Source organism: Perna viridis, chromosome 1 (genome assembly GCF_037379345.1).
Source record: "Perna viridis isolate PV_CMFRI_1.1 ecotype Kerala chromosome 1, ASM3737934v1, whole genome shotgun sequence".
Taxonomy (NCBI): domain Eukaryota; kingdom Metazoa; phylum Mollusca; class Bivalvia; order Mytilida; family Mytilidae; genus Perna; species Perna viridis.
In genome coordinates this window covers 43,709,770-43,766,257 of record NC_142445.1, presented here as the reverse complement: position 1 = coordinate 43,766,257, position 56,488 = coordinate 43,709,770, and the positions used below count along the sequence as shown (strand labels likewise).

General features: G+C 31.8%; 2 protein-coding genes across 4 annotated transcripts; one reads left to right on the top strand and one right to left on the bottom strand.

Moving 5' to 3' along the window:
* Positions 1-4,907: 4,907 nt before the first annotated feature.
* LOC148628898 (uncharacterized) lies at positions 4,908-24,498 on the bottom strand. Of its 3 annotated transcripts, none has more exons than XM_088540381.1 (14): positions 24,370-24,498; positions 19,898-20,057; positions 19,170-19,339; positions 18,731-18,912; positions 18,331-18,428; positions 17,787-17,838; positions 16,796-16,957; positions 14,231-14,268; positions 13,620-13,724; positions 12,751-12,799; positions 7,691-7,858; positions 7,092-7,372; positions 6,484-6,669; positions 4,908-5,658 (listed from the first exon to the last, which is right to left on the bottom strand). In XM_088540381.1, the coding sequence occupies exons 2-14, from the start codon at positions 20,039-20,041 to the stop codon at positions 5,596-5,598; spliced, it is 1,698 nt and encodes a 565-aa protein (XP_088396507.1). In that variant the 5' UTR covers positions 20,042-20,057; positions 24,370-24,498; the 3' UTR covers positions 4,908-5,595. The 3 variants fall into 3 exon arrangements, with proteins under 3 accessions (XP_088396507.1, XP_088396514.1, XP_088396525.1); XM_088540388.1 differs by lacking the exon at positions 16,796-16,957 and adding an exon at positions 15,955-15,993; XM_088540399.1 differs by lacking the exon at positions 16,796-16,957.
* A 73-nt stretch (positions 24,499-24,571) lies between these two features.
* LOC148628897 (protein FAM91A1-like) lies at positions 24,572-44,581 on the top strand. The gene is made up of 21 exons (XM_088596526.1): positions 24,572-24,757; positions 25,150-25,234; positions 26,273-26,482; positions 26,757-26,824; positions 27,446-27,562; positions 28,655-28,745; positions 29,511-29,573; positions 30,037-30,143; positions 30,957-30,995; positions 32,042-32,148; positions 32,650-32,774; positions 33,606-33,697; positions 33,895-33,981; positions 35,081-35,286; positions 36,182-36,269; positions 38,111-38,221; positions 39,209-39,322; positions 39,543-39,606; positions 40,123-40,669; positions 41,118-41,187; positions 43,124-44,581. Exons 1-21 carry the CDS (start codon positions 24,686-24,688, stop codon positions 43,259-43,261), a joined length of 2,601 nt encoding a protein of 866 aa, XP_088452652.1. The 5' UTR covers positions 24,572-24,685; the 3' UTR covers positions 43,262-44,581.
* Positions 44,582-56,488: the final 11,907 nt, after the last annotated feature.

Genomic DNA, 56,488 nt, shown 5'->3' with positions numbered 1-56,488 from the left:
AAACAGTTTTAACTTAAGTGTCAGGACTTGGTTACTGCATCAGGACGTTAGAGATGAATTCAAATATCTTGCAGTATGCAATTATCTTATTATGGAGAAAAGAAACATTCGGAAAAGTAATTTCAATGTACAACCAAATACTTAAAAATTCTGAGTACTAATAAATAGTCAATACATTCCCGATCATTAATAACCGCTGAATTTATTCCAGCTAAAAACATCTCGAGAAGCGCATATTTGATGTAGATTTAGTTTTCTATTATCTGTTTACGTCATGCATGAAATGCATGAGTAACCCCAAGTGTTACATTCTGTAATTTGGGATATTAGGTAACCTTCTGTTATACATGTATTTGATATGTATTTGAATAAAGAAAAATTCAGGTAATATATCTTTCTTCTAAAAATCACCAACATGTTGATTTATCTAATTTCTCAACTCTCTGACCCACATCCGAAAGCCGCAATAAAATTTGTAAATAGACTAAGCAATTTTTAACAGCGTGTAAACGAGGCAGATTTCAATGAAGAACAAGATATCAACTACAATGATTTCCAGAAACACATCAATATCAGACACGGATCCAAGAAAAAACGTGTCAGGCCTCACTTCCCTACAATTGTGAAAACATTGTTTTCGTGAAATCTTGATTTCTTTCTCACAAATTATACTCACAGAAATGATATTGCCTCGCCTTGCTTGGTCTTCATTCTGTTGGCGCCATCCTTAACCTCTTATTCTGGATACATCAAATTGATTCACCGGTTTTTCGTAAGATGCATATTTTTCCATTTCAAGAGAATCATTTATTTATATTTATCATAAAATCTAGACCCCTTTAAAATCATTGTGAGATAGGGTCCATTTAGGTGAGAGAGCAAAAGAATTGTTGAGAAATAGTAGCGTACAAAAGCACGAAAAGTATATTTCCTAAAACACACGACACTATCGTGAACATATTTTGTGTTTATGAAACAAAACATAAAACATAATGAAAAAGAGAGGGCGTCCTTCTATCAAAACTGTCAACATTAAAAAATCTTAACGTTTTTTTTTTTGTTTTTGTTTTTTGTTTTTTTTTTTTAAGGGATATACCACTATATAAACTACTATTACAGCGAGTAAGATAGTTTACTTCAGTGAATAGGTCTTTGGCATTGAGAAGATTTTTATCAGGCACAGATTTTAATATGAAGCTTGAATTTCTTTGTTAATTCAATCCAGGGAAATCCAGGGAAAACTAAATCTATTACTATGGCAAGTCGTTGTGGAATTTATACCCCATTTATGCATATCAATAAATATTTAAGAACTTGTGATTAAATATTTATTAACATGTATGTAAATAAATAAATTGAACCAATTAGTAACGTGTTCATAAATAATTGATAACATGTTATTAAATCTTGTTCCGACAGACTTGCATGGAGTAATACGCAAACGTTGATAATGACAACGGTTAGCATCCTTTTTATAACACATTAGTAATTAATCTATTTAATGATATCAATAAATGAATTTTTAACTTGTTAATAAGTATTTTTAACCTGTTAATAAATCGTTAAATTTATTGATATCAACAATTATTTACGTGCTGATAAATATTTATTAACGTATCGAGAATTCATTTATTTATATCAAAATTTATTCTTTAACGTGTGAATAAATACGTTATATTCATCGATATCAATAAACGACGATTTATTGATGTCAATAATTAGCTCTTAATATCAATAATACATTTATTGATCAATAAATATGGAATCAATTCCGCAACGACTTGCCACATATTACCTAAAGTTAATTATGTTACTCGCTGTAATATTCATCAATACGGCGCCAAAACGTCACCTCAGTACACCGTTAATATCGTACATTTACTACATCAGGTCAATTTGATTAGATAAGAACTTTTAGTAAAATTGCACTTATATACAAAGACAGAAAAATGGGTGCCTTGAAGAAATGGTCAGTACCAAATCTAACACAAAAAGCTAAGACACATAAAGTGAGTACTAAATATCCCTACATACCCGCGAGTAACTTTGTAACTTGGCCTTTTTACTCTGCCTGAACGTTACTAAAATATCTTTAAGTATAACACGAACACATTGACCAAGATAAAATGTATAATACAACACTATACTAAACTCTCATATGACAAAAATTGGAGGTAATTTCGTTTTAATGGAAATCGTTATCATAACATGACTTCAAACGGTTTTTTTTACATTTTGGTTAAAGAAAAGGAAACAAAACTTGGTCTTTAAAGGTCAGTCCACTAAAAAGAAGTGGAACATCTTCAATAAAATAATTAAATTGATAAGCCTCCGGAGAAAAAGGTAGGTTTGTTTACATTTTTTTCTATTTATATTTAATCAAAATATCAACTCAATTAGGTGAACCCAAGTAAATGACAAAATATGGAACACAGTGAGAGCAGTAATAAATAAATAGGGGAATGATTTTCAGATCCATTTCACTATTTTTTTGGGTTACATTTCTTTTTCTTTAAAACACGTCTTCTCTTTGTTGTTCTGTGTCAAACACAGCAAAATGTGCCTGGTACGACAATCATATGATAATTTACATATGATAATCATATAATTATCATGATTCTCATAGGTTAATTTTGGCTTGGATAAATAAGAAAATCATGCCATAATCATATGTAAACTACAACATATTATCTTATTGTGCTCATTTTATATGATAATTATTTGTTACACACCATATGATTTTTTGGCTGTGTACCTACCTACCTTATGAATAAATGATTTGTTTACTTGATAAAAGCTCACAAAATATCCCTGCTTACTTTTTATGATAAGGAAAATGCCCAATCTGAATAAAATACATGTATATTTACACCAGAAATTGACATTTGACAAAATCCAGAATTTCTAACATGTGCCCTTTTTATGAAGCCACACATCAAATTTGAGGTCAATCCATCTATTTAGGATAGAAAACAGAATGCATATGATGAAAAAGAACAATTACACCAGTGTGTAACTTACATACAAAATAGTAAATACATTTACAAGATCACCAAAAGGTCTTAAACAAATTTAAACACACCTTTAATTAGACTCTGTAAGGCATGACAACAAAAGTCCCAAAATCCACGGTAACAGAGTGATGACAGTTCTTCAAAATCAAACTAAAAAGTAATATAACTACACAAAGACACTTTAATGAACAACTTTTCCTGACTGTAGAAAGCCACATGAAATCTGCTGTTGGATTAAATTAATTTTATAAGGCCTTAACCATTCTCATTTAATATTAAACCACACACTAAATTTTAAATCAATCCATTCAATGGGAGCTGAGATAATTGCAACAAAATTTGGATGTACAGATGGAATGACGGACGGTCAAGTTGATTCCAATATATCAACCACTCATTGAGTGAGTGTGTAATATAAGAGCACAGGCAAATTAGACAAATGTCATAAAAGATGTCTCGCCTGTCACACATGGACTATGTTAATCCATACTTGATAGCGACATTGTTACTAATTTTATACACTATGGACAATTTATCATATCCATATAATCATTTAACACCACCCAAATTGATACATTCCTAAGGTATAGTTTATTGTTTGCATAAAATCTTAGCAGGAAATTTCAATGACAACAGACCCTGATTGTGAGGCATTCAATGACAATAGACCCTTACTGTGGGGCATTTGCACGAAACAAATATAGAGTTGTGATATAGTGATGCTGATGCAACTGCAAACCAAATATGACTGACTTAGAACAAACAGTTCATATTAATCTAACCTTATCAGAAAGCTTAACATCAAAATCTTAACATAGACACCTACACTAACTCCAATGCAGATGTAGGAAAGGTACTGTGAAAGTACTATTGGTCTTGGGTACCAATTTTTGTTGTTTTCATGGGTAAGTCAAACCATGAAATATGCTTCCCAACGAAAAGAAGATTTCCATAGATGTGTTACCTAAAAACCTCAAAACCATGAATTCAAGAATCCATGAACTTGTGTTTCTTCCCTAACCCATGAAAACTGGTATCCACATATTAATGTACTTTCACAGTAATACTCTTCACTTCTTCTTCTGCAACATTCATAGCAGGCAAGACAAAAAGCAAACTTAATCATTTGTTAATATGATGTTAGTTAGTGATGCTGCCCACTGCCTTAAAAAAATCTTTGAGAATCTGAATACAGAATGCCCAAGGTTGGCAAAATGACAGCATTGATCCATGTTTTCCATGCTTTTGGCAAATACCAGTTAATACTAGTAAATGCAGGCAAATATTAGTCAAATGAATTGACCACAATGGAATTTATATAATTCACTGTCCCTGAGGTTAAGTTGGTAAATTGATTTTATTATTAAGATAAAGTTAAACCTATTTAAACTGTATTAAGTTTTTAAGCTTTCTTGTACAGTTTAATACATATTCATTACAAATATTTTTAGAGTGTATTCAATTGTCAACTTCATACCACAGCTTAAGTCATACTTAATATCTCTCTTTTATTCCTTTCAACTAACACCAGTACACATCACTACAAAATACAGCCTTACCATTAATTACCTTCAAGTTACTTGTACTGTACCTACATTATGCATTCAATAACTCTTTAAGGAGGTAGACCTAAGGTAAGGGACATAACTCTTACAAATCATTGGACCGCTTGTATTCAGCATTTAACATCAATCTCATGTAAGCATCAAAGTAACTTGGATTGATTACATTCTATTTCAAATGAATGCTTGACAGGCTTTAATGAAACTGAATATGATTCAAACATATCACTGATTTCAAGAGTTATGTCCCTTACTCTAGGTCTATACCTCCTTAAACCATCAAAATTATGTCTGAAATCAGATCGCAAGTGCACTTTAAACAAAACAAACAAAAAGTAAACAAATATTTATTTAGATTCAACAATAAATCTATAATCTATAAAAGTCTTGTTTGGGCCAGCCCAATGTATATCACAGATATGTAAAAGTAAAGTACTAGCTGTCAACAGCAAAACATGATTGCAAAATGACCTTACAAAAATGAATGCTTACTAACTATTTAGACCTTTCATTATTAGGTTAAGTAAACAATTTTAGTCATTATACTGAAGTCTGACAGATTGTCAATGTCAGAAGATGAAAATTTAAAGGAAATGAACTATTTTCTTTTTGAATTAAACCTGAAAAAACTATATAAATTCTTCACATGATGTACAAAAAAAATCTGTCATTGTTGACAGAAGTGAAAATTTTCCTATACGTAATTTGCAAATATCTCTGATTATGCAGTTTCTCAAACTTATAATCATCTTTAAACAATATCATTCAGTTAACTTTAATTTAAAACAAATTTTTTTAGGAAACTTAAATTCTCAATTTCTCACATTAAGATTTAACAGTAGTTTTTATCAAGATTTAAATTCTCACCCCAATCTCAAGAACTCTTGGTCAGATTTTAAACCATGAATTCAACAAAAATAATTAAAATGGGTTAACAATTTTGTTAGAGTCTATCTTTACAATGTAGTAGTAAGTAACAATTTTTACTGAAACATGCACTCTGCTCTGGTTAAGAATAATTACTTAGCAGCTTCCTCTTTCCTGGCTATTATATCCAACAACTCCTCTATCATTGTCAGGGACTGTAAAATATAAAAGCATACTTCATCAAGGAATGCAAAAAAAGGAAAATACCAGTATTGAAAACATGAAAAATATAAAAGTTCCATCATGCATGGTGTATGGGTTTCCTCTCTTTGGTCTTTTCATGTTCAAACCAAGAATTTGAATTACCAACAATATCTGAAATTTCAGTCAAATAAAAGATGCTTAAATAAAATTCATGCATTAAAAACCCTCAAGAAACCAGTGAATATAATCTTACCACAAAAATTAGAAATTATTAAACAGTGATAGTATACATTTGTATTTTTGTTGTTCTATTACTTTTTAATTTGATTTTGAGGAATTGCTATCATGTTGTTACCATAAATCTTATTAGTTTTGTTGTCTGGGTCTTCCACAGCTTACTTAAATGTGTGTTTGAACTTGTTGAATATCTTTTGGTGATCTCTGAAAGTATTTCCTATTTAGGATTTTGGTTACTTGTGCATTTGTTGTGCTTTGTCATATCCATTTTTTTTTGCAATGAACAGGCAAGCAGACAGACATACATTGCTATATAAGATATATTGTTTTTTTTTCATTTGTGTCCGGTAATAACTTTATAAGTTTTATATTCCAATGTCTATTGAACCAGGATGATTTCCAATCTAACTCTAAGGGCCTATAGAAGACTATTAACTAAACAAATGAATACAGGTGACTTTGTAACAGTCTGTAAAAATAATTCTGCGGTTGAATCAACAATAGTAGATGTAAAAGCAAACCAGTATACAAAATATTACAGGGTATCATCTTAAGACAAAAGACTTCTATCTGATATCTTATCAATTATTAGTTCTCACCCAAACATAGAATGTAGCAGCTCCTGCAGAAACATCTCTAATCTCATCCAGCTCGAAGCTGTCAATCAGTGTTTTTGCTCGTTTGGCATCTGTGACGTTTATTTTCTCTGGTTTACATTCTATGCATCGTCTCTTCAAACCTTCCTTGCCAGTCTTACCCACCAATGCCTGTACTGTCTTCCACACCTATAAAGATATATTGAACACATATATCACGCTGTCATATAGAACTAAAAGAGTTGATGACTTTTACTTATACTACAATGTGTATATTTTTAAAAAAGAATAAAAAGAAACAAGACAATGTACCCTATGTCCTGCTAACAATATTCCCACTCAACCATGTATGTCGAATTAAGTGGTTAAGTAATGCAAATAAGCCAGAAAATTGGCAAGGGGAGTCCTGTACAAATCATCATACAAAAGCAGTATATCAAACATCTAAGCATTCCTTCCAATAGAGGCTGAGAAATCTGTTACAGAAAAGTGTAACCCAAGGATGGACGGACAAGTTGATTGCAATATAGCTACCACTCTAATGAGTGGGGGTATAATAACAATGGATCCATACATTACAAATAGTATTCACAAATAAAATACAAAAATACCTTAGTTTCCTTCTCTTTATGACCCAGCAGTAGAAAAGTGGCTGTCATGACTGTATGTACAACTTTTGGAGGACTCTGATAACTTCTAATCTCAGCCACTGTAGCCTGCTTCAGTTCTAAGATCTCATGTCTTATACGTTCTAATCTCCTCAGTCTACCTAATAGCTGGTTAGCCTCTAACAATTCCTTGGACAGTTCTATCTCAAAGCCATGCTTCTTCACTGTTTCTATAGCTTTATGAAGTTCCTCTATCTCTCGTTGTGTCATGGCCTTCCTTAGATCTGAAATAAAAGTTGTTGAAACTGACTTTGTGGTCTAGAATGATAATTTCAAAACTAATGCAGAAATCACATGTTTCATTTAACTGTTTTATACGGATGATTGTTTCATAAAATTTTACATAGTTTAGTTTAAAGTTCCTGCAAATATCCATCAAAGAATCAATGTATCAGATCTTAGTAGAAGAATCATATTGTTTTAAAACTATTTCTTAAAACAATAATGAAAATATCGACAATGCTATCTGATAAAAGACATATGTAGGTCATATATTTCCTAACATGAAGAAAAGATTTGTAAAGAATAGTATAAATACTGACCATCTCTAACCATGAGTTCCTTAAGTAACCTCTCAGCTTTGACCAGATCCATATCTTTATCATCCACTTTTTCTGTTTTAAACTCATTGATAGTATATTGTAGTTTGTATTTATCACGTGTCTTCATAGCAACCTTCAGATCATATCTCAACCTCTTATGTCGTAGGTCTGTAATCAAGTTTTCAAAAAGTTATTAGTCCACATGGTCCATATGAAACAGTATGTATTAGAAATCTTTCCTATAAGTATTGTATGTTATTCAGAATCTAAACAGGAGCTATGGGCTTTCATTTCCTGTCTGCATTCTATATAATTCCTTGAGCTGCAGGTGAAGGGTATATAGAACAATGGCAGGGAATACGAGACATGTTCCCTTATCCTACATAACAATCATATTCTACTGATAAGTCTTCAAATCAGTTTCTTTATCAGTTTAGTAAAGTATTTTTTATTTCCTTTACAAATCAGTCTGTCTCTCCAATATATATGCATGTTGTTTTTGACTGAAAATCTAGATAACATTTTGTATGAGATTATCACACTTTCTTATACAAAAAGATATTGATTTTTCACAGTTATGATTGGAAACTTATTTTAATTCAATTTTATATAAAAGCACAGCTTTCATATCCCTGGATCTACCACAGGGATATGGTCTCACATCTACTGTCAAACTGACTAATCAATATGCAAGATCAAATGGCATATTCCACTCCAGGAGAATATATATTGATATCAAAACTATATTTTAAGGAAGGTTCATGAAAGAGGAGAAATTCATTAATCCCTGACCTCAGTTTTCCAGATTCCATATTAGTTTAAGCATTCTTTGTATACCTAAAATTTGAAATTTTTGTTTTTTAACCTGAGACCTGTCAATCATGATAAATCAGAAGGTCCATGTGAGCTACTGTCATCACTTCGAGTCCATTGTCTCTCATTGTTAGTTGTCATCATTAACTTTTCTCTAATAAATCTTCTCCAATGACTACTCAATGGAGTGTTAAAAATTTGGTGACCAGTTTGAATGGAGTATCTACTTTAAAAATTGTGTAGATTATCAAGTATAAAACATAACCTACATGGCATTTCTTTTTAGTTTTGTTTGTTTGTTTGTTTGTTTGTTTGTTTGTTGGGGTTTTATGTCCGAGCAGCAATATTTCAGCTATATTCAGACGATGAACATGAAACTGATGATAAAATGACCGTGAAATGATGATGAAATGAAAAAGGGATGGGATACAAGGACAATGGGGTCGACAAATTTTGATTGCCACTGGAAATAGGGAGAGGTGGGTAGGGTCGGGCAATTTGGCCTCCTGTGGCGAAGCCCTATGGTTCCTACTCCGGGGGAATACCACAGTAGGGTTCTTTAACATGCGAGGAACGTGGCATCTTTCCCAACACAGTGCACCACTATGGTTTGCAGTCAGGTTTTCCGTATTATAGCCTGACAACCCCAGCATGTAACACGCCAGGGGTACCCCATTCCACCACCTGGGGCACACATCCCAGTTGCTCTGTGGGCAGAGCACCCTAGCCCCCGGGTAGGGTTCTGAGCACTATTTAGTCGCCTTTTACGATAAGCTTAGTGCTGCTGCAGGCCTATTCTTTTAACACCCGGACCTGCACGGGGCCATTTCTTTTTTTAATAAAATAGGTGTTAAAGGAGACATGACACAAAAATTTCATTTTTTAAACGTTTATATTTATAAAAACTACAGTATGTTTAGATACGAGCATAACAAACATTTTCTCATCAGCTTAGCACTAAATAAAGTTAGAATGATTTGTTTTGTGTCATCACAATGACCTAATTAATATGCATAAATGAAAACCGGAAGTAACACCCACTTGCCATATATGGAAGTGCTATGTCATTGGTTCTCAATGGGTGCATTGAAAATGTAAACACGTGCCCAAAAAAATTAATAACTCTTCAAAAATAGCTTGTATATATAATGCAGAGTGGTCCAATGATCTGTGTATGAGTCTGATAATCATGTTTTGAAAGTAAGAAGACTAAAGTTCTTCTTGTTTTCTGTCAGCTTTTCATTTTCCTTAAGAATACATCCCTGCATGGCGAAAACACAACTACTTTGCACACTACTTTTAGGACTTGAACAGGAGGGTGCAAATAAAATAGTGACACTCTGTGTATCGTTCTTTCTTTGCCACTGGGTTATATGAATTAACAAGCCTGGTAGATTTAATTATGGCCAAAAGCTTCTTTTATCTTTACATGGTCGGTGCCTCGTGACACAGGTGTCGACGCAGGTGTAAGACATTGATAATTGAAATATAATTGCCTTTCTTTTGTCTTACAAATTTTGAAATAAATCAATTTACATGGAGACACAATACACAATTTATATTAGGCGACCCTAGGTGAGTTAAGGGAGCTTTTCTGGTACGAACAATATTTTTTTATAGGTCAATTAAGATATTTCATTTTAACAAAAACGATTTAAAACATGAGGAAGCATCAGCATGATATTTTTATGGGTTCTCAAATAAAATTATCAAAAACCAATAAAAAATATACAGGGTCATATTATCCTATAGCTGTACTTGCGGGCTACTGGCACACTTGTCAGGAGTAACTTTCTGTAAAAAGGGGTGAATACACAATTTATAATAGGCGACCCTAGGTGAGTTAAGGGAGCTTTTCTGGTACAAACAATATTTTTTTATAGGTCAATTAAGATATTTCATTTTAACAAAAACGATTTAAAACATGAGGAAGCATCAGCATGATATTTTTATGGGTTCTCAAATAAAATTATCAAAAACCAATAAAAAATATACAGGGTCATATTATCCTATAGCTGTACTTGCGGGCTACTGGCACACTTGTCAGGAGTAACTTTCTGTAAAAAGGGGTGAATACACAATTTATAATAGGCGACCCTAGGTGAGTTAAGGGAGCTTTTCTGGTACAAACAATATTTTTTTATAGGTCAATTAAGATATTTCATTTTAGCAAAAACGATTTAAAACATGAGGAAGCATCAGCATGATATTTTTATGGGTTCTCAAATAAAATCATTAAAAACCAATAAAAAATATACAGGGTCATATTATCCTATAGCTGTACTTGCGGGCTACTGGCACACTTGTCAGGAGTAACGTTCTGTAAAAAGGGGTGAAATCAATGTTTTCATTGAAGATTGAGATCCAAACAGTTTAAATCTTAGAATGTGAATTTGATTTACTTTAAGTGGAAAGTTCAAATGAACACGACAGAACATAATGAAATATTTCCATGTAATCTTCAAAAAGAAGTGGTGTCATCTCTCTGTGGATTCTAGTCTTCACACGTGTAGTAGTTAAATATTTCGGTCATTGTGTATCATTTTCTTCTTAAAGATGTTTAAATTGATACAACTGTAAGTATATATTCGTCGGCAAACCAAAACTTTCATAATTTTCACTCTCAGTTGTAGAAATCATGTAAAAAGTGCAGAAGCCCCACACAATTCAACCACTCGATCTATGAATTGAGAACCAATGCCGTAGCATGGTCAAATGACCACATGGCTATTTAAAATTCATATGGCTTGGGTCAACGTCGACTTTAATCAATTTATTTTCAATTAAATGACGTAAGTGACTACAAGGGGCATTTTTATGATATATATTAAGTGTAATAAATCAAATAAACCCAAAATTGAAAAAATAATTTTTTGTGTCATGTCTCCTTAAGTTCTCAATTTCTACATAGATCTCTAAAACTATAGGAGATATTGAAAAATGTGACTATTTTCTCTGGCTTGAATAGCTCTACAACATTCTTTATTGCGTTAAAAGTGTAGAACATATCCTTATAAGAGACAACAGCATTGAAAGGCAAGCTGTGTGATGTTTTTTTTTGCAGTTTTAGATCATATTTTGATTTAAACCTTTCTTGTAGGAAATAATCCTCTTCAAGGTCTACAAAAGTCTTCTTAAGATCAAACGTGTATATCAACTCCATATTGGAGACATGGTCATAAAAGAAAGATTTTTGCAGTTTTTTCACTTCTTTACAAATAGAAGCTTTCAGTTGATGAAATGATCCGTATATACAAGGCCTGCAAACATCATCAAGGGTCAAGTTGTAAGACAACTCCTAATTAGATTCATTGGCCATGAAATATAAAAAATCTTATTTTATCTTAGATTTTATTGGTTTTTAGCTAAATGTATCTTAAGCAAATGTCAAAACACAAAAACCTTTGTGATCAATCATAATAGGATTATAATATTTAGCATTTATAAGTTAACATTTGTTAATCTTTACAAATTTTATAATAGAAGTTATTTATGGAGGCAAAAAGATTGATTTCATCACAATGATATCTAGTTATAAGGTATATTTGAATTTAATTTCATTCCATTCATTTGACATTTGTTGGTATGGACAAAAGCACTTGTGACTTTAGTTTCTAGTCATAATTCCTGTTCTACAACACAGTCAGCCAAAACCTCACAGTGTGTATTATAAGCCAACTCTAAATAAAACTTGTCTATTCTGAGAAAATTATCAGTAAGAATGAAGACTCACAATAATTCTTTATCGCTGTAGAACAAATACTACTTATCTAATATCATATTTAAAACAAGGTTAAGGAGTAGAGACAAGTTGCTCTGTATACAGTTTTGACAGAAAATGTTATTTCCTGACTAGTGGCAACTGCCAATATGTATCAACATATTATATTATACTTCATATTAAATTCTAAAATATTGATAGGATAAAAGGATAAGTGGTATTCCAATATACCACCCATCCTTTGAGTATACCACCCTTCCTTCAAGTATACCACCCACTCCGACCGGAAATGTATCTTGTTCTTACCGTCACGCAGTGCGGTATTACTGTACATTTTCTAATTCCCGCCCAAAACAAAAACACCAGACAACAGTTACAATGGCTTTCCAAGGTTAATGAAGATGTAATTAATACACTTATAGCAAACAAGGATGCCAAAGAGACAAAATGTTTATCAATAGAAGGGTGGTATACTGGTTACAAAGATATTCAGTATACTGCCTGCAGTGTGTGTATGATAACATACTTCTCTTATCATCTTCATTCTTGGCATTTTTCTCTTGTTCTTTAGCTTCCTGTTTAAGAATAAAACAACATTACAATCTTCATTGATAGTTCGCTACAGTAAGGATAAATGTAATCCTATATTTACATAAAAATATATGTTTTTGTATATGCATCATTATAAGTGATTGTTTAAACCCTACATCATCTACCCTATACTGCATATCCTAAACCACACCCTTACATCTATATCAAATACCCTATATTAAAACTTAGGCCTATATACCCTACTATGAACATACTTGAAATATATGATATAATGAAGTCGACATGTCAATATCTGTATCACATGCTGGGACAACCCTCAACCTACATTATGCCTCGGACTGGTAGTTCTAGGGTTAACATAGGGGTTGATATGGCATGAGTTACAAATTTCGACATGTAATATTCAGTACATTCTACTCAATTAACCATAACTAGGAAGACTATTTATCCTATCAAAATAAAAACTATCAACATATGACAAAGTGGTTCATACTTTAATCTCAAGATTAGATATTCTCCAAGGAGATGCGATGTTAACAACTGGCAATAAATAATCCTAATCATTTAAAACTTGAAGTTGCACTAATTGTCGTGGAGTCAAAAATAGCATAAAGATATGCCCCATCTATATAAAGCCACACAAAACCCTCCACCCACAAGGTAATTCCAGTATACCACCTACTCATTGAATGGGGTATAACATGTACATCACTGCTATATTTTATACATAGTAACTCTACAATGGTACAAATGTGCTATTTAAGTTAACAGCTTAATTTGATGACTATAGTTCGACAACTAAGTTGTGAACTATATATGTTACACTAGAAGTAAAAGACAAACCTTTGCTAACTTCTCTACATCTTTGTACAATTCTTCTTCTTCCTTCTGTCTTCTTTCTCTTTCTTGTCTCTGTTTTTCTTCCAATTCTTTCAATCTTCTCAGCTCCTATGAGTAAGTATTAAAACAGTTTGTATTTATTAAACATGAAGTTCTATTAATTCATCTGTTCAGTGTATATCAGTATTGAATTCCTACATATTTATTACATGCATAATACAGGTTAATATCACTAACTTTGCTCTGGTAAACTCACATTTTTATACATTCCTCTAATGATCTCTCTATAAGGAGGTAGACCTAGGGTAAGGGACATAACTGTTGAAATCAGTGATATGTATATATCATATTCAATTTCACCAAAGCCTATCAAGCTTTCATTTGAAACAGAATGAAATCAATCCTAGTTACTTTGATGTTTACATGAGATTGATATAATATGCTGAATACAAACATTCCTATGATTTGCAAGAGTTATGTCTCTTACCCTAGGTCTACCTCCTTAAGAAATCAAACAAATTTCATATGGCTGAATCTATATTGATCAAGTTCTCCTTTAGGGAATAAAATTATTTGGAGTGCAAATGTATTGTACTGAAGAAAATCTACTCTACCTCATCTTCTCTTTCCTTCTCTTCTCTCAACCTTCTCTCTATAAATACACGAGAAAATAAATTCAATACAAAGTATAAGAAAATTATTTCAATACATTCCGTTAAAATAAAAGCATTCCATTAGGTCACCAGTCTCTAAGAAAAAAACAGAAATAATTGAAATTCATCATGTTCATCAATCATTTGTCAAGTAGGCATAACACATTTGACAACCATTTAAAGTAGGTAAATAGGACATTTTCCATTTCTTTAAATTTTCTTTAATATACATAATAAAAAGACTCTAAGAGTGTAGCTTGATATGACCACAGTGGTCAAACCCTGAACACTTGGGGCAAGTATGGACACAATATTAGTTTTGACACACTTAAGCATAAGTACTTTCAATTCATTATGGACACAACCACTGGTTTGGACAATATATTGTACAAAATTTGAAAATCAAATAAAAAATTTCAAAATCAGACCAAAAATTAAAAAGCTATTTTTTGGGGTATGGTCCCATTGACCCCTAATAACTTGAAAACAATAAGAGATATCTGAAATCTGATTAAAAAAAAATGCAGGCAGGGATTTTTATAAGGAATCCAATAAAAAAAATTTGAAATAGGACCAAAAATAAAAAAGATGATTTTTTGGGGTGTGGCCCCTTTGACCCCATATAACTCGAAAACAATATGCATCAACTCTGCTGATACAATGGTTTTCTTCATGGGGTTTGATAAAACAAATATTTTTACTCTTTTTGGCCCCTTATTTTAAAATGGTAGGAGCCACAAACTCCTAATTAAATAGGAAGCTACCTTCAGTGTTAGTAAAATCATTCCAAAATTTCATAACAATCCCTAAACAACAACTTAAGTTATCACATGAAAAGAAATGTTTATAACAGGAACGAAAGCACCATACCAATATACGACCACCAATTTTTTGCTGTCATATAAAAAATGGTTATCTTGCAGTCTTTAAAGTAAAATTTAATCAGTTTGTGTGGATTAAAGCTAATAGACTTTCCTAACTTCCTACACATGTAACAAATAACGACTTGATAAAAAGCATTATACATTTTCAGCTACAAATTTAAATGAAAATATTACATTTAACACTTTTCACTTTTTTGGCCCTTGTTCCCACCATACATAAATACAATGCCCACAAATGAGTTGCACCATATGAACACTATTCTCACAATTTACATGCTAATTAGAATGTTGAATGTTTCAGGAGGTGTTACAGAACAATTGAAAAGATTTTTTTCTTACCTTAAATTTCATAATTTTCCAAAAACCATAAAATATAGTTATGTTTACATTTTTTAAAAAGTTAAAAAAAAGTGAAAAAAATCCTTAACTTTAAATTTATTTTCACATTTCCATTTGTTTGAATAAATTGACTACACAATGATGAAGTTACAAAAATTTCAATGTACACTCATCAAACAGTCATGTGAATCATACACAGAACAAGCACATTAAGTGTATTCTGAAAACATGCAGCAATGCTTTTATAACAGTGATTGGGATTAAAGGGAACCATGTGCAATTTATCATATTCCAGGTGAAAATATTCCATTAAAATCAAATGTTTTTAAAAAGAATATTAAAGAATAGCCCATTGAAAGTCTGAAGATCATCAAAAATGCCCCATTCTCAAAATTCTTCTCCCAATCACTGTAATGAACACACAGCTTTACAACCATCAACACCAGTGCAGCAATACCAAACCTATATCAGTTTCTGTGTCCTTTGAAGTATTTTGAAGTTCTGATAAACAACAAATGATTCAGTTGTAATGATTGTGTTCCAATCTAAAGGTCATTATCATCATTTTTCGATAAATATAACTAGGGATTACAGTGATAGAAAAGATTACAAAAATAGGGTTCGGGAGAAAGAAGGAAAACTTCAGAGTAGAAGAAGAAGATGCTTAAAATGTTTCAAGAATCAGACTTAATGTTGTTTTTACCAACTCCTGTATAATGTTAGAAAATGTTCAAAATTGATTGATTGTCAAAATTGAAATAGTCTGTGACTTCAGTCTACACAATAATGGGAATTAATACAATTAACCCTACATTTCTAAAATTTTCAGTGGCAGAATGGTTGGGTCTGATATTACATAATATATTTGGATGAAGAGAAAAGAAGATACATGGGTTTCCATTAAATGTATCATGCGAGATATAATATATCTAATATTCTTGCAATATGTAGCTTATCACTATTCTGGATACAGTATTTACACCTTTAGCCTGCTGTCTCAAGTGATCTTCAAACAAAACATGCATAGAATCAATCAATAAATCAATGCATTCAATCACACAAAAACGCTCATGCTACAAAACAGACAGCTCTAAAAACTATCCATAAACTTTTCTATACAAGCTGACATAACACATAAAAGGGCATATGGTGTTTTCACCTTATAAAATGTAATGAGTGGCAATAAAATGATACAACCTAAACCCATTACTTGTGTATTACAGATCTGTGTGCTATATATATATATATGATAATTCAAATGCATTCTTGCAAAGTGAGTTCACATTCCAAAGCATTGGCAAACCTTTCTCATCAGGTTTGAAATGTAGCTTATTATCATCAGCCACTAAGTCAATTGTATAATCATCATCAGCTTTAGGACTCTGTGGTAGTTCAATTACCTCAGCATCAATATCCTCAATATCCTCATCCATTTCATTAATTCTGGATAATTTCTGTGATTTTTCTTTTTTTCATATAAATTACAGAATATTTTTAAATTTACATTGTTTTTTAAACTGCTTCAAGAGTAAATCAGGACATTTTATTTAAACAAAAACACATTTTATTTTCAAAAACAAAAACAGAAAAAAATTACTTTGCTTATGCAGATGGACACAAATTACTGTCTTTAAAACTTTTCAATCTTTATCATTTATTCAAAGAGCATCATTGTCTTTATAAACCTTTTATAACATATTAAACCATGTACTCCTCTAAGCCAAAGGAATAGAATGGAATAATAATATGAAAAGACAAAAGGACATAACACAAAAACATCATAATCATACTGCAAAATTTCATTTAGGTTTCATCAACATATCAAAACTTTAACTATTCCATAAAACTTAGAAACGATATCTGGACATGTGTACATGTATGTACAGATTGATAAACATAGAGTTATCATAAATGCCTAATGCCCAACAAAACAAATATCACTCAAACAGAGAATGAATTAATTTTTTTTCTAGATTAATCTACATGCTATGAAAATACTTTTTATTTATGGGTACAAACTTTTGTGGTTTAGGGAAAAAACACCAGTTTCAAGATTCTTGAATTCGAGGATTTGACAACATCATACAAATGAATGACTAATTTCCTTTTTGTTTGGAACTAACTGTTGTGGTTTTCCCAGGTGACAAAAAAAAACAAAAAATTGGTACCCCATGAACAATGATACTTTCACAGTACATGCACAAATGTATAGGTACCTTGGAAAATGTATGTATTTGTTGTTACCTAAAAAAAAAAGATAATAAAAGAAAAACATTTAACTTTACATGACATACCTTCATCCTCTTGAAGTTTTCTAATTCTTTCATCTTCTAATCGTCTATTTTCCTGCACAGAAACAATTATAACATTATTGAAATACCAAATGTGCTATTATTATATTTACCAATACTTTATACAATTTACATCAATAGCAATAAGAAGTTGCACATAACCCCACTTGTATGGGAAGTTAAAACTAAAATCATTAACAACATATGCCCCTATCAAAATGAAGCCATACACTTAATTTGAAAACAATCCATCCATTGGGAGCCAAGATCTTTGTGACAAAAAATTTCCACATCCTTCCACAATAATGAAAAATGGCAAAGTTCAACGAAACGGGAAGTTAATATTCGACAGCACCCAACATAATTCCATCATACAATCCACTACTTGCGTGAGGATATAAAAAAAAATGGAAATCATAAAGTGTAATTATATGTTTAAAACACTAAACAACTTGTTTTTTTTTTTTTTTTTTGTCTTTCATATATTGTAATTCTTTTGCATCATTTATCTTGTATATTTTATTGCAAAAGAAGGATATTATTTTACCTCATCTTTCCTTTTGTGGAGTTCTTCTCTCTCTCTTCTCAGTCTTTCTTTCTCCCTCTCAATTTCCTCTTCAGCAAGTTTCTGTCTTCTTCTTTTAGCTTTTAAAAAAGGAAATGATATAAGTGTAGACACAAGTTTACAAATGAACAAACCATTTACATGTTGGAAAGGTTATTACTTTCATCGTCAATTTTCTTCTTCTTCTAAAAATAATGATGTTATTAAGTGAAATATGATCACCTTTTTTATGCGTCCCAAGCCTATTCTATAAATAGAATAATAAGTTTTCAGATAAATATGTTATTTGCTCTCCATTTAATCTTATTACTTGAGAAATAAATCACTCTAAAAAAAAGATTCAAACAAATTTTACAAATAGTATGTTAACAAAGCTCCAAACCTTCTTTCTCCTTTTCAGCTTCATTCATTTCATCCAACAGTGCAAGACGATTAGGTATATCACACAAAATCACTTCTATTTCTGGGAATGACACCCCACTTCCTGGGGCTGGTCGGTGCATGATGAAATACTCCCATTTCTTTTTAGAAAAGTATTTTCCATGAACTGCTTGTACCATCCATCTGTCAAATTAGGTTCTTATTGTTTTCAGGAATTAGAATTATGTAATGATTTAAAAATGCCTGTCATTTATGTGCCAGCTTCTATAAAGTTATGTAAACAAAACAGATAATGATATTAAGTAATTTGTATTGTAAGACCACTGAAATATTACCATCATATGTCAAATTAAAAAAAAAGATTAGTTTTGAAGTCATGAAAGATTTTTTTCAATGGAGAACCTGACTGAAGAAATATTGGCATTGTATGTTAATTGTACCTAGCTTCTTCCTCTGTGATGCAGTCTGTTTGGTTGCGGTCTAACAAAGAAAATTCCCATCGTAAATCATTCAGTAGAAAATACCTCCTATCTAACTCCTGCAGTAGATCATATAGTTCTGATGGGACACAGTTACCTGTAGCACACACATATTTCATTGATGCTATTACCTGTAAATAAATACAATGTAACACTACTTCTGAATTAGATGAATACATAGTAAATAAAATAATAATAAAAAAAAAAATACATTTAAACAATCTTGAAGAACTATCTAAAATAGCTTAAGTACAAGTGTGACCTTGTTATATGCAATACTAGTGTAAAGGAATGACCACATGTACAAGTCGTATGTACTTCAAATTAAAACAAAGTTTCCCTCAGCTGTATATGTTATCTCTAAATTTTTCATTATTTTTAGTATGGATCATTGATACAGATAAAGCCAGAAACATGTTGGCAACCCCTTTTTCACATTCTTGTATAATTTTTATGGGAGACTATAGTTCATGCATATCAGCTATTAATTTTCATTTTATCATTTTTTGGACTTTTCTACAATTAAGCTCCCTTATGTAGCATGTATTTAGCAACTAATTACTACATGTATAATACAAGGTACACTTGGTAATGCTTGTAACATTATTTTAATAGTTTCAAATATATATGTACACAAAGTAACTAAAACATCTCTCTTAACCATACTTGTCTTTAGTTACGTTTCCTACCTGTGGTAAACTAACACTGCCCATTCTAAGGTCCCCATACAACATCTGTACTTGGACAGGGTACAGTTCACCACTATTATGGTGATCATACTGGGTGAACACTTCCTTAATGACATCACTTTTGTTAGATAACAATTCACCCATTGCTACTTCCTTGGTTCTAAAATGTAAAATATATGAGTACTGATAAAAGAACAGTTAATTAAAAAACGAATAAACCTCAGAGCCTTTAGCTCTTACTCTATTACTCTCAATGCTCACATACATGAGAAAGCAAAATGATTTCTTCATCTTTTGTTTCAATTCTACAATTGAATATCAGAATTTTACACAGTCAGTGTTTGTATACTTAATGTATTTATTGAAAAATTATAAAAGACCAACAGCATACATCTTGTACCTGATAATCCTCATTAGAACCCTTCCTTCTGCAAGGGATGTGTGTCCAATGCAGGAGGCTAAAAACTCCTGCATCCAAAGACTTATCAAGCATAATATACCACAACAATAAAATCCCCCAGCACAAGACCATTACAAGATGATCACTTGTTAGTTAGTACACTCCCTTAAGTGTGCATTCCTTCATGAAAAACCTTTTGAATATTACTGTGGTTTTCTGTCTTTAAGCTTCAAGTCAGCATGATTGTCAAAGGTCAGTAGTGGGCAACAGGAAGCTTACATATTCCTTTTGGTCAAGACATCAATGATATAACAGCCCAGCCATGAATTATCAAAAAAGTCAAATGTTATTTGAGTACAAATATATTGAAGCTCTATTAGAAAAATAATACTCTAGATAAGTCTACTTAATTATACACCTTTAAGTATTTCTTACTTCCAAGTTTTTGAAAAGGCAATAGATGTGCAATTGAATGAATTTTTCAACCATATTTTCCATCCTTATTTTTCAGCTTTTCAGGCTGGCTATGATTGTCAAACCCCATTATTGAAAATAATGGAAGACTGGAAAAAAAGCTTTGGATGATATTAAATTTATAACTCAAATTTTGATGGATTTAAGCAAAGCATTTGATTGCCTTCCACATAATCTTCTGCTAAATAAAATAAAATCATATGGTGTTTCAGTTGCAGCTCTTAATCTTCTCCAAGATTATCTGACAAACAGGAAGCAGTGTGTCAAACTAGGATCCACAAGGTTTAATTCTGGGACCAGTATTATTAAATATCTTTCTAAATGATGTTTTCTATTTCATTCAGGATTCTTCTCCCTAGAACTAAGCTGATAACAATACTCTTTCTTATTGTGGATACAATCTCAATGAAGTCAAAACAAAATTGGAGTCAGATAGCATAAAACTGATACATGTAGATTGGTTTGAAGTGAATCACATGAAAGCAAATCCCCAATAAATTTCATGCTCTTGCCATTGGCCAAAAAACTTATGATAAAAATATTTCTTTCCATCTTGGTGATAATATTATAAAATGTGAAGATAAAGTTAAACTTTTGGGCATAACAATAGATTACCAGTTAAAATTTGATACTCATAGAGCCAACATTTGCAAAAAGGCCTCTAAACAGTTATATGTTCTAAAAAGGATAAAGAAACACTTAAATAAACTGGGAAGTTTAACCATTTACAACTCCAGGGGTTGCATTGGCTTCCAAATTCTGTCACCAGAAAAATCGCCAGCTGCAATTTTTTGTGGCCAATTTTCAGAAATTAGAGCCAAATGATGCCCAAAAAAAAAAAGATTCTTTTTTTAAAATATGAGAGTATTAAGTCCATTGATGAATTATCTTTGTCATTTCATCAAAATAACCACTCCATTCATGACATACATGTACCCAAGATTCACTCTTGATGCATGTATAAAACAGGTTTTTAGCTCTAGTCTGTCACTTTCATATGCATAAAATAATAAAGTACCACTCCAGAAACAGGTATTTTATTTCTATCAAGGACAGTATATATATTACTATTCTCATATAGTCCCTGATTTTAAAACATGACCACCTTTGTCCTTTATAGTCCTATTTATCTTACAATATTATTTGATTTTTTTTTAACTTTTTTTTCAAGTAATAAAATTTCTAGCAAACTACATTTTGTACCATGGACCATTAATTGTGTCCCTGTTCAATTATCTTGATATCTGAATAGCATTTCCTTAATTAGATTTTGGGAATCCTCATTCTATTTGTTTACCAATTTTCCTGCCAAAAAAGTCACTTGGCAAAAGTGTAAACATATGTCATTCATTTTCTTTTATTAAATCTTTCATTTCGAAGTATTTAGACACTTCCTAATGGGATAATCATTGTTAATTGGATTTAATTTATTCTGTTATTTGGTAAGTCTGTTTCTGAATGTATCACATGATTAAACTGGGCTGTGAAGCTTGTATGTAACCACGTGCACATGGCCATAATTGTGTTTACCTTTGACCAGATGATGAGAGTTTTGATTGACACAATAATACATTTACATTTGATTGTCACCTATTGTGGTCGGTTCATTCCACCTATTCCCACTTTTTATAAAATAGGTAATAAAAAGGTAAATTTTCATGTGGGAATAGGTGGAAAATAGTGTAGATAAAGGATTATACTGTATAAACAATGTTTGATTAGGTGTTAATTGATTTTGTAATTAATGACAGGTAAATGATATATTTTGTCAGTGAATTTCCATTTTGTTGCATAAATATAATAAAAAAGAAACAAGTAAATTTTGAATATATACATAATGTATATTAATGAATCAGTAGTTCTTGATATACATAAGTCATAAGACATAAGAAAGTAACAATATCAGTTTAAACACATTCATTCAACCAGTCTCTACGATATTAAGCACTAGATCATATACATTAAACATACACAATAAGTCATCTGTTCTAATTACCTTTAATTGCCTTCAGTCGTAAATTGGTCATGGTCAATTAACTCTGACCAGGTGTCAACACAATTGTTTAATTAGAGAAAATATCCATTGCTGATAAACTTCCTCTCAATTTTAATATACAAAACCAAGAAAATCGCCAACTTGTTGCAGATAAAATAAAAAATCGCAATTTGCAACATTGGCGAAGCTGAACCCTGAACTCTTTTATTTTGTCCAACTTTAATTATTGTCCTGTCACTTGGTACTTTTGTAGTGAGGTTAATACTAATAAAATGGTAAAAAATCAAGAAAGGGCCTTTAAGTTCATCTATAACAACTATACTAGCACTTATAGGGAGCTTTTGTTAAAATCGAAAATGCCATCACTGAAAGTAAGAAGAATTAGAAATGTTGCAGCTGAAACTTTCAAGATAATAAATAGACAGAGCACACTATATCTACATGACCTAATTGGGATAAAGGAAAATAAATATGATTTCAGAAATTAGAACACAGCAAAACTACCCAACGTCAGAACATCAAGGTACATGTATGGGTTAAATTTCCTTCCTTTTGCTGCAAAAACCTGAAATGACTTGCCAGACCATTTTCATAGAGAGTCCTCTTTTACTCAATTTAAGAATCTTTTAAACTCATGGAATGGTAGATCATGTCATTGTTCTACTTGCTATTCATTACAGAACTGCTTCATATGCTTTTACGTTGTTGACTATTTATAGTGCTGCTCTTCCATTTTAATCTTATTTGCATTTGCTATTTGCCTTATACATGTATCTTGACTGATGATGTATGTATGTCTGCATGAAAAGGACTAAAGAAGATGCCATGTATTGTATTTATTTATAGTGCATATTGCCTTGTATGTCAATATTAAAAGCTCCTAGGAGCTTATGTTGTATTGTTTTATATATGGATGTTAAATAAAGCTTTTGTATTGTATAATGTATAATAAAGACTAGAATCATATTAGAGACAGTGCATCAAACACATCCTATTTAGACGCTCTAAAAGTAAAACATTAATGGCTCAAAATCATTCTGTTCAAAGTAACGATTTCTAGAAATGACATATTCAGTTAGGAAGTGATTGTGATTTAATCCCTTTTGGGCTTCAGTGTCCGGAGCTATTTTCTGATTTGTGCGCGCAAATCAGAAAATAGCGCCAGACACTGAATCCCAAATGGGATTGATTGTGATTGTTTAAACTTTTAATGCAGACACACAGTGTGTGTTGTACTGTTATGAGAAGTCTCTGTTGGTCAAGAGATAAGCAATATAACATAACCATGGTGCATTATCAACTAAGTCATTTGAGTAAAATTGTAGCCCTGTCCTTCATAGGCAAGTCCTATTATCATATTAGTTTCACTTTTTGTCAAAATAATATTTAATAACACTTTGAGCACTGGTTACTCCAGCAGTGCTAGAGGTTGTCTGGCAAGCAATTTTCTGACTTGGTGCCATCCTAAGGTTGGTTATGAAGGAACGCAATTCCAGCTTCTTACGTTGTAGCCTGTAGGAGAGCACTGGTTAGACAAATCTAAGGCTGAATTTTCGTAATTTATCATTTGATTTCGATTGAAAACGAAATTAATAATTTTACCTTTTGACACTGAGTCGTAAGTTTTATGAGACAGAGTTCAAACTATGGAGGTCTTTGAATTTTCCTATTTAAAGCAAAAATTCGCCAGTGAAATCGCTTCACAAGACAGCCATTTGTAAACAAATGTTGGGCTTATTAATTACGCGGGATTCAATTGGTCAATTCTGATACCACACTCCAATCAGAATCGCTTTTGCGTCCTAAGGGCACTTCCGTCAACTTTACAACATGGCAGATATAAATAATGGGGGTGGTTAAAGTCACGATAAAATATAGATAAACTAGGCAGTTGAATACATAATTATAACAGGAAATCATGAATGCAGACATTGAAAATAACATTCGTCAAAACAACCCTTGGACGAAGCTGCCAGCTAATTTGAAACAGGTGACAGAATTTCTTAGCCTAAAAGTAATTTGGGATTTCCACTATGGTTTAGCACAACAAGAGTCAATGCGTTAAAAGTGAACTCTTTAAAGCTTCCTCTGATTAACAAAAAATGTAAATAAACCATCACCTTTGTGGTTGTTAGAATGTCGTTGGAGTTAAAAGGAATGAATTAATACATAATCCCTGATTCTGCACAACCACAAAGTCTAGTTCAAGCATGCTCATGTTCACCTCAGTTATAGGTCATAGGTTTGAACCCCAATTAAGATGTGCCCAAGACTTTAAATTTAGTAGCCACTGCTTTTCTCTGGAAACATTTAAAATATATTATTAATGTGTTTCTATAATGTGAATATAGTATTTTATCTTGTCTGCAAATGTACTTCCAGGTGTTGGCAAATTCACAGAAAGAATATGATAAGGCTATTGTTTCATTTAGCATTAAAAATCAACTAAGATGGAAAGGCAATATTGGTAAGTAACATAGTGCAACTTTTCAAGGTAGTGTATATCCAAAAATGATATGTATTTCTTTTTCGAACAAAACAAGAAAAATAAATATTCACATATGCACACACCCTAAATATCATACTAACTTAAATTCTGTTTGACAAAATATAAATTCATCAGAAATTTTATTACAGAAAATTCCTCCAACAAAAAGCTTTCTGACTTGTGTGTCTGACCTTTCAACTGAATACATCAATTAACTGCAGCCCAAATACTAAATGGACTAAGTTACAGTGTGTCAGTAATGTTTGAAATTCTCCAGTCTACTTATGTACCATTCTGTGTATGATTCAGGCAAAGGGTGGCACATCATTTTTCTCCATTTGGATTTTTTGCCTCAAATATATTCAATACATGTTGAAACACAACTGAAAAGCTTTTTGAATTTATTCTGAAGCATCAGTTACATAGATATTTTTTTACTGCTTATATTGGGAAAAAGTATGGGGATGCTTTCCCACCATTTTTCCATAGTGCATTTCAACTAAATTAGACTTATCAATTTCTTAAAAAGGCAAATGTTACAAACACTTTCATGGTTATTCCTGGAGGTTTTTAGGTATAAATACTTGAACAATGAAATAAAATCTGTGTTTTTTTCTTCATGTGCATGTCATGAACATTTTGCCTGATTCTTGGACAGAGAAGTACTTTAAAGTACACTTTAATTTGAAACAAGACTACACAGGTTATTATCAAGTGTACACCATAGGCATTAAGGTCATTTCAAAGTTCTAATTTTATTTTAGTTTCAAAATTCTACAAGTACATCATAAAAAAATGATTGATAATGTTACAGTCACATTTAAAAATTTTGTCTATGAGAAGATGGACAAAATATTTTATCCAAGCAGACAACTTGTTATTTCTGAAATTAAATTATTTTTTCTTGAATGAACTTTTTTTTTTTGGACATTTTTGCAAATATTCAACACGTGAAAACAGTCATTTATGGTCTAACCTTTCATTACATTAATACTAATTATCAGTGTTTGGTTACAGTGAAGACAGTACGGAAGGATGAGAAGCGTTACTATATGGATATGTTACAGTATAGTCAGGACCACCTAATGTTGTATCCATACCATCTCTCTGATATAGTAGTTAAAGGTCTACGAGTGACACCATTTGTATACTATACAAATATGATGGCTGATATAATGTCTCAGGAAAAGAGCTATGATTCTTTACCTAACTTTACAGCTGCTGATTGTAAGTTAATAGAAAGGTCAAATAGGATGAATTTAATGCTTAATTTTTCTTATCAAGAGCATGATAATCTTACCCTTTGTGGTTGAGGTTGCCAATACCCTCCCCATTTCAATGCTTATTGTAATCTGTAACTCATTGGATTTAATTCATTAAGTAAGACCTTTTGTAGTGAACACATACCTGCCTTTGTAGAATATAGATTTGTCTCTTGACAAGTAGGTAAAAACTTGTGACTATGGTAATCTTTGAGGTAATCTTTCCTTTCATTTTTTAGGTCTTCGTCTGCTTGGTATTGGAAGAAATCAGTATATTGATTTGATGAACCAATGCAGGTCATCTAAGGTAATGTAATGCATCGTCTTTGCTGTCTTGTAGTCAGTGTTAGATTAAGTGGTTGATTTCGCAGTAAGATTGCAAAACTCTTTGTGTGTGTGCCTGTTGGAGAATTGTTTACTTTCATTTTAAGTACCATTCTGTGTAAGAAACAGGCAGTGGGTGGCACATCATATTTCTCAATTTGGTCTTTTTTGCCTCAAACATATTCAATACATCTAGAAAACAACTGAAAAGCTATTTAGATTTATCCTGAAGCACCTGTGACGAAGATATTTTTTGACTGCTTTTATATGGAAAAAGTGCAGGAAAATTTTCCAGCCATTTTTCCATAGTGCATTTCAACTAAATTGAACTATTAATATCTTAAAAAGGCAAATTTTACAAACACTTTGATGGTTATTTCTGGAGGTCATCAGGTTTAAGTACTTGGTTAATGCAATAAAATCTCTGTGTTTTTTCCCTTCATGTGCCACACCTTATTCATATTTTGCCTGATTCTTAGATGGAGAAGTATTTAAAGTACACTTTAATTTGAAACAAGACTATATAAATGAAATTAGAGAGATCTTTCAGATATTAAATGATCTTAAAACATTATAATATAAAATTCTCTTGTATCCATTGCAGAAATTCTTCCGAAAGAAGAACCCGAGAGAATTACTACCAATACAACCTGTAGAGAGTTTACAGATAGAACCCTGGTGGACCATATGTACAGGTTATATTACTGAAGAGGATATAAAAGTAAGGCTGATTCTTATTTACAATTTTATTTAACAGCAGTATTTATACCTATCAGACAGGATGTGATTCACATTTGTATAAAGATTGTATATGGAATTGGCTTTGTTTAAGAGTTATTGTTTTTTATTTGGTTGATTTGAGGTGTTGATGAATGTGTATTTTACCAGAAGTACAGATCTATATAGTGTAAATATCCTAATTTTCACTATTGTTGTATTAGACAGAAAACCACAGAAATTAATTTCAGCAAAATGGCTTTTTTAAACACTATGTAATGCTAATCACTTTATTGAAATCATGAAAAATGATACCAACCAATATGCTCATTTGATAGAATCCATGAAATACAACAGTGAAAATTAGTATGTTTACATAAGAGATTAAAGTAATCTAAAAATATCGGCATACAGAATGTAGATAATAAAAAGGCTTCATTAGTTCAGTGCATTTTTATGCACATTTTATCACCTCTTATATTGAGCATATTCTTATTTTTAGATTAATACTTAATTTCTCCATATGAGTTAAAATTCAAGTAAAACAATTTGTGAAAGATGACTAGAAAGATTTTGAAAATGACATTTCTCTAAAAAAAAAAATAGGTCAGACCATGAACCCACTTTGGCTAGTTATCTAATTAATCAACTTATATTTACAAAATCATGATGTCTGGATTGTACATTAGATGTAAAAAAGCATAAGTGACTACTCATAAGAATAAGTTCCATCCCTGAATATGATTTGCACAAAAATTGAATTTGATATGAATATGATGTGTTTTGAAATTTACATGGAATATGTATGATTTACATGCCATATACTGGTAATGTTTTTTTCTTCTCTTACATATTATGGTCATGCATTAGAAAGTAAGAATTTATACGTGAGAATTTAATGTAAATGATATAATGTAAAGTATTCTACGATTTTTCTTTCTCATGATTTTCATTTTCAAGTGAAGAACACGATAATGTTGTTTTTTTTTCACTTACTTCTCTATAAAGACGAACTAGCTTTGATTAGTTTTATCTGTCTCTTTTAGGTTTATTTTTTTATTTTTAAAATCATTTATTATTTTGTTTCTCACTTCAGTTATGTTCTATAAGAGAGAAAAATATAATAGATAGCATCATAGACAATGGTCCAAAGACAGCTGGGGAAATAGAATTAGAAGCATTACTTGGTAAGATCTACATGTATGATGGAAAAATGTAATTATGAACCAATCATCAACAGTTACTATAAGATTTACTTTGATGTTTGATGTTTGTGAACAGACTGTAAAATTAATAGTCACTGCTTTTTTGTCAGGCACACAGTATTTAAAGGGATAGAGTAACAACTAGTCAGCTCAGAGCTGGAATAATATGTTGACATGCCATTCTGCAGGCTGTTGCATCTGTGAGCTAGCACAAAAAAAGATCTGGCTCAGCCTGTTGGACTAGTACAAAGGAGGGTCTGTTTGATTGGTCAATAGTTCTAGTCCCGAAATGCATGAAATATCTGCCATAGGATTTTAAACCATAATCAGTTTTTTTAATGATATGTTGAGTGTGATATAACAGTTTTAGTACAGACTACATGTAATAGAAACTATGGTATCTCAGTGCATACAATGTCTGTAGTTATTCCATAAATATGATATGGCATGCACTGAGCTCCCATAATTGATCTGTAGATTTCTTTTCTCTCTCATTTACTCTTCATTCTGATTTTTAAATATCACAAAATACAGATGTGTCAGATATACTTTATTTCACAGAAATTGTAATGTACTAAATGTTATACAATGTAATACATTTATTGGTATATATGAGATGTGTTTAGATTTGGTTTGTGTAGAAATATATTTCTAGCAGTCCTGTCATTCTCTAATGATAAATTTTGAATATAGGATATGTGTAAATTTGGATTATGATTTTAAAAGGTATCACTTATCTACTTGTAGGTTTATACAGGAGAGGATATGTATATGTTGATGTATCCATCGGGGATGATGACTGCATTATAGGTCAAGTTTTATAATTTTATCTAAACCTGTGTAAACCAACCCTTAACATACCAGTCAGCTTTTGAAATTCTTTTCTAAAAGTTTCAGTGCATTTTGAATCAGCAAAAAACCACACCCCTGCAGCACTGAACATAATTAGTCAAAATAGGGTTCGATTTGGACAAGTTTTGAACATTTTTTACTTAATGCAATATAATCTGTATTTTCTATCCTCGCCTTACTGGCTTCAAAAAATAGATTCAAAGAGTGTTATAAATGTACAAAATATTATTCATGAAACACTCCCTTATGTACATGTACAAAGTGTTACTTTCCACAAATCCAGTGAAAAACTGTTAAAATCCTTTTTGAGACAACCAGGGAATATTTTCATCCATATTATGGACATTGTGGTTAGTTTCTTATCAATTCTTGAATAGGAACTTAATATTATATTATATTATATGATACTTTTATATTGTAGTTCCACCGCTTGAAGGTTTTGTGATGAACAGAGTTTTAGGAGATTACTTTGAAACTTTGCTGTATAAAATATTTGTTTCAATTGATGAACATACAACTGTATCTGTAGTAAGTGTTGTAAAAATACTGTACAATAAGAACACATTGTAGCTCTCTTATTTAGCTTTTTATGTCCTCCTTTCTGTGGTAAGTATATGGTGATCATTTTGTCTATCGAAGGTGAATGCAAAGGTAATTTAAGTGTCAGTCTCTGTAAGAATCAGGCAGTAGATGAAACATGGTATGAAAAAAAACCCATCATTTTGATAGTGTAATTTTACTATTTGCACCATCAAAACTAAGGAAAAAAAGATAGTATTTTCCTTATCATTTTGGCAAATTGAGTTATAATTTCATTAAAATGCATTGAAAATGGACATTTCAAGGGCAGATAACTCTGTCAAAAACCTCATTTTTCTAACATTCTATTAAAAAATTTCTGAGCAAAGCCAGTGATGCAGAGATCAAATAATGGTCTTTTCAAACAGAGAAAGTATCCTTGAGTGATATTGAATTATCAGATTGGTGGAGTTTCGATATGCATTTTTCTGATTTTTCCCATTTTGCCAGATTCTTACAAACATTTACACTTTGAAGTAAAACGATATCACTGATTGGTACAATTAATTAAAAAAGACTGAGAGAGAATTTAATACTTTTTTGGTACTATATTATGTTTCATGAAAGAAATCTCCATTTTATTTCAGCCTTTCATTGATTTCTCATTTTAGACTTTTGAGTTTTAACAACAAAAGGATGGTATAGGTTCAGCTTTTTGGTTAAAAACCAATCATTCAATCTTTTCATTGTGAAGGACTGATATTTTTTTCTCTTTCGTAGTTTTTTTTAATATGAATAAATATATGTTTTTGTTTGTTACAGCTGGCTAATGTTTTACAGATTGAATTAGAATTAGTGAAGGTAATTAATAGTTATTTTATTCTTATTTGATAAATTTAATGTAGAAATATGGAAATATTTCATGATGGTAACACTAATTGATTTATAGTAAGGGAATGAGTAAGAAAACCTGAAAAGAATGGAATGTGATTTTTTTTCTCTGTATTTTCTTAGTGAAACAAGGATTGAATTCAACCAGTGTTTTATGTACATTTTGTTTAATTGTAGGATATCATGTTAATGAAGAATGAAATCTTCCTGATTGATATGTTTTTAAAACACAGTGAATCTACCACCATACAGCAAATGATACCACTACTGTTTTTTATACCCTTTAATTTCTGAATGCAATGATAGAATGATATGTAAATACAGGTTCAACCTAGGATAATTCATTAATGGAGAGAAAGATGCACAGTTGAACATTTTTGTTAACTTCCTATGCAACCTAAATATAGAAATTTACATTTTTTAGAAATCTACCAAAAACAGGTTAATGTTAGATTTGGAAAGGAATGAAATTAATGAAAACATTTAAGGACCAGTCTTTGTAAAAATCAGACAGGAGAGGAGGTGATTTAGCATTTCAAAAACACAGTGAATTCAGTTTTATTTCTTATTCAGAATAAGTTACAGACCATATAACAAGTCATAGTTTTTCATTTGGGTATTGCACTTTTGAGATAAAATTTATATGAATTGTACATGAAATTAGCACTTTGCAAGAGTTATCGTTCTTGATTCTGATTGATTTTGTTGATTTTAATGGGAGATAAATGTATGATTTTCTCAAAAGTACAGATCTGAATATGGAAATGACAACTGTTACGTAAAAATGTAGCATATGTAGATTGAACAAGCATTGTTTGTTTTTTTTCATCATGAATCACTTTAATATGGACAGTGTCTGAATTTTATGTGGACTGGTACTTAAATCATTATGAATCATTATAAGACATATTGTATGAGTTTACACAGTTACTGTCAGAAAATTATGGACAAAAAAATATGGACCTGTCACCTTCTGCTTGACTCCTATGTGATCCGGTACTTAATTACTGTTTCAGAATGCTGTATCTATGTACTGTAGACTAGGCTTTGCTAAGAAAAAGGGAGTCCTTAACTCAGAAGACTTGCATCCTTCGTGGAGTAGTGCTCATCAAGTATCCAAAAAGTAGGCTATATTGATTAGCAGCTAGTAGAAACCAACTTACTTTTGAAAGGGATTATTTTTGCTTATTTCACATGCAAGAAAATATGTGAAAATGAATTTCCTTTAAAAAGTGTTTTTAAGATAAAATACATGTTTAAGAGGTTGTTAGTCGCAATATTAAATTATCACAAAAACGGATTGACATCCGTAAAGGTAAAATAAGTGTTTTCCAAAAATGAATTAGTTTACGGTACAGGTATCCTATATTTCAAATGATGTCCTTTGATTTTATACTAATTATTTACAAATTAAAAATTGCTAGAGTTGATGTTTGCTTGGTTAAATAGACAGAAAATACCCATATTTTTTATGTCCTTCTTACAAAGTTTTAGGCTTGAGTCCAATTGAAATGAAGACTTGACATCATGGTAGGATCTAAATTTTTGCTTTTGATCAATCTGACCTTGGAATTTTTGTTTTTGTTTTTTGACCCAATTTACTAATACATGTAATAAATTTAAGGCCCTCATCAGATCAGCTGATAGTCACATGGAAGGAAGAGAAAGTAGAACTAAAGGAACTACCTGACACTCAAGATGTAGTCCAGGAAGAAAAAAAAGATGTCAGTGCTTTGGAGAAGGCAATGGGTATGTTTACCATACAATTACTAGGTTTTCATTTGTAGCTGATTGACGATGAAATTCATCTTTTGTTTTAGCTCATCATACCAATTTCATCAGATGGTTTAGTCTAAAGTACAGGAAGCATGTCAGTTGTCATCACATTTTCATCTGTTTTCATAAAACAAAATGAAAACCTTGAATGAATGGGCACATACTGTATATGATTGTTTCTTTGGAAAAACTGTTTTAAATAAGCTAATACTTTGTAGTATAAGAAGTTCTTTTCTATGGAAGATTGATAAATGGCTTTAATTCTATTCATGATGCAACATTTTTATCCACCTATCTTTTGATAACCCAATTAATGCTGTCTATCCATCCATCTGCAGGTTGTATCGGTATTATTTTTGTATCTGGATGGTATTTTCTGAGTAGTATACTGTCTGGCTGGGAATTCTGGATAGTAGACTGTGTCTGGTGATAGACTGTGTCTGGGTTGTACTACCTTTGTCTGATGATAGACTGTGTCAGGGTTGTTTTATCTATGTCTGACGATAAACTGTGTCTAAGTGGTTGTTCCTTGTTGTAGTCATTCATTCTACATTTCTTGATTTCTAGATTTCTTGTGGCTTAAAATGCCAGAATTGAAGACAACCTTTCCATGTACTTGTGGGAAGTTGTTTATTTTTGCTAAATGTAGAAATTATTATTTATCGAGAAGTATATCAATAATCTTGCAAATTTTGAATGGTGACTTATGGTACCCCAAAGCATATTTTGAAAATATAAATGTGATACGTTATAAAAAAATAAAGTACTAAATGTTTTTATTTGTTGCTGATATTTTGCTTTCAGAGGAAAGTCCTACAAGTAGTGGGAATAAAAGAATAGCTTTTCTGTTTGATTCCACACTGACAGCTTTCCTCATGATGGGAAATCTTTCACCAGTAAGAATTAATTTTATCAGAAACTTTATAAAGCTTATCTTTCTTCCTTGGAGTCTAGGCAATTTGTACCATTTTTAACAAGTAGAGAAAATTAATTTGACATGAATAAATACTTTGATGAGGACAAAAGTTTATGATAATAAATATTTATGTGCATTTAGAACTCTGCTAATCCAACTTATATTTCGGTATTTTAGGGTCTTAAAAGCCATGCAGTAACAATGTTTGAAGTAGGAAAACTAAGTGATGAATCCTTGGATAGTTTTTTGACAGAACTTGGAAAGGTATGTTAAAAAATTACAGCTTGAGAACCAATCCAAAATTTTGTTAAAAACAAAAAACAATTGTGTAGTACTATAATGTACAGATTAAATATGGTTTTACCACAATTCAATTTTGTGTTTTTCATAAGAGCTGTTTATATATTTGCTTCAAAATTGATTGTACAAAAACGTGACTGTGTGTCATTTCATGTCCCATGAGATGCTCTATTTTTTAGTCTACTTTAGCACTCCATCTGTCTGTCTGTCTCTGAGACTGTTATGGCCCTTCAACTTTAAAAAAAATTTACTGAAATTTAAGTTTTATGCTTTTTTTCTAAACACTTGCAGATATTGGGCTGATTTTAGGTTTGTGAGTCAACCGTCATGAGTTACAGATAGATTTATATTTTGTTTTGCGAAGCAGATTTCTGTATCATTTATGGCCCTTTAACATTGAAAAATTAACCAAAATTAAAGTTTTCAACACTTATTTTCTAAATGCTTGCTGATATTGAACTGAGTTTTGGTATGTGAGGCTACCCTGATAATTTACAGATCTAGTTTAGGTTTTGATCAGCTTTGCTGATTGTTGTCTGAGTTATGGCCCTTGAATTTACCAAATTTTAAGTTTTCCTCACTTTTTTTCTAAATGTGTACAGATATTGGGCTGATTTTTTGGTATGTGAATCTACCTTGATGAGTAACAGATCAAGTTTATGTTTCGTTTCACTTTGCTGATTTGCACAATTTTTTCTAAAGACTTAAGATATTGAGTTGTTTTTTTTTTGTTTTTGACAAATCAGTCAACCGTTATTTGAAATTTAATCTGTCCAATTGTCCATTCATAAAACTTTGCAAATCTGCATCTGTTAAATGGATTTGAACATCTTTCTTTTCTTTGTCCATATCCCTTCTGTTCAAAATCAAGGTAATTTCCTCAGTTTGTAATTTATACTTGATGATACAAGGTAGTATTTGGGTCAGTGACATAAACAGTCGGTAGGGGACTATGTATTGTTTCGCAATACTCTCAGAATGCTTGTTATTCATATTATCATTGTTTAATTTACAAGAATTGGTACATGTATTTATAACTGGTGTTGTAATATTTTACACGTAGGTTGGCCTTGAAGCTGAAGGAGAAGCTAGGAGATATTTTCAGCATGCCTTAACATTGAGGGACACACTTAAGTTTCTACGTTATAACAAGGACATAACATTAGATTCTGACAGTCCAAATGGTGTGGCTGTAGACCTGATACGATGTGAAAGTTTGTTAGGATTAGATCATGCTACTAGATCTAGAGTATTAAACAGGAATTATAGGTAAAATATAACTAACATATTCGCTCGCAGGGACAAAAGGTGATTTTTGTGGTTTTTTGCTAATAGCTTGAACACCAAAATAGAAAAAAAAATGAAAATTTCAATGATGAAATGATTCTAAGACAAAAGTATGAAAGTATGTGATTTACTGCCTTTGAAAGAGGTAAAAATAGTCTTTTTTGGCCAGGTGAGCAAGTCAGGCTCAAGAGAGTCTCTTGTTTCTGCTTCTTCTTGTACTGAATGGGTACAATCTTATTCCAGCGCCATTTTATTCTAATACTGCAGGGGTCAAAATAACACTCCTGCTGATCCAGGGCAAGCAATTGTGATGACAGGCAAATCCAAGGTCAAATAGAGCTTACCTGCTGGTATACTTATTCATAAGGGCAAATAAACTTCATTCTGAGCCAATTCAGTATTAGGAAAAGTTACCTGCTTGATCAGTTGAAAAAATTTGTTTGATCTACCCCATTATAGTGTTTCAAATTTGTAAAAGAAACTTAAACTGTATTAGTATGCAATTGCTTTATCATAAAAAAAACTCATAAAACAACAACAGCTATCATTTTTCTGATGTTTCTGAAGTTATCATTAAGTTTTGATGAACAACTGTCTCTGTATGAATTGTGTATTGTTCTATTTATATCATTATAAGTATACTCTTGCCAACAGTTAAGAAAGATGTAGTAACCATACCATCCCTCTATTTCTCTCCCAATAACACCCTTGTAAGCACTCTAGAATCAACACACTGCAAGGAATTTTTACCAAACCTGGCATGAATTAAGTCCTTATGAATATCTAGGACACTAATGATGTCACAGTTTTTAATTCCACAAGGAATGTTATGTTTTGCAATACATCTTTGATGTTTGAATTTTTGTTGTTATTTCAGTTTATTGGTATCCATGGCACCTTTGAGTTATGAGATAAAACCAGTAACTAGTTGTCTACCACAACATATCGGTCCTGCAGTAGCTGAGGTATTCAATTTACATTTTTGAAATTCGTTTTCTTTTTTATCCTATTGAACTATTTTGATCAGTATGTCCACCCATTTCTTCATCACATTTTGGTTTTTTTTTTATCCTTTGGAATCAAAATCTCCATCCTATCATTGATATTTTATGATTCATGAACAGAAAGTGAAGAGCAGTTATTTTAACAAAGTAATATTGGCAAACAATTCAAAATGATAAAAAGTTTCTAGTTTTGAACATCTTATATTGATCAAGGAAATTATTTTCTTCAGCTGAAATAGGTACCATTTGAGTATAATTACAGCGTAGGATAATACTCTGATGAAATGGTTTTGAATGTGATTGCTAATGAATTTTTTAACAAGTTTAAAATTTGGGGAAAAGGTGAAACAGAACAAAATTTTTAAATGTGTGTAGAGTTGGATACTGTTTAACTATCGATTTAAATTTTTACATCAGAAACCAGTAGTATTGATTGTCATTCAGTTTATGAATATTAGGAAAAACAGTTCTAAATAATATGGGAAATACAAATGTATGATTATAGTTTCATTTTACATCATGTACTCCTTGAAATTTTATTCATGCTACAATTTTCACAAGAATTTAAAAACCCAATGCTAACAGCACTTTGATTTCTTCGACTCATTCACTATAATATCTATTTTGTACTTGCTAATTCTTCTAAATCACTCGATGGATCTTAGTGAAATTTTAGTGTCAGTATAGTCAGGTGGTGTTGTTCTGAAACTACCGTTTTGTTTTTTTTTTAACCCATGTTTAAAGTTGGGGTGCCATTTGTGTAACATGGACTTTGCTATTGAATATTGTTAGTGATGAAACACATTCAGTGTCTGCAACTCTTCTGAAACCAAAGGATGAATTTTTTTTCTGTTTTTACTTTGACATGTATAAATTTGGAGTTTCTGTGAGTGAAACGTGTATTTTGCCTTGAAAAATCCCAAAGTAAATGCAATAGTGACTGTACATAATGTTCAGTGTGAGCATTTCTGGAAAAGTGTTGTTTTTTTCTGAGTTTTTAAGAGCTTATAATTCTAATCATGAGATTCTTCATGCTTATAGCCGTTTTTGATTGGTCGAGACCATCGTTGCCAGAAAGTTCATACATGCATGAACTTCGCCAGATAGTTCATACATGCATGAACGCCAGTCAACTTGAAACCAATATGGCGGCCGTGTAGTTCGAAAGAGTGTGGCAACGAACTGAACGCATAATATAGCTGTAAGAATAGTTTATTACATGCACATTGATTTTACCAGTCAAGTTTCTTAATAGAGAGAGTAATTTTCAGCTTGGGGAAAGAAACTTAAAACTGAGTTTTGACTGAACCCTTGAAACACCTTATTGTAATTTTCCTTCTTCCTTGATGTAATTCCTTAAAAAAATTTATTCCTGTTGTATTGTTTTCATCTCGTATTTTCAATGCCAACTATCATTTCGTCCATACCACCTTCACTGTTGTTGTTCAGCCGATTATGTGTAAATATTCGTCTGTGCTCCCATACGTGCAAAGAAATGTGTGTGTATTGAAGCGTAAACATACACACAGTATGTAAATATAACCGACTGAGGCTCTCAGTGGGTAACTTTGACTGTCAGATAGAATTATAAGGATTGAACAGCTATTTTCGGTTGTTCATGCATGTATGAATGGATCTCTCCACTCCCAAACATTACATGAACGGCCTTTGGCCATTCATTGAGTTTGGGAGCTCCAAGATCCATTCATACATGCATGAACGACCGAAAATAGCTGCTCATTCCTATAGTAACTAAATCTTTGAGTTCTGCATTATAATTGATATGTTACTTATGTTTCCAGGCAAATTCAGTGTGGTTTAAATTATTTATCTACAAAATAACAGGAAATGGACCCCCATCAATGCTTCTGGTCAAAGGAACTAGACTTCAAAGACTACCAAGTATATTCCAGGTCAGTATAAAAACAAGATTCATGTACCTGCATATGTTTTTTTTTTTCAGAATGTCTCTTAAATTGAAAATGGTTGAAATAGAGTGAAGCTTCCTGTAGAAAAAAATATCTTCATTTCATTTACACAATATTTTAAGGGCTCTATTTCACATAGTCCGTGTTTAGGTTGACTCGTAGCAATTGACTTGATTAGGTAAGGCTCTCTTTAACAGAACATTCAATTGGACAAGGTTACCTTTATCTATTAACTATACAGAATCATTTTTTCAAGGTTGTGATTCATATTCTGATGTCAAAAATGTTCTTTACTGCAAGTAATGCTGTGAACTTTAGGAGATAGAGTTGGTTTTTCCTTGATTAATTACCTTTACCTGATGAGCTGCCTTAAGTATTGAAATGAACAATTAATTCTAAGATTGAAATAAAAGAGAGAGTAGGAGTAGGGAGTAGGCCAGAGCATCAACAGAGCAGCCAAGCCGTTAATAGGACATACTTTGACCAAGTTCTTCGGTCAGTTATCCCGAAGGCTGGCCTCCGCTACCTCCAACTACTAACAGACATCTACTAACACAATCCCCGCAAGGGGCAGTCGTGCCAGATCTGCAAGGATAGTCAAGACCTTAAAAACCCTGATCAGGAGATTAAAAGTTTCTATCATTTTATAGGTGTTTTATTATAATGATTGATAGATAGTTCATATTTAAATTTCCTTGTCAATTGTCCAGTTAACTATAGAAGACATGTTTACCAGGTAATGGTCATTCAATCAAGGGAAAACTAACTCCTTTTCTTGAAGTTCACCATAGTACTTGCTGTAACTACAGTCATTGAAACTGATTGAATACATCCACAAAATGATATCTGTCAACCCTGTACATGTACAAACTTGATTCCACTGACAATATGCAAATTAACATCTGAGTATCACCTGTTCTTTTTAAACAGTAGTATGAAGATGACACTAAGTTGACTTATAATTTTTTGTAGGATTATGAAAGGTTGTTGGTAACGACATGGGGTCATGACCCAGGTGTTATTGGTGCTTCAAACATCTTGATAACATTGAATGATGCTCTGACTCATTCAGCTGTTTTAGTTCAGGTAAAGGTTAGGTTAGATTAACTTTTTCATAGTACTTCCATATTTGAAATGTTAGTCATTTGAGTTTTTGTCTCAATATATTTTATTTGATGCAACAAAATATCTTGCTTTTATGTGAAATCAATCAATACAGTCAATTGTTTGTCGTTTGCACTTAATACCATTTTATTTTAATTATTTATTGTGCTATTTAGGTAGATTGAATTTACTTTCATTTCAGGCCCATGGTTGGCAGTCTAAAGGAAAAGTTGTTAATATTTCATTTCCATTTAGAAATGAAGGTGGTATGTATGTTTTAGATAGAATGTTGTCCACATGTTTTCAAATAATACCCTTCCTTAAAATATTGCAGTCACTTGTCTGTACAGCTGTTACACATTTTTGTAACATATTTCTCAGCTTCTGTTGTAGGAAATGTTTGGTATATGACTTGTACCATGTCTTTCCTTTCCAGGTTCTCACTTACATACTTCCTGTTAACTGTACTACCTAATTTGACAGAAATGGTTGCGCAGGGGTATTTTATCATGACAATGCAACATCTTGTTGTTTTGTTTTTCACTTTGCAACTTGATTACATTAGATCAGTTTCATTTGAGATGCAACCATACTGTAAGTAGTCATAGTCATATTACAAAATTTTGTCTCTTAATGGTGGACAGAATTTGTTTTCCAATCTGAAAGCATGTTACTTCTGAAACTAAATTATTTGAGTTTAAGTGTTGAAATGCATTCAGAATATTGTTGTTTTTTTTAAATATTTTTTTGTTTGTTTTATTATTGGTAGTTACTTTTAACAGGTGCTTTCTCAAAGGAATGTGTTCAGAATCATCCTGCTGTGCAATGTCTGTGTGAAAATATTGACCTTAAACATACCTGTGGATATGTCACATTACTAAACACTGGTTTGTCTTCAAAATCAGTGTGGAAAGATGATTCTGATGATGAATTTGAGGATGACCCAAGTGAATTTGATTCCAAGGGAGACAATTCTAGTATATCAAGTGCAGATAACTCTTCAAAACTTGCTGGAGAAAATTCTCCATCACACCCAAGTAATGGGGTAAAGGACCAAGCATTAGCTGATATGTTAGCTTCAGAAATTGATATGTTAGAGTCTGATTCATCACAAAAATCTAGTGAAACTGACCTCATAAATATTAAACAGAATATGTCACTGGATTTGAAAGGTGAAAATAATTCTGGAAAAAAGTCCACTGACTTTTTCACAAGACCAGAAGATTGGGTATTGTTAGATTGTTTCTTTGGCATTCCATTGTTTGATTCCTCACTGAATAAAGAGACATGTTCAAAGATTGTTTCCCAGGGAATTTTTAAACAGGAAAGGTAAGATATTTTATTACATTTATTACAAGTATCCTTTTGAAAATGATGACAAAACAGAAATCTTATTTACTATCATTTAAAAACATTCCATTTGGGTTGTCATGAAATATTAATGCTACTTGTCTATTGATGGAAAGATAATCAATATTTCAAAAATTCCACATTTAATAAAACAACACAAAATCATTATGACATTGTAATTTATGTAGAGAGATATAATTTACCAGAAATCAATCTGCTTGTGAAAGTAAATATAGAAAAAAATATGAATTTTTAATGAGAAACTGTTTCAACTGAATTATGGCAGAATAATTCTAGCTTTATTGATGACATTAAAACAAAACAAAAACATGAATCCTACTATGCATTTTTTCTTCAATGCTGTGTTTCATATGACTTAATTTTATACCATTACTTTTTTGGTAATAGATACAATTTATACTTCCAGTCTTGAGGCGTTGCTACATTCTAGTAGGAAGTTGGTTTTAATGCTGTTAGATTTTATATCTCAGTGTCAGGTAAGTTTGTCTGTCTGCTAATCTTCAGGTAAAAGATTGTGTTGAAGCTTGTATTATGTGATATATATATATTTGGCATTTTCGTTAAGATTAAGAGTTATTGCTCTTGAAAAGTGAAATATGAAGGGTTTTTGTTGTTTTCATTTTGTTTATTGTAAAAACTATAAGAGGTAGAAAAAACTTTTAGTTGATGAAATGATTCTTATGATTAGACTTACAAAAGTCTCTATTGGATCAATATTGTTGGAAGAATCCTTGTAAGAGTTATCTTCCTTTGAAATACGAACAGTTAAGTTTTTGGCAATTTTCAGCCAATAGCTTGAAAACTACATCAGATAGGAAAAAAATTTCAACTGATGAAATGGTCCTTCTGATAAGGCCTACAAAAGTCCATAAGGGTCAACATTATAGGACAAAACCTTGTTAGAGTTATTGCCCTTGAAAGAATTGAAAAAAAATGTTCAGTATAATAAGATCTATCTATGGTTCAGAAAAATCTGTTAATTATTCATGGAGTGTTTTCCCCTGAAAATGCACTTTTGACAATTTTTCCAAAGTTGCTGAATTAAGATATATTTCACTAATATTTTGTTTATGTATACATAATGATATAAAGAGTCGAATATGGCAATACTTTCAATACTACACAAGTTAACAATTCAGGCTCTTGTGAGCCTCTTGTTTTGCAAATAAGAGTTGCTGTTGCCGTACAAATTTTCATAGCAAAACTATGGGTAAACATTTTAGTCTTTACCTCTACTAAACCAGACTTAATGATAATCTTTGACAGACATAATGAGTAGGATGACACTTGATAAACCCTGGTACATTTTTCAGCGTGATTAAACAAACATGGCTACAGGAGGCTATGTACCCTTCTGATCTGATAAATTTCTAATTTATTTCCACAGAAACAACAGAGCTACTATTTGGAAAATTTATAGGATTGTTGATCTGAAAATTTTCCACAAATAATTAAGTTTTTTGCTCACCTGGCCTTAAAGGCCATGTGAGCATTTGTCATTACTTGGCATCCATCTTTGTTGTCTTTCGTTAGTCATTAACTTTTATTTAAAGTCTTTTCTTCTGAAACCACCCTGTGAATTCTTACCAAACTTGGTCACCATTATCCTTAGGGTATCTACTTTCAAAATTATATCCATTATGTAGTTCAAGGGTAAAACATAGGGTCACTGAGGTCATGTCACCATTTTCTACATATATCTCAAAAACTATGAGAGATATTGAAAAACAAATGTGACCTACCTTCTTTAGCTTGACGAACTCTACAAATATCTCCATTGGGTCAAAGTTGTTGGACAACTCCTTGTTAGAGTTAATGCCCTTGGCTGTTTTTTTGCAGTTTTTAGCCAATATCTTTAAAAAACTATAATACATATTTGTCAACTTTCAATTGACAAAGTGGTCCTTTTTATTAGGCCTGCTAAAGGTTTCATTTGGTTAAAGTTATCAGATGACTCCTTGTTAGAGTTATTGCCCTTGAAAGTTGAAAAATGAACCAGGTGAGTGATTCAGGCTCCTGGGATTCTCTTGATTGTACAGTGCAGAGGATGGCTGAGAGCGGGTGTGACAGTTCAAATTCGTCATAGCCACACTTTGTAGAAGTAAATTTTGGCCTTTATCTCTACTAATACTGGTCCAATTGTAGCTAAATTTTCCAACATTGATGAACAAGAGGACTTTTTTCATACCCACTGCCAATTTTAGAGGCAATTTCCTTAAAATATTTTGCTTGTTGGTTTTTTTTTACTGTTTGCTTTTAATGGTGATTAAACACAAATTATGTCCAGTCAAATGTGCAGATGAATAGTTCGTGCCTCCTTGGATCATTGTGTATATCACAAGGCTGAACAGTGTCTTTTCTTATATTTTGGTTTATTTAAAAGATAGATAATTATCAATATGTTTCTTTCAGGCAGTAGCAGGAGTTGATATAGCCCAGGAAACACTTATGCCTTCTAGCGGAGAACATTCCACTCCATATCCAACCAAAAGTTTATTATTTAGCAATGGACAGTTACAAGTCTGGTCAGAGAGAACATCAAGGAGATAACACTGTGTTTTGTAGACATAAATACTAGAATTGCAATAGGTTTTTAATCATTCTGTTACATTTATCCCAATAGTTGTAAAAATACAATGTTAACATCCTTTTTTACTGTTTATGTCATTATGATTCTATATACTGTGAAACCTGTCTATACTGAACTCCTTTGGACTTTCAAATTGATTTTATTTACACAGGTGTTTTAAAAATACATTTAAGGAGGTAGACCTAGGGTAAGGGACGACACAACTTTTACAAATCATTGGAATGTTTGTATTCAGCATTTAACATCAGTCTCATGTAAGTACACAATGTATCAAAGTAATTTGGATTGATTTCATTCTGTTTCAAACAAAACTTTGTACAGTCCAACCTGATTAAGCATGGACTTATCATGCATGGTACACAGGTCTTTTATTATAATTTCATGTGTGATCCAAAATCAGTTACATCTGAATTGAAATATGAATAGAAAAAAGTTCTGAGATAGTCCCTGTGAAATTATTTTTTATACATGATTTTGACTGACAGTCATTAAATTACTAGTCAACTTGCATTAAATGTCAATGCTTGATTCAGTATATACCAAGTAACTGATAAAAAGAATAAGTAACTGTGAATTTAAGTCCTCTGTTGTAAAGTACAGCTTGACACAAAAGAAGACTGTTGAATTAATTATAAATGTCAATAAAAATCAAGTACATATGTCTTCTTTGTGGTCAAATGAAAGTAAAAGGTGAAGTCATAGTACAAATGTGCATTTCATTTAACATTATTATTAAGACCAGCTTGTATTTTATTTTTTTTTAAAGTAAAAAATCTAGGACAAGATACAAATACTTAAGTAGATATTACAGTTTTGTCTTTCATCACGTACTTCAAATAATGGAGGTAATATAACTTAGTGTATGTACTGGATTCCCAATGAAAACTAAACTGTATTAATGAGTAAACCACCAAATACTTAAGTATACATGTACTATATTACCTGTAGTCTTTACATTCAGTAAGCCTTTGTTAAAACACTGTGTACAACTGCTTCTTCAATGGGCTTTTCAAATGAGATTTAATTTCAAGCTTGCTGTGGTCCTAAAGTTATTTATGCTTCTTGTGCAATTAGAGTCTGGGTTTTTTACAATATTCAATGAGTTTCCATTTCATGCCAATGTTATTCCTCTTTCTGTTGTATATTCATGTACATTGCAGTAGTACTCATTCAATGTAAACATTGCCAAATGTTACGCTGTTTGGTATTTTATTTGTTGATATAAAATTCAAATGTTATGTTTAATGTTATTTATTATAGAAATATTATAAATTGCTGAACTGAGGGTTTTTATGTTATCGCCATTCATTATGAAAAAATAGAACTTATCAGGCATGGCTTATGGATTTTGATAACAAAATGTAATACAAGTACATGTACTACAATTAGGATTCACTAAGTTTGACTTCTAAACTTAGATAAGTTCACAATAATATTGCTCCTTTGATGTACTTTGGTAGAACTTATTGGCTTGGATTTGGCTTTCTATTTCAATATTTTTTTATTTGAATACTTCTTGTATATGATTTATTTTTGGATCTTAAACTTCCTAAGTATTTGGTTTTCATGCTGTTGATAAGAGGTTACTTCTTGAAACACATGTACAGCATACTGAAATTTGCAATATTTTTATGATTGGTATTTTAAAAAAAAAAACTGATTCAATCCACTGTCTCTCTTTGAAATACCTGTACAAGGTCAGAAAGTAGTGGCTAATTTTTTTCTTCCGGTTTATCCTTCATTTTGCCAGTCCAATTACAACTTATCTCCCTTTCTTATTTATGTATGAGTTTTGTTATTACATTCATTATTTAAACAGGGTTACCAACAATCTTAGAGAAACAACTTCCTGGTTACATTCTTAATATCATGAAAAAGATGTTACTATTATCTTGAAAAATAGAACATGTGTTGGACAGCAGTATCTTTTACATGCGACTGAAAATAATAAAGAAACAATTATAAAATTAAAACCCTGGAAAAAAAACACAGCGTACATTAGTTGTATTTTTAAAATTTATGTTCTATTATAATGTTTGACTCAAACTCAAAACTTTTTTTCTTTGTTATCCAATATCAAATTTGGGTAGATAAGATACCAGCTGGTGAAGGCATTTCACATTTAAGTGTCAGTTTCTGTAAGAATTGGGCAGTGGGTGGAACATGGGTATTAAAAAACCCACCATTTTGAAAGTTTACCACCAGAGTCAAGGAAAAAGATTTTCCATATCACTTTGGTAAATTGGGGTATAATTTCATTGAAATGCACTGAATATGAGCATTTCAAGGGCAGGAAACTCTATCAAAAATCCCATTTTTCTTTAGAAAAATTTCTGAGCAAATCCAGTAATGCAGAGATCAAATAGTGGTTTTTCAACTAGACAAACCATTCTTGGGTAAAATTATGTTGTCAGATCCGTGGATTTTTGACACGCATGTTTCTGATTTTTTTTTCATTTTGCCTGATTCTTACAAATAATTACACTTAATAGTCATATACAACAGTTGATCAATGAATTTTCATTTTATTTTTCTTGATCTATTACTTAAACAAATTGGAGGTATTTAATTATGTGATGATCTATGATCCTGCATCTAATATAATCACAAATCTGCACCATCTTGTCAGCTGTAGATACTTGGTTTTCCTGGTATGAGTATGAGTCTTACATCATTTCTTATCCTTACCACTGACAAAAGGAAGACATGGATTATAGAGGTGGTTGTCTGAACCAATTTGAATTAGCAACCAAAAAATACCAAAAATGCATGTTTATGAAACTTGATACAAAGTTCCTATCTTTTTACCAATTGTAATGTGGTTTGTTTTACTGTCTTCTAATTAGAATAAATGTTTTTATTTTTTTTTCTGGATTGTGTATTTAAAACAAGGTCAATACAAGGAAATATTTTTACAGTAAAATCACTGTTTAACATTTGAGGTATTTCTTTTTCTATTGAATTTATTTTGTAAGAAGTATAAGTTTGAATTTTATGTCAAGTATTCATGAACATAACCCAGAAGTTCTTTGGAGGGGGGCCTCCATTTTTTACACTTAATAGTAGAACATAGCGACAGAACAGCAGTTATCTGCAAATCACCGAAAAGCAGATGTCAATAAAGAAATTGCTTGAATAGCATTTCTTTCACCATTGGTTTCAGAGTTATTGGCCTTTGAAGTGGGATTATTGAACTTTTTTTTTAATTTTCAGCTTGAATCTCCAATACAAAATTAATTTTAATCTCCAAGTTCTATAGTTGCATTTACTTCATGTCTGAAATCCATGGTATTCATGTCTGATATCTATGCAGTCCATATCTGATATCTATGGTGTCCATGTCTGAAATCTATGTAGTCTACGTCTGAAATCTGTGCTCTCCATGTCTGAAATCTGTGCAGTCCATGTCTGAAATCTATTCTGTTCATGTCTGAAATCTATGCAGTTCATGTCTGAAATATATGCAGACCATGTCTTATATGTAAGCTGTCCATATCTGATATATTAGCTGTCCATGTCTGAAATCTATGGTATCCATGTCTGAAATTTATTTTGTTCATGTCTGAAATCTATGCAGTCCATGTCTGAAATCTATTCTGTTCATGTCTGAAATCTATGCAGTCCATGTCTGAAATATATGCAGTCCATGTCTTATATATAAGCTGTCCATGTCTGAAATCTATGGTATCCATGTCTGAAATTTATTTTGTTCATGTCTGAAATCTATGCAGTCCATGTCTGAAATTTATTTTGTTCATGTCTGAAATCTATGCAGTCCATGTCTGAAATCTATTCTGTTCATGTCTGAAATCTATGCAGTCCATGTCTGAAATATATGCAGTCCATGTCTGAAATGTATGCAGTCCATGTCTTATATATAAGCTGTCCATGTCTGATATATAAGCTGTCCATGTCTGAAATCTATGGTATCCATGTCTGAAATTTATTTTGTTCATGTCTGAAATCTATGCAGTCCATATCTGAAATTTATGCAGTCCATGTCTGAAATTTATTTTGTTCATTTCTGAAATCTATGCAGTCCATGACTGAAATCTATTCTGTTCATGTCTGAAATCTATACAGTCCATGTCTGAAATATATGCAGTCTATGTCTTATATATAAGCTGTCCATGTCTGAAAACTATGGTATCCATGTCTGATATCAATGCAGTCCATGTCTGAAATCTATGGTATACATGGCTGAAATCTATGTAGTCCATGTCTGAAATCTATTCTGTTCATGTCTGAAATATATGCAGTTCATGTCTGAAATTTATGCAGTCCATGTCTTATATATAAGCTATCCATGTCTGAAATCTATGGTATCCATGTCTGATATCAATGCAGTCCATGTCTGAAATCTATTCTGTTCATGTCTGAAATCTATGCAGTTCATGTCTGAAATATATGCAGTCCATGTCTTATATATAAGCTGTCCATGTCTGAAATCTATGGTATCCATGTATGAAATCTATGGTATCCAGGTCTGAAATCTATGCAGTCCATGTCTAAAATCTATTCTGTTCATGTATGAAATCTATGCAGTCCATGTCTGCTATATAAGCTGTCCATGTCTGAAATCTATGGTATCCATGTCTGATATCAATGCAGTCCATGTCTGAAATCTATGGTATCCATGTCTGAAATCTATGGTATCCATCTCTGAAATATATGCAGTCCATGTCTTAAATATAAGCTGTCCATGTCTGCTATATAAGCTGTCCATGTCTGAAATCTATGGTATCCATGTCTGATATCAATGCAGTCCATGTCTGAAATCTATGCAGTCCAGGTCTGAAATATATGCAGTCCATGTCTTATATATATGCTGTCCATGTATGATATATAAGCTGTCTAGGTCTGAAATCTATGCAGTCTATGTCTGAAATCTATACAGTCCATGACTGAAATCTATGCAGTCTATGTCTGAAGTCTATCCTGTCCATGTCTGAAATCTATGGTATCCATATCTGATTGAGAGATTGATTGTTTGGGTTTAACGCCCGAGTAGCAATATTTCAGCTATACCCAGGCAATGAACATGAAATGGATAATAAAAGGAATATGAAATGATGATGAAATGAAAAATTGGATGGGACACAAAGACAGTAGGGTCGACAAATGTTGATTGCCACTGGAAATAGGGAGAGGTGGGTAGGGTCGTGTAATTTAGCCTCATGTGGCGGAGACCGAAAGTTCCTTCTCCGAGAGAATACCACAGAAGGGTTCTTTAACGTGTAAGGAACGTGGCATATTCCCCATCACGTTGCACCACCATGGTTTGCGGTCAGTTTTTCCGTGTTATGGCCTGACGACCCCAGCATATAGCATGCCAGGGGTTACCCATTCCACCACCTGGGGCAAACAATCCAGTTGCTCTGTGGACAGAGCGCCCTGGCCCCGGACAGGGTTTTGAGCACTATTTAGTCGCCTTTTACGACAAGCTTTGAGCTGCTGTGTGCGTATTCTTTTTACACACGCACGGGGTTATCCATGTCTGAAATCTATGCTGTCCATATCTGAAATCTATAGTATCCATGTCTGAAATCTATAGTATTCATGCCTGAAATCTATAGTATCCATGTTTGAAATCTATGCTGTGTCAAACATGTAATCATTATACAAAAAAATAATAAAAAGATTATTGTCTAACATTGATATAGTGTCCAAACTAACCGTCCAGAGTTTGACATTGGTGACCGTATCAGACTATCACCCTTTGAGTATTTTTGAAGTATCAATAGGCATTGATTTCAGCAGTATTTTTTACACTTACTGTAGTGGAAAAGTAAAATGTTTCTCAAATTAATAGGTAGCTCATCAAATCACCCCAACCATATTTTATCATTAAGTGCCGATCAGGTTAAGGATTGAAATACGCGATAATGGTGTTCGGCATGTTATTCATTCACTTTCCTTGTTATCTTTACACTTTGGGCAAGTCAAAATTAAAGATTTAATGAAGATATGATTTGGTGTCATCTAAGATGGCCCCCAGAAGATTGAAGAGTTTTATTTATGGTAAGCCTTTCAATGATGAACCTCTTGAGTAACCATGGTTGCTCTATCAATATTTGGATAGATCCGCGTCTATGAAAAATTAAAAGGACCATGTAAAATGCACGACATAATTGCACAATGAATTAATATCGGAACCTATTTACTTCTGTTCCACGAGTATAACTTGATCCCTTTTCAAATGATATCAATTGGGTTTTTAATAAGCTCACAATTATAGACATTGCGTGGGTCAGGACATTTTGAAATACCGCTGTGTCGACATAATTTCTATTGGTATATGATAGGGAAAAAATCTGGTTTTCAATCGACCGGAATTTCAACTAAGGAAAGTTCGCATTTTAAGCTCCCCTTTTCCCTGTTTTAACATTATACATTTTTTTTCATTAGAATTTGCAAGCTATTTTCACGAACAAGTTATTAGTTTTACTATTTTCGCGTTTACACGCAAAAAATCAGTTTTTAAATGTAAGTTATACCACGTTTGAAAATACTCCTGTGGCAAGATGGAAACGATCGACACCTCAAAATATTTATGTTAAAAATTACTGAATTGTGCACGAACACAAAGCGGTTGAGAACTATAATAGAGATTGACTTTTTACAGCAGCATACAAGTTGTTTTATTGTTCAAATCATTGACTTTCTTTCTGTCTTATCTAGAACTAATATTGTATTTCATAAAGCCATGAAATATTGAAAGAATTAGAAATGGGCTTATACTAAGTGGAGAGCGGAAATACTGATCAATCTCCTAGAACACAAAAGAAAATAATACAAACGCCAGTTTATACAAATTCATTTTATATGTTCATATTTGCATTTACCACGTTTCTTTCGTTGTAATTATCCCAAAATTGCTTGGCGTATTAGGTTGAAGGGCAAAATATAATAGAAAATGGTTTCAATAGACCAAGTCTATCATATTCTGTCATTTGTGATGAATAGAAAGTTTTAAAATACATGAAAACTCAATAGTTGGGTGTTAAATTCAAATTCGCTAGTGCATAAAATGATCAATAATCCGAATACCGCCCTTTTCAACGGTAGAAGGATGAATAGAAAATTGAAATCCGTTGACTAAATATTCCACCACATGTATGTATTAACGAAAGGGACGAAATTCCAGAGTCATAATTTTAAACCATGACCAAAATAGCCGAAGGGAAGCGAAATCAACAATAAAGCACATGGGAAAAGTTTTAATACAGAGGAAGATATATACATATGAGGTTTGTGAGTTTTTCGAAATTCCTTTTCAAGTTAATTATACTTTATTTACTTCTGAACATTCACTGTACAATAATATTTCTAATGGTGCATCAAACGGTTGTCAACCCATCGCATTAAACATGAATGGAAGGAAAGAATGTGTGGAACAATGACATTTAAGCTTTTTATATGTACAAGTCTATAAAATTTATATCATCATAGGTGATTAAGAAGTGAAATTTGAAATTTAACTTAGTCATGTGGTTATCAACAAAAGTAAGATATTATTATTGCATGCAGTACAATTTACGTCATTCTATTGCACCCATGTCATGCCATAGTCCTATCTTTCGTACTTTGGGGGTTATTTATAGGTGATTTTAACGACGAAACACCTCATTTAGCATCAGATGACACACGCGATCCATGTATCAGTTTACATCTACCATCAAATGATGACTGTTACTGAGTTTTGTGGGTAGTCACTTCATCATAAATAATGATACATACGGTTCAGGAATTTTTTAAACAAAGAAATGTTTAAATCTGAAAATTCTTCACACTGAACATCATGAACTGAACATTGTGTAAGATTATACTGATATATAGACTGTTTGGAGTACGAAGAAAATAAAACCCAAATAAGGACAATATCTAGTACCATTATTCTAAACAAATCGATCTGACCCCCCTCCCTCCCCTTTTGTTGAAAAAAAACTTTTTCAATTTAGCGAAAAACAAATGGGCAAATTGAGAATATATTAATAGCCTGGACCTCCTTTCCAAAATATCTAGATCTGCTCCGATACACATTTTATGTAACATCATGTAATGTTCATCCAGTTTGCTTTGAATTTTTAAAACTATAATTGTAGACAAATTCGTACACGATATTTGGAGAAATGATGTGGCTCCGTAGGCTACAGTTCAATTCTTTTAGTTAAATATATATATAATCATCCTTTTTTAGTTAACGCGACTTGAAAAAAAAAAAAAAAACAGTTGACTTAACTTTAATACACAGTGAATTTAAACAATGTCACTAAAACTTTCTTTTCCCCTTTAAATCCAACTGATCACGTGCAGATATATTTTTAAATGCAGTTTGCGAGTGTCTTGGGATACCGGTATTGAGTAGTTGGTTTCACATGAGTATGGTTGTTAGAAAATTTCTACAAACTAAATTCCAAGATAACCCATCTACAATTCTGTTTGTACCTAATGTCAATGAAACCATTGTTAATATTACGTATACTTGAATGTTTTATGAATATATTTTTACAGGTTTATATACATGGCCTAGCTTATGATCACATAATTCCCAGGTCTTCTCTTGAAATTCTTGGAATTAGTCATGAATGTGTTGTATGCTTTTGAACGTGCCCAGTATGTCCAGCGTCATTTGCCAGTTGTTTTATCGCAGTACTCTTCATTACACCCATGTGAATTTCGAAACCCCTCGGGAAGTCCCTTTTTCAATTTAGAATATCCCATACTACATAAGATGACTAGAATTACATCCTGTGTAAAGATTATATTGACATGAAAATCACCCAATCAACAGTCTGGTGACATTGCTGTTTGGTGAATATGAGTTCGCCATCATTTTGTTTGTTTCTCGAATTTGTTGCACTGAGTCTTCTGAAAGGTAAGTAGGTATTGGGAAGACAATATGGCCGTTTAATAGAAATAAGTCGTGTGCATCCATTCGCAAATTAATTGAAATTGAGAATTTGTATCTCTATTAGAATTCACGGGTTTTCTTTATCATTATAAAACCGCTCAATTGAATGCACATCTAACGTTTTATCGAGGTGAAAAACAGCGTACTTTCAATGTACTCTAATAAATAAGGAAAACTGAGGCAAAATCCGAAATAAATGACAACGATTACATCATAATTTCAACAAAAAATACATATGATAAATACATATATATTTGGATTATATATATGATGGTTAGTTTGATGTAAGTTAAAGCTCTAGTCGGTTTGGGCATAAAACTTTCATAGTCTTTGAATAATACTTTTCATCTGGGGTAAAATATCCAGAACAAGTTGTGTCTTTAACATAAGATTCAAGTGATGTTTATTTTATTTTTTTTTATTTCATGAACGGGTTATTTTCTCTCCAAATGGCGTAACAATTTGTATAATTTTTACATTTTTTTAATCAGATGACATTTTCTATGTTTTATTTCTTAAACAAGTTATTTTTTCTCAAAATGGAGTTACAGTTTTAAATAATATTCCCCAATTTATGTGTGTTTAGTGAAAACTTGTCTCACTTGCTCAAATAAACATGTCTGATCTGGACGATTGAATGGAAATTGTTTTTATAAAGGATTATGAAGAAAATAGTTCGGTAATAGACACAGATTATAAGCCATTAATAGGCTATACTATAAATCAGGTAAATTTATAAAATTGGAGATTGATTCGATATTTGTTTCATTATGTTAATATGGGTGCAACATATTCTAACTTATCAATTTTACATTGATTAATCGAGAAAAAAAATCTTTAAAAATATGTGACCATTTTAAAATCTGTACCTATGATTTCAAAATTAATATTAAAAATCAGGTATTTAAAAAAATGTGGAGAGCGGGAAATATATTAGAGACCTCATTTTAATTTTTAAAGCAAACACCTTAATTATATAATTACCCAATACTTTTTATGCATGTTTAAATTTTTTTCTAAAGAAAATGTTTTCATTGATATGATCTAAGGTCGTCTACCAAACAGACCTTGATTTACGATGAAATTGTATTTTGGTTCAAGTGACAACTACAGATAAGAATGAAATAGAGTCGTAGCTACACCCACAAACACAGGCAGAGTTTACAGATCACTCACATTGTCCAGGAAATTTGAGCGTTCTTAAAGAACATTAAAAAATAAACTAAAAACGTCAAATTTTATATTTTTCTTGCATTTGTTTTCGTTAAATATACAAAATCAACCGAACTCTGCATTTTATTTTCATTTAATATGGAATACTACTAATAAAATGATAAAAAGCGATTTTGATTGTCTTTAAAAAGAAACCAATGCGTTCCTTTACAACTTGAGTTAGTGATACTCAATGGTATAACATTCTTTGAAATGTAAATCTCCGAACTTTAATATTTCCTAGGATTCATGGGTTTATCATTCTGATAAGAACTGTACGTTTTACGTTACCTGGGCATTTTTTTTTACATTTGGCGATTTGATTCCTTTTATAACTTGAGAAGATCGCTATCTTTTTATATTTTTTTTAATCTGAAGGTCGAGGATTTTGCGAATAACAAGAGTAATTTTAATTTTGATAGCTTGGTTTAAAATCCATTCATTTCATGCCAATGTCTGTCACGAATTGAGGTAAAGATCTTTTTTTAATTTCTCCATTTACAAAAGATCTTTTTGTGCGTGGCGTCTCTTGGTGCTTCGAGTACTAGGAATCAATACTTTTCGGCTATACTAAATACATCTTTATATAGAAAAATTGAAATTTGGTCATTGCTCTTCTTCTGTTACGTGAAATTGCGAAATGGTGGAATTTCACTAATAGGTGCTATGTTTTAACAACGCGTATTAAACAAACTGGATTGGAAAATACTAAGTAAAATCGTTAGCTAAACAAAACATGACAAAGCTGGTCTAATGGACGCGGTGTAAGAACCCGTTTTTGTTAGATCAAACATTTCTAAAAACAAATTCAAATATTGACATACGTTATTCATTGGTTTGGTTCACAGAACAGAAAAGCACTATTGTGTGAGTATGCCGCGCAATAATCTCACCCCTGGAGCAGTGCTAGAGAGGTTTTCGAGCTGAAACGTCTCCAGAACTTAAAGCTGAAGAGTTGCCTATTGAATTGCAAAGGTAAGTAAAATATGTATTTTTTTACTTAGTTATGATTTCGATTTGAAAAAAAAAGAACTTTTCTAAATTTAGTATTCTTTAGCTTTGTTTCAACCTTCATGTGTTTTCGAATGTATTGTTTTCACTGCAATCTAATTATGCAAAACGTTAAGATCACTTTGATTTAATTCGGTAAAATAGAAAAAAGAGATTTTTGAGACTTGATGCCATGTACGTCATTTTTTTATTTATTGGAAGCGGGTGCATCTGCTACAAACAGTCGAACTGACTGTCATAAGATTAAGACAATGTCAATATTTCTTACGCATAACTATTATAATCCAAACTAAAATGTTTCTAATTAATTTATTCTTTTCTCTTTTTTTTTGTGTTTTTTTTTTTTCTTACTGACCATTAAATCAAACAAAGTAAAGATAAGAATTGTAATTCGATGACTTTTAATATTTTCTTTTTGGGAAAAAAACAGAACAACAAGTTTATACAACTTCAATTTATTTCTCTTTTTGTAAAGTTGAACCTTGCAATTAAAATCTAAACGATACCTTACGTTATAGACTTAAATATCGGTAATTCGATCCGGGTAATTCTTTGGTCTGTATGGACCATCAATATTCATTCTATCTCATGCAAACCTACATATGTTTAAGTTAATCGATTTGGTGTGTTTGAACAACCCAGCTGAACGTCGTAATACAAAAGAGTAATTCAAACTGAAGTTTGCTTTTAAAACAGTAATTATTGACCAATTAACATTCTTCCTGCCACAAATAGTCGACATTATGCCTTGTACAAATGCACACTATTCGGACAGTTAAAAACCCACCAGGTGATTTAAAAAAGAATCGAACAACCATGCATGTATTTTCAGACAACAACGTTTGTTTTCTTAACCAATACCAAAAGTCTGTTTTCAGCGCTACCCCCATATTTGTCATGTCAAGTCGGATTACCTACGAGTTTAGACCAAATCGGGTAAGATCTAGTCACTAAATATTTGTTCATATTCAGATCCTACTATAGTTATCTTTGAGTAACCACCAGCTTCCGTGAAGACAACTTGTTTCGGATTAGAGAATGCAGTTTTGATCGATCGTGGGCTCAGAATAGGCAAGATGTTGGCATAGCTGAGTCGTATTTCAAAATGTTCAGCTGTGTCCCATATTGCCACCTTTGGGTCTGCCTTTCACAACATAACTATTCAACGTAGGTTTGTCTTTCTTTTTCCTGGCATTTGCATGGGAAACTTCTGTATGAAGTGCATTAAAATTGTTTATTCGTACGTATAACCCTTTTTTGTTTTCTCACCCTTAGCTTTTGTTCTGTCTTAGAACTCTATATTCTTCTTTATAATTCTATACAATTCCTCAGACTGAACCAAGACACATGGCATTTTTCTACAAGAAGTATTACAAGTTTTAGTAAGTTTAGTATTTCTCAGGATATATAAATTACAAACAATGCGACATGTCAGAATTGTTTTGGTCTTGTTCATTTTGCCGTCTTTTAAAATAGCAAATAAGTGACCAGAACGTTTATTGACTCTTTTCTCAGATTACACTTATTAATCAAAATAAATAAATTCCATAAGACGTGGGTATTTTTTCTCGAAACAGCTTCAAAGGGTATATTTACACATGACGGGAAAAGGTTCACTTCAAAACTTGTAATTCAAAACGGTTAACGCCTACTCAATTTAAAACGTTCCCGCAAGGCTGAGAAATAATAGTTATGAAACAATATAGAAATTATAGCTATTTTGATTTCAAATCAGAACTGTGACAAGAAGTCCGGTCAGACATTAACCTCGCGGACCATGATTTTTTTTTCTTGGGCAGAATTTAGAACTTCGACATGAATCAACATGAAGATAAATGTATTTAAAAATTCTGTGAGGAAATAGTTCAATATTTATTTTAATTGGGAACGTGAAATTCAATCTGTTAATTTTCCATTTAATGCATAATCATTATACAAATGAAGAGTAAACTTTGTTTCGTTCCTATTGGTTACTGTTTGTTTAACATGACGAAGCCATCCCGTTTTGGTCTTAACAAATTGTTAGTTATTTGATATAAATTGAGAACGA

Excerpts from the sequence above, each read along its gene's own strand:
- LOC148628897 (XM_088596526.1), top strand. The coding sequence starts at position 24,686 with ATGAATGCAGACATTGAAAATAACATTCGTCAAAACAACCCTTGGACG. Across the intron at positions 28,746-29,510 it reads AGAATTAGAAGCATTACTTG|GTTTATACAGGAGAGGATAT; the intron begins GTAAGATCTACA and ends ATCTACTTGTAG. Across the intron at positions 33,698-33,894 it reads TGATGGGAAATCTTTCACCA|GGTCTTAAAAGCCATGCAGT; the intron begins GTAAGAATTAAT and ends TCGGTATTTTAG.
- LOC148628898 (XM_088540381.1), bottom strand. The coding sequence starts at position 20,041 with ATGGGTGAATTGTTATCTAACAAAAGTGATGTCATTAAGGAAGTGTTC. Across the intron at positions 7,859-12,750 it reads GAATGAAGATGATAAGAGAA|ACCTACGACATAAGAGGTTG; the intron begins GTATGTTATCAT and ends ACTTGATTACAG. Across the intron at positions 5,659-6,483 it reads CTGCTACATTCTATGTTTGG|TCCCTGACAATGATAGAGGA; the intron begins GTGAGAACTAAT and ends TATATTTTACAG.